The sequence below is a fragment of the Nuphar pumila genome, chromosome 8, assembly GCF_984573655.1.
Source record: "Nuphar pumila chromosome 8, dmNupPumi1.hap1.1, whole genome shotgun sequence".
NCBI classification, from domain to species: domain Eukaryota; kingdom Viridiplantae; phylum Streptophyta; class Magnoliopsida; order Nymphaeales; family Nymphaeaceae; genus Nuphar; species Nuphar pumila.
This window is the reverse complement of record NC_143256.1, coordinates 6,431,487-6,488,717: the sequence shown is the minus strand read 5'-3', so window position 1 is coordinate 6,488,717 and position 57,231 is coordinate 6,431,487. Positions and strand designations below refer to the sequence as shown.

The window sequence follows — 57,231 nt, the reverse complement described above, 5'->3', positions numbered from 1 at the left end:
GCTGGGGCACGTAAGGCTCTCAATCTGGAGTTTTACATCGCAGGGAGGTGGCCTCGTTAAGTGACCTGATTCTTGGTGAGGGTTTCTTTGTCATAAAAAAATGCTCTTAAACAGAGCCTTAATGTGTGAAATGGTCGAGTCTAGTTGCCATGATGTCCAGACAAGAGAGCTGACATTCACGTTAATAGAAAGTTCAGAGACAAACTACAAGTAGAGTTTGGCTTGTTTTATGGACAAATATAGTTTGGATTGGGCATGGTTTCTTCCGTGTTTGGGAGGTAGGCGTCAGAGGCAGTTGAAGAATTGTAAAAGTGAAAGGTATTCCCCTATTTTCATGTTTTATTTTCATTTTTTTTAGGATTTCTGGATGAAGCAAATCTTTAATTTATTTCAAGATTTTCCCTTGCCGAGAAAATCCTGATACTGAGATTTGTGATATTAGTTGTGCTTCACATTTTAGGTCTTGGTGCACGTCTTTTTCGAAGTTGCACGAATCTCCTGCATTGGACTGCTTGAAAAACCCAGACAACATCAAGTTGGGATGGAGAGATCCATTTTTTTTTTTGGTTTCTAATTCTGGGGTGGGCGACCGCCCACCCATGCCCACCCCTGGCTCCGCCACTGGCTCAAGCATAAATTGACAAGCTATGAAGGCAATGTCTCACCAAGTGAATGTGGCACATTGCAAAGCTCCAAGTATACTTTTGTACTGAATAGGATTTTCTAACAATTCTCTAGAAAGTCTTGAAAGAGAAACACAATACTTTTACAGTCTATTATACCTGACTTCAGAAATAGATTTGTTATAAATCTTCTCTAAGTCAAGATAATGCTTGATGAGTCTTGGATAACTTAAATGCCTCAAAAAATAGTGTAGAGGTCTAAAGTCTTTAATGAAGAACTTTTAACTAAAGGTGTTAATAATACTTTTAACCTCTTGATATGAACTCTCTATTACAATTATGTCATTTACATATATCAAAATATACATATTTATTTTCTTTTCATATTGAATGAACATTGCATGAGATTCAATAAAATTCAGTTTCTCTAAGTATGACTTCAACTTTTTTAATCATGCACGAGGAGCTTGTTTTAAACCATATAGAGCTTGATTGAGTTTACATACGTAGCCTTGTCCTCGAAACACAGAGGTTGTATCATATAAACTTTCTCCTTTAAAAAATTCTGCTGAAAAGCATTATAAAAATCAAAATGGTGAATCTGCCAACCACTGTTGACTGCAATAAAAATAACAGTTCCGACATATATGAGTTTGATGACGAGACTGAAAGTCTCGAAGTAATCTATACCTTTTTGTTAACTGTACCCTTGGCAACTAACTGAGCCTTGTATCTTACAATGGACCCATCAATATGTCATTTTATTTTATAAATCCATTTACAACATACTAGGTTATGGGCCTTGGTGTGGTATAAGGAACCATGTTTGATTTCTACGAAGGGCATTAATTTCATCTTTCATGGCATTTCTCATCTTAGTTTCAAAACGGCTTGGCCAAGGCATGAGGTTCTTTTTCCTTTTGTAGAACTTCGGTCAAGATATTGATAGGAATGAGATACTTCATGTCAAAAAATAACCTTGGCTTTAACATTCTATCTGGAGATGGAGATCTGGTTATGATGAGTTCTAATAAGACCTTGATTAACGAGACCAACAATAGGATTTCCTTTTAGTGGTTCAACACTGGGCGTAGGAGAACACTGAAAGGCACAACATGAGATTCTATTGGAGATGAAATAAGGTTGACATCATAGATTAGACTATCTTGGTTTTTGGTATTCGGGTTCTTTAGGAAGAGCACAACTGGGACATGGTAATATGACACATGAGGGAATTTTGGGAGAGTCACTAGCATAAACATCCAGGTGTTTGAGTCTGGTTAAGAATCTACACCGACGGGGTATGTTATTTATTATTTGATTCATCATACAAAAAAATTTGATTCATCAAATATAACATGTCTCGAAACAAAGGTTTTTCTTGTTGTAGGATCATAACAGACATAGCCCTTGTAGTTGGTCCCATATCATCCTAGCAATAATTTGGAATTGATATACGGTCTCAAATACGGATAACAAGTGCACCAAAATTTTTTTAGATGTCCATATCCTGGCACAACTCATTCAGAGACTTATCACCCAAGTTAAAACTTGAAAGACGATTAATCAAGTATACAATAGTATGAAAAGCACTAACCCAAAACTTGACTCATTACTTCCTTGCAAACATGTTTATACTTGCGCTCAATAATATCGCTTTGTTGAGTTGTTAAGCCACCTCTTTATCCCATGTTTATTCAAAAAATCAAAGAAAACACTATTAACAAGTTTTTCACCTTTATCAATATGAAAAATCTTAATTTTCTTTTCGAGTTGATTATCAACTATAACTAAAATTCTCAAAACATGATAAAACATCTTATTTTTTATATAGAGGAAAAATCCAAGAAAAACAAGAATAGATCGACTAGAAGCAAGTAATAAATGTATCATTCTTTTGAAAGAAAAGAAGTGAGACCCACAGATAGGTCATCATGCACAATCAATAAAATGGTGAACTAGTAGAAAATTCAGTTTTTTCAAGCAGAAGTTTATGAATCTTGTTCATGATGCAACTAGAACATAACTGGTCATAAAATGACTTATGATTATCACAAGCTATTAAATTATTCTGACCAAGAAAATTTAAAGTTTTAAATTTAACATGTCTTAATCGATAATGCCAGACATCCTTAGAAAACTTATGAGAGACATGAGCAAAATTAACTTCACCGAAAGCAACGCCATGATTCTTATTCTAACTACGTTGAAGGCTAGTCCAGGGATACAATTCTCCTTTACTCGGACCTCTTAGAAGAATAGTCTCATTCCTTCGATCCTTAATACAAAAATTGTCAGCATTGAATTCAAAAACATAATTATTGTCTCGAATAAACTTGGCAACTGATAGAAGATTTTTCTTTATGGTAAGTACATGAAGAACATATAAAAGTATAAACTGTTTTCCATGAGAAGATAGAGAAATATTATTTATATTTGCAATCGGCAAATTTGTACCATTACCTACCATGATCTCGTCTTGTTTTTGATATTCTGACTTCTTCACCATAATTTGATCGTCCGTTGCCACATGGTGTGTGGCTCTTGTGTTAGGGTAGCACGAGTTATCCTGCATACTATTTAAGGCCATGGTGGCAAATGCCTTTGGGATGTCATATCAAGTATGAACCGTGTGATTCCTATACGACTACAGAATTGGCACACTACCTGGCCATCCTTCTCACCACCAACGTGTTGGGGCATCTTTAGCTGATTTTTATTTTCTCTTGTGTCAATGTTTTGATAATTTTAAAAGATGGGGTTAATTTGACTAGCCCTTTTTTCACTAACTGTAGTGATAAAACTCTCTTTAGCTTGAGTTAGACCATTTAACATATATGTTTAAGAGGTAAATTACATTCAGTCTCCTTGTAGAAAATGAGCCCATGTTTTGAACAATCACCACCAAGGAGTCATGAGTAGGACTTATCAATCGCATTGAGCCTCTCCTTTTCAGCATGTGGGTCCACCTTAACGTGTGGACCTGCTTGATGAGGATCCATAACATGTTTGTTTTGGATTCAGATGTATGTGCAAGTTTTAAAAGAATGAATTGCCATCTTCATCCAGAGAGAGAGAGTGGAAAGGAGATCAACATTAATACTCATGAAGATCAACAAAATGTTGAACCCATGAACCGAACAAAATATAAAATAAAACTAAAATATAGAAAAAACAAAAGCTAAAGAAAAAGAAACTACAGACATCTAGCAACAAACAACAAAGCCAACTCAACCAGGATCTGCTGGATTAGAAGAAACCACTGTTGAGTAAACGTTGTTCAGATGAAAGGAGTGGTCTCTAAGATGCATACGTAAAATCACATATACGTCAACCAGGATTTTATGGACAAGATGATTAAGGGTGACCAAAACTTGACTTAAAGTAGCATCATTGCGTGCCATCCAAACAAACCACCAAGTAGTAAGCAACCATGTCTTCCAGATCAGTCTCCACCGCTTGCATCGTCTAATTTCAATAGAGCCCAGGAGCAGATCAAGCACAAAAGACTCCTCTTTGACATTTACGTTCGGAGATCTCCACGTCCTATTAAATAGGGCCACAAAGATTGTACAAGACCAAAATAAATGAAACATAGTTTCTTCAGCAGCTTGACACAACACACACAAACTTGGTAACTGAAAGTCCAACTTCTTTAAATAACTGTGAGTCTGAACTTTATCATGCAAAATTAACCAAGCCAAGACCCAAGATCTTGGAGAAGGGCCCTGATGCAGGGCAGGACCCGATTGGGCCCATCGTGCCACTCGATCCACCACACAGGGCAGATGAAGGACCCCGTGAAGATGACTCACTTGCAGGGATGGAGCCACGATGCAGGGAGGTACCCCTGCGCACCTACGTCAGGCGTGGTGGAGCTCGCACACCCCAGAACCAGCTGCAAAGAGATACTGACCTGGATCGTGGGTCGGATCCAAATCTGGATCCACGACCCGGTCCAGTAAACAGTCTTTAAGACGCCCTGTCTAGGGTTGCGTGAGGGGAAGTTTTTGGAAAACTCCAGCCGTCTTTTACCTTCTGCAATTTTTCCTATTCCTATTCCCTTGTTACTTGCTTATTGTTTTTTTCAGTTCATTCCTTACCGTCAGTTGAATTTCCTATTGGTTATTGGAACATTTATTGTTTAATAAAGATTTCAGCCTCACCGATTCACGGTGAGCCATTGTTTATTCCTCCTCCACGCTGCTGCATTAAAGTGGTATCAGAGCCGCCCCTTCTTCATCAGTGAGATGGCTCTTGAAGCAGGGAACGATCCGATGCGAGGCGAGGAACGTGAAGAGGCCGGGAGCGAAGACCCACTATTGCGAGTCATGGATGTGTTGACGAAAATCCAAGAAAACATGTTGCGGATGAGTAGGGATATCGCCGGCCTGTCAAAGAGGATGGACGGGTTTGAAGATCGTGTGACAGCGCTCGAGAAACCCCAACAGCCGTGCGCAACATTGTGCGCAGGCCTCGGCGAGGGCGCAACAGCAGGTTCACTTCCTTGTTTTACCGCAACCCTGCCGACGACGCAACACCAGCAGGGTCGAAGCCCCGCGTGCCTGCCGACGACAACCCTCGCCCCTAATCTGAGCCATGCGCAGCAACCCCAGGGAGCCCCAATGAGCAGCAACCCCCTGGTAACAGCTCCACCATCGAAACTGTGCCTTCCTGCGTTGGGATCGTAGTTAGGACTGAACCAGCAGGACCCCAACCGTGTGCAAGAGACACCTGTTGGTCCCGACGAGTGGTCGCGCGTACCTGGGGCTACGCTGGAGGTCGACCCAAGCCTGCAGGGTCCCAGCTTTGCATTGGGCCCACCTGCAGGTCCGGGCCCGTGGCAGAGCACCACGCGCGATGCGCAGCAATGGGATCTGGGTCGGCACGACCCCAGCGTCACGCTGGGTCCATTCATGGACCCAGGTTTGTTTGTCCGAACCAGGGGAGACCCATCTCTCCTTCCCGATCCCGCACGGAGAGGCTCCGAAATGGTACCTCTACGAGCGGGAGCGGGCCAGACCCATTTGGAGGGACCTAATATCAGAGGGTCCAACTCGGCTTTTGTTCCAGCAGGGCACAGGCCCATTTCGTTGGGACCAACCCTTGGGTCCCAGGGAGCGGGTTTGGGTCTAGACCACCCTTACCCAGCCTACCTCGTTGGTTCAGGTGCGCGGGCAACCCCGAACCAGAACCAACCCAGTAATTTTGACCTACAAAGTAGATCTCATGTCGACCCTAGCCCATATCGGACCCGGACGGAGCTCCAGTTTGGATTTGAGCCGGGTCAAAACCAGACCCATAATCTCTTGGATCGGGGATCGAGTTCAGACCAAGCCTCTTATCCCCAAAACTCGAACCTCGATCCTTCCCATCCATATCTGGGTCCGACGAGTAGTGTAGGAGTGGGCCCGATCCACATCCTGTCGGGCGAGTCAACCCATCCATATACCCATCCAGCCCCATACCCATACCCAAACCCAAACCCAAACCAACCTGTTTGCCCAAACCTGACCCAAAACCCAACCCAATATCTGGCCCAACACCTTACTCCTAACCCACAATCATATTATACCCATTCTACCCGTTCGGAACCGGAACCCCAACCGAACCCTCCCCCGAACCTTGGACTTCCCGTTATTCCAATACCACAATACCGGCCGCAGATGGTGCCCGCCCATGGGCAAACCCGACCGAGGCAATGTCAGCAGGAACCGGCGCGCCCCGACCGCCGACCCCCCATCGGGAGAGTTCGACAGCACCAGCATCCCGGTGAACAATACCGCCATATGAACAATGAAGCAGCATGGGACGACGACATCTTCTGGAACGAGCATCCTGTAGGAATAGTGGAGCCGCGACAACAGAGACCACCAGACCACTCCTCCACCAATGGCGTGAAATTGGATCTTCCGGAGTTTGCGGGGCGATTCGACGCGGAGCAGTTTTTTGACTGGGCCTATGCAGTGCAGTTCTTCTTCGATTATCACACAGTTGTTGAACATCGTCGTGTCTCGTTAGCTTCTACACGATTGAGAGGCCTAGCACAGACATGGTGGGTGGAGCTACAACGATCAAGGGAGCGGCAGGAATTAGAGTGCGTACAGTCGTGGGAGGAAATGCAAAGACTGATGCAGTCAAAGTTCGTGCCTTCGGATCACGCCGAGCGAGCCTACAAGGAATACCTGACCCTGCGCCAAGGTTCTCGAACTGTAGCCGAGTACACCGCAGAGTTCCATCGTCTTTCCCTGCGGGTGCAGATCGAGGAAACAACTCGTCAATAGGTCACGAGGTACATTTCGGGTCTCCGCCCTGCTATCTCTGATGATTTTAGTTGTGTCACAGTCGAAACATTAAATCAAGCCAGCAGTTATGCCATGAACATCGAGGACAAGCTGAAGTGGAGGCAGGAATATCAGACGACCCGTAATGAGCTTTCCAGCCGACCCAAGCCCAGTTTCCCAACCAGGGGAGCAAGCTCCCCTAGTGATTCAAAACCTAGGACAGACCTTAGCAAACCTGACCAGTCAGGTCCAGCTTTTCACACCCGGTCCAAAGCCAAACCTATTGAGTCGACCCTTCGTTGTTTTAGGTGTCAAGAGTTAGGACATGTCGCGTCCAAGTGTTCGACCATGAGCAAGAACACCCATCTGGTTGAAGGGATTGTCGAGTCTGCAAGTGAGAGTGATAGTTATGACAATTCACTAGTTGAGGTTGAGGATGAGAGGGGAGTTATAGAGTTCGACGGCAACGTCGAAAGTTTGTTGTCCATCCGTCATGTGTTGACCACACCCCGAGAATCGGCTCCATCGAAATGGCTAAGGAATAACATTTTTAGGACCCGGTGCAACTGTGAGGGTCACGCTTGTGATGTCATCATTGACACCGGAGCATGTGAGAACATGGTGTCTGAGAGTGTGGTGTCTACCTTGAAACTCAACACCGAAAAGTTGTCCCAACCCTATAAGATGGCCTGGTTCAAGAAAGGAAATGAGGTTCCCATCACTCAGCGTTGCCTAGTCCGGTTTTCCATGGGGGAGCACTACCACGTTAAGGTGTGGTGTGATGTGGCCCCTATGCATGCGTGTCACATTCTTTTGGGACGTCCCTGGCAGTTTGATCGCCAGACCACTCACGATGGCCGCAAGAACACTTACTCTTTTATCTTTAATGGCCATAAGATCGTCCTTCTACCTATCCGGAAGACAGGTTTCCCCACAGTGGACAAACCTGAGCGAGTCCCCCGACTTGTCGGTCTCTCGTACCGGCTTTTCCTGGACCACTGCCAGGAGGATGGCTATTGTTATGCCCTGGTGACTAAGCCAGTGATGAGTTCGTCTGTGTCCATTCCCGCGGACGTTGCCCCTCTTCTCGAGGAATTCCGCGACGTTATGCCAGATGACCTTCCTGATGGATTACCTTCAACAAGGGTGGTTCAGCATGCCATTGATTTTGTGCCCGGGTCGAGTCTACCCAACCTTCCCGCGTATCACATGAACCCCTCCGAGCACACTGAGTTTTTAAGACAGGTTCAGGAATTACTGCAAAAAGGTTTTATTCGTGAGAGTGTTAGTCCTTGTGCCGTGCTTGCCTTACTCACTCCTAAGAAAGATGGGTCCATGCGCATGTGTGTTGATAGTCGTGCGATCAATCGCATCACAGTCAAATACCGTTTTTCCATTCCTCGTTTAGATGATATGTTTGATATGTTATCCGGTGTCTCCATTTTCTCTAAAATTGATTTAAAAAGCGGGTATCATCAGATTCGTATACGCGAAGGAGACGAGTGGAAAACGGCATTTAAGACACGTGATGGATTGTACGAGTGGTTAGTCATGCCGTTTGGGTTGTCTAATGCCCCCAGTACCTTCATGAACATGATGACCCAAGTCTTGCGTCCGTGTCTTGGGAAGTTTGTTGTCGTCTACTTTGACGACATCTTGGTCTATAGTTCTTCATTGTCTGATCATTTGAGTCACCTGCGTCAAGTCTTAGATATTTTGAGAAAGGAAAAATTGTATGCCAATGCCAAGAAGTGTGAGTTTATGACATCTAGCGTCGTGTTCTTAGGGTTTATTGTGTCTTCTGATGGCGTCAATGCAGACCCTGCTAAAGTCCGAGCGATTGTCGATTGGCCTACCCCAAAGACTATAGGAGAGATCCGTAGTTTCCACGGGTTAGCCACCTTTTACCGACGTTTCGTGAGAAATTTTAGTACCCTTATGGCCCCTATCACGGAGTGCCTAAAAGGTACTAGCTTTCATTGGACGCCAGCGGCTAGCAAAGCCTTTACGATCATCAAGGACAAAATGACCAGTGCTCCTGTCCTAGCCCTCCCAGATTTTAGTGCAGTCTTTGAGGTTGAATGTGATGCCTCTAAAGTGGGGATTGGCGCCGTCTTGAGTCAGAATCGTAGGCCTGTCGCCTTCTTTAGCGAGAAGCTAACTCAGGCCAGGTGTCAATACTCCACTTACGATGTTGAGTTCTATGCCGTTGTACAAGCCCTTCGTTATTGGAGGCATTATCTCATTTATAAGGAATTTGTCTTGTACACGGACCATGAGGCATTGAAGTACCTGAACAGTCAGAAAAAGTTGAGTGCTCGTCATGCCAAGTGGGTCAGCTTCTTGCAAGAGTACACCTTTTCGCTTCGGCATCAATCGGGTACCCGGAACAAGGTGGCTGACGCTCTTAGTAGGAAGAACAGCCTTCTGATGACTATGTCGGTGCAGGTCGTTGGTTTTGAGCAATGCAAAGAGTTATCCCCTACGGACCCTGATTTTCACAAAGTCTGGAAAGGGTGCACCTCTTCATATCGCAACCTCGACCCCCGTTTTTGTATTCATAATGGTTACCTCTTCCGTGGTAACCAATTATGTGTACCCAATTTCTCCCTTAGACTTCAGTTGATTTCTGAATTACATGAAGGAGGGTTAGCAGGGCATTTCGGGCATGATAAGACGTTCGCTCTCTTAGATGAACGATACTTTTGGCCCAAAATGCGCAAAGATGTTGTCAAGTTTATCCAAGGCTGTCATGTGTGTCAAGTGTCCAAGGGTCATCGTCAGAATAGTAGTCTGTACACCCCGTTACCCATTCCTGAACGACAGTGGGAGCATGTATCCATGGATTTTATCGTGGGCCTTCCCTGCACACCACGTCGTTTTGATTCCATTTTAGTAGTTGTTGACCGGTTCTCCAAAATGGCTATCTTTGTTCCGTGCAAGCGCACCACCGATGCCTCCTTAGTCGCATCATATTATTTCAAGGATGTTGCCCGTTTCCACGGTCTACCTCATACAATCACTTCCGATCGCGACACGTGTTTTATGAGCCACTTTTGAAAATCGTTATGGGCCCTGTTGAAAACTAAGCTTCAGTTCAGTAGTGCATATCATCCCCAGACTGATGGCCAAACCGAAGTCGTCAACCGCACCTTAGGAGATTTGTTACGGAGTCTAGTGGGCGAAAATGTCAAAACTTGGGATCTCGTATTGCCCCAAGCCGAGTTCGCCTATAACAACTCCATTAACCGTTCTACTAGTAAATCTCTGTTTCAAGTAGTGTATGGTCGGTCTCCCACCCATGTCGTTGACCTAGCCCCTGTGTCAGATCTCTCAGCTCCAGCTCCGGATGCCTTTGATGCCGTTGAGTATATGCGTGACGTTCACAGACAAGTTCGGGCCAAACTTGTTGAAAGTTATGAGACCTACAAAGCTTTCGTAGATCAGAGTCGTCGTGATGTCCAGTTCGAGGTCGGTCAACTCGTCTGGGTGTATCTGCGTCCAGAGCGTTTTCCTGTAGGCACCTATAGCAAATTAAGTCCTAAGAAGTATGGCCCTTTTAGGATCCTTCAGCGATTGGGTTCAAATGCTTACCTCCTTGAGCTGCCCGATGATTGGCATATTTCCCCTATTTTCAACGTGGCTGATCTATATGCTTACTGTGGCAATAACAAGTCGACATAGCCGACTTCTTCCCAACCAGGGGAGAATGATGCAGGGCAGGACCCGATTGGGCCCATCGTGCCACTCGATCCACCACACAGGGCAGATGAAGGACCCCGTGAAGATGACTCACTTGCAGGGACGGAACCACGACACAGGGAGGTACCCCTGCGCACCTACGTCAGGCGTGGTGGAGCTCGCACACCCCAGAACCAGCTGCAAAGAGATACTGACCCGGATCGTGGGTCGGATCCAAATCTGGATCCACGACCCGGTCCAGTAAACAGTCTTTAAGAAGCCTTGTCTAGGGTTGCGTGAGGGGAAGTTTTTGGAAAACTCCAGCCATCTTTTACCTTCTGCAATTTTTCCTATTCCTATTCCCTTGTTACTTGCTTATTGTTTTTTTTTTTCAGTTCATTCCTTACCGTCAGTTGAATTTTCTATTGGTTATTGGAACATTTATTGTTTAATAAAGATTTCAGCCTCACCGATTCACGGTGAGCCATTGTTTATTCCTCCTCCACGCTGCTGCATCAGGCCCTTACCCCATAACGCACACTCAGGAAACTAATCTGCTTTAGGGGGGAGCAACGATCTATACACTTTGTGGGTGTGGAATGCACCATTTGGTGCAATCGCCCATTGCAACCACTGATCATAATTTCCAGCATCTCGAGTTTGAGAGAGAGAAAGAGAGAGAGGTGGGGAGCATGGTCATAAGCTGCCACTCATACCACATATCGGTTATATATACAGCTTATATATCATTAATTTATCAACAATATAATTACTATAAAAATATACACCAAAATCAGTAAAATTGAGGAACTAAATTACTTTCATTAGCTACAAGCCTACAACCACCCGTTAATCTTAAAAAAATATAAAAATGGGTGGCAATACCAATAATTTGACGAATCGTGAACTCTCTCTCAAATAAATACCTTAAAATTTTGTTTCTTTCAAAACCCACATCGTTTTGGAAGATAAAATCTGAAAAAAGAAAAGAAAATATTGTAGTTTTTATTCAAAACTTATCGTGATATATCGCAGTACCTATTTTTTTTTTGTTTTTTTTTTTGAGAAATTTACAGGTTCTAAAGCAATGGTGATATATCTGTATATATATGCTATATATAGCCTGTTACCATTGTGAGGAGCGCACATGTTGGGTGATTCCAGCGACCTAAAATTGGTGGGACAATAAGTTCTCTGGCAACCCTAACTTACTAGCCAAGCTCCGTCCGGCAAGGGTTTGTTGCTGAGGTAGGTGCGGAAGAAACGGCGTGTGAGCATGTGGTTTTGGGTAGACATAGAAAGAAGGGTAAGTTTATAATTTTAGTATGACTAACCATGGTAAACCCACTTCAGTTAAGGGAGGCAGGTGTTTTGAGAAACATTTTTATAACCCAAGATTGCATTCACAATTTGTTAAATGTTAGGCGTGTAGTGTAATTATGTCAATTTTTGGGTGTGTTTTTGTAATTTTTTCAAAAGAAAAAAAAAGGCAAAACAACATCTCCTAACGATGAAGGTTATTATTGTAGTTTGACATATGACATAGAGTTAAAAGTCAATAATAAATATAAACTCTTGTTTGGTAGTTTTCAAGAAAACAAAAGCCATATGAGAAAATACAAAAAAGTGAAGCTTAATTTTGAAATTAAGAGTAAAGCTTTTTCCCTAAATAAAAAATTTCCTTTTTCAAATTCAGGAAACGAAGAGTTAGTCGTGGTGAGGCCTACATGCAGGAAAGAGAAATACTTGTGGGCAGTTGACAAGGCCAGACATCAAGAAAAGAGCGAGTGAGGGAAATGGCTTTTCTTAGTCGTGTGGCCTTCCTTTCCATCTGCATGTAGGGATGCACAACTAACTTAGCTAACTCAGGTTTGACTCATTTAAGCTTGGCTTGAACTTACAACAACTACGCCTTCATCCTAAAATAATTGGGGTCGGCGATATGAACCAAAAAAGAAAATCATTATGGGTCTTCCACGTGAATCCTTCTCTTTCAATCATTTCTATCCAATGCCATGTCTTCGATGAGGTTTCTCATATTGGTTCATATTCATAGGGTATGATTAAGTTTTTATGCTGAATGTCACAGGCTTACCGCAACCCTCTTCCTTTATCCGGGCTTGGGACCGGCCGTCCGGCCGTGTATAACTAAACAGACAGAGTTTTAAGCTCGGCTTGAACTTATTTGAAAAAAATAAATGAGTTGAGTTTGAACAAGGGTTCAAATTCGGTACACGAGCCTGAGTTTGAACAGGTAGTTGTGAGTAAAAAAAAAAAAGATTTATATATTTATATATTTTATTCATAATATTAATACAAAAAGGGTCTTACCCTAATAAATAAGTCATTGAATTTTTCCCTCTTTCAAAAAGCAGTTTACATAATTTTCAAAAAACTTTAAAATATTTTAGAGTAAAGGTTTTCAGCTCGAACCAAGCCGATTGTGAGCCATGGTTAGCCAAACTCGTTTCGAACCCGGCTCGGGTGCATCCTTACCTGCGTGATGTTATGTAGCTTGTAGTTAAACCCCAAGAAAAAAGAAAGAAGGGCACATCACTCCTCCCCTCAGTGTGGATATTTATGTCGACAACTCGTCCCCAGTCGCTTTACAGCAAAAACCTAGCTCTTCCTTTTCAAAGGAGTGAACGGAGAATAAAAATTAAACACAAACAGTAACAATGAACAATATATAAAAAGGCAAGTGCTGAGAAGCAGCAGTGTGAGGTTGGTCTTTCCGGGAAGGGATGTCCAGTCCGACCACTGGAGGAAAAAGCGTTTCCCGGAAAAGGTGTTGCCGGGAATGAAGTAAAAGATTCTGGGCAGTAGCTTGCTTGTCGAGGTTTGCTTTGGGGTGTTGGAGGTTGAATATCAGGAGGGAGGGAAACGCTGGGGTGGAATCTGTCTATGGCATGGTTGAGGAAGAAGCATGGTGTGTTGGGTACGACCGCTGCTTACCAGCATCGATTGGAGTACGATTGGAATCCTCCCACTTTAAGGTTTCCGTACCCTGTGTCCACCATCCAGCATCTTGGTGCATCTTCAACTTCTTCCGCCCGACGAGATGGAGTTCCTTCTCTTTTCCTTCCTTCTCCTCCTCCCCCTTATTGATTTCTCTTTAGGTGTGTTTGGCTTTGATTGATTTGATGTAGAATCGAACTCTTCTTTTGTTGTTATTGTTGTTCTTGTTGTTGTTGTGGTGGTTGTGGTTGTGGTCCTTTCTTCTGATTAGATAACTGTGCTATTTACTTATCTATTTTTTTGTTTCAAGTTCGGAAGAGGATTTTAAATTTGTCTTTTCGATCTTCTCCTCCTCCTCCTCGTTTTGCATGTCTGGACGATGATCCATTGAATGCAAAATTAGGCTGTATTTTATTCAACTCTTGCTTTTAACTTTTCATTGGAACTGAATGGGGTGGATTTTGGAAGTGGAGTGTAAATTCGTGTTGACTTATTATTAGTATAGCTGCTGCTGCTGCTGCCTCGACCATTTTGATCTCTTATATCAATCGACGTAGCTGTTTTGTTCTGTTTCATCGAGTACCCATTTGGTTCGGAAGTACGGTTGTATTAGAAAAGGGCGTATTTTTCATTCCTTTCCCATTTTGTTTATGCCTTCTGGTGCCTTTTCGTGTGAACTTGTATTCATAGACATGGATGGATTCGAAGGTCGACTACCATTGCTGCAGATGCTTGTTATTGTCCATCTCTCGGTTGTCTAAACAAAAGTGTGTTCATGTTTCAAGATGGCATGGCCTATCTTTTCCATTTTTTCCCTATTTTGCGCGATTCCTCTTTGATAATCAACAAAAAGAAAAACATAACGGCATCACTGGTTATTGGACGAATGCATAATATGCTTGCAAGTTGATATTAACAGCTTCTCTCATTGTGTCCTACAGGTAATGTGAAGGTGAATGCATTTGCTGGAACCTATGGAATAAACTATGGTAGGATAGCTGATAACTTGCCTGCTCCTGAGAGTGTAGTAACCCTTCTGAAGGCAGCAAAGATAAAGAGCGTGAAGATCTATGATGCTAATCACGATGTTCTTAAGGCATTCAGCAAATCCGGGCTTCAAATTGTTGTGGCGCTGGGGAATGAGTATTTGAAAGAGATGAGTGTAAACGAAGACAGTGCCATGAACTGGATAAAACAGAACGTGCAGCCATTCCTGCCTGATACACATATTGTTGGAATCACAGTAGGAAATGAAGTGTTGGGTGGAAATGATCAGGAACTCGCAGAGGTTCTGCTTCCTGCCATCAAGAACGTGTATCATGCGCTTGATAGACTTCAGCTAACTGATACTATCCAGGTTTCCACACCACACTCTGAGTCGGTTTTCTCCTCATCCTTTCCTCCTTCTTCCTGCACCTTCAAAGAAGATGTTATTCAATACATGAAGCCCCTCTTGGCCTTTTTTTCAAAGACAGGGGCTCCTTTCTTCATCAATGCTTATCCTTTTCTTGCCTACAAATCTGACCCTACAAATATCGACATTGATTATGCATTATTCAAACCAAATGATGGGGTTTATGACGGAAAGACAAAGCTGCACTATGATAACATGTTTGATGCCCAGATTGATGCCGCTTATGCTGCTTTAGAAGCTGCTGGTTATGGGGGCATGGAAGTCCAGGTTTCAGAGACTGGTTGGGCTTCAAAGGGGGATTCTGATGAACCTGGTGCTACTGTTGCGAATGCAAGAACTTATAACTTCAATCTGAGGAAGCGGCTTGCCAAAAGGAAAGGTACCCCATTCAGGCCAAGGCGGGTTGTAAAGGCATACATATTTGCTCTATTTAATGAGGATTTAAAGCCTGGTCCAACCTCTGAGAGGAATTTTGGCCTGTTCAAACCTGATGGTAGCATCGCTTATGATATTGGGTTTACTGGGTTGAAGTCTTCATCTGCATCTTCATCTTTACTATCTTTAAAGGTATGTGCTTCCTTACAAGTTCAATTGTCTCAACTCTTTTCCAAGATTTGGTTGTGCCATGATTGCAGTACAATAGGTAGAAATTTCTGCTCTTTCATTATTAGGAGTTTGCTTTGTTGTTAGCTTCTTTAACAGGCAAGCTGGGGTATGGTCCCTGCTAGAATTTGAGTTCGAGATGCCTTGGCTAAGACAGTGCATCTTTTGCCAATCGAGTTATCATGTTCATTCATTTTTTTTTGGTTATTTACAATGTGCCCTGTCTGGAAACTGAGTGGTGCAGTTTCTTGGCAGCTCGTTTCCATTCTCACAGGTCTACCAAACACTTGATAGGAAAATTGAGCATGTTCTTGTGGAAATTGGATATTTTCTCATTGTGTTTCTTTGTTGCAAGTGGTTATATATCGGTAATTTTTAAATAATGGTAAATAAATCCTCCCTACCTTTTGTCAAATGACTAAAACCTAACACTGATTCCTCTTTAACATTTTGTGTGGTTATTATAAAGATTTCTGTGTCAACTGCTGGCTGCCACCAAAAGCTCCTAGAAAGCGACATATCTGTATACCCTATGCTTCATCAGATAAATCATAAACCCCTCAAGATCTCTTATGCAGAGCCCTTCTTCATTGTCCCTAAATTTCTGTAATTAAAACACATATTCAGTGCATTTGGACCTATAGTCACTGCACACTTCATATGAGTAGCAAGAACTTGCAATGATTTCAGCTGCACTATTCCGTTTCAGATGGATGCAGGAGTAGTGAAGAATGTAAACTATCGGTAGATTTAAGTTTGTAGCCATTCATTACAGTTGATACTTCCGATACTTTCAAACAGCATTAGTTGTTTTCAGCAGCTTATGGCAACCATCGATTAGAGGTTTTGTCTGGTTTCTGCTGGATTTTGACTGGTTGTTCTCCATCATTCTTGTGTATTCTGTCCAACTCAATAAGTTTCAATGCATTGTAAAAGGTGATATGTTGTAACCCTAGAGTTTTGACTTGGTACAGTGGCGACAATTTACCAAAAATAGCAGTCTCCCTCGAGAAACCTCACCTTCTTGCTGCTGACCTTGGATTGCATCCCCTATATAACCCTAAGGTTAAATCTTTCACAAATCTCTGAGCCATAACCATTCACCTTTCAGAAATCTTCCTAAATCTCTTAGGGAAGGTTGTAGTCAGTCTCCATTGGTCAATGCCCCACCAACACTATGCTGGAAATCCACCTTTGATTGCCAGAAATCATCCTATTTCTCTAGGAATCCACCATTTCATTTTAATTGGAGTGCACATTGGTGCAAAGCCGTTTTGTAAATTGTCGCAGTTAACCATGGCTAGCCTCATCCAACAATGGTTAACTGATAGAAAGTGAACCCATGTAAGCCTTTGAAATGCATGTGACAAAGCTAGGGCTGGTCTTTGGTATTATGAATGACGGAGGAGGTTGTCATTTGTTCAAAAATTTCAATTTCTTTTTCTATTGTTATGATGGTTCCAAACTAAGCTGTTGTTAGTTTGAGAAAGGGCTAGATATGTTTATAGTCTATTAATGCACGGTTTAATCTTTTAACTCAAATTGTGCATGCTTTTGGTTTGTTTATTTGTTATTAATTAATGAAAATCTGAATTGATTCCACATTTACTAGTATTGTCTATAGCTAGCCTCTAATCATAAAGGTATCTTCAGGCGTAATCTAAAACATGATGAAGTTCATGAATTTCATCGGAATGATTCTACTAGTAGAAATATTCACAAACTTGGCCACATCTCATGTGTCACCAAAACTTATCGAGCTATTCGTTTCTGGATCTGCTTTCACTCCATAAGTGGCTACACAATTTTTTCAGTGACAGCTCCGTGTTTTTTTCTTCTTCTTATATTGGAGATAAATGTGGTTTGCGGGAATTTAATATTGGAAGAACTCTCTCCCTTTGGTTTAAATTATAGCCACCCGTATAATTAAGGTAATTTCTTGGTGAGGGTGTTTCTCGGAGATATTCTCAAAAAGTGATTCTTCTTGGGAAAATCTCGGAAGCTTTAAAAAATCAAAAAAATATAGTGAATAATACAAAAGACAAGAAATAATAGGTTTTGTAGTACTTACAAAAATATAAAGAAACAATAAGAAAAACTTTTAAAATATAAAAGAAACAAAAAAAATAAAATATGTAAACAAAGATGCTTTTTGAAAATTTTGGAAAAATATCGTGATATTTTCAATTTTGCTGATATTTTGAAAATCTCAAAAAAATATTGGCTGACCTTGAAATACTGATAATATTGCAATATTTTCAAAATATTGGCAATATCATTGATACTGGTTTGTGTTAAAATGTATCTAATATATATATCTATATCTCTCTCTCTATATATATATAGATATATACTGTATATTACATCGATACCCGATAGGGGTATTTTTGTAATTTCACATAGTTGTTTTAGAAAACAACTATTTTCGTTTTTTGATAAAATGTAATTTTATTTTTTTAATTCCTTTTTTATTTCTTTTGAGGACTAAAAGGGGCTCCAACCTTAGAGTCGTTGGAGCCCCCAACGGTCACAAATGTGACCGTTGGGGGCTCCCAACGACTCTATGGGAGCCTCCTTTTGGCTCTCCTTTTGAGGCCTTTTGGCCATCCCTTTGCTCCTCTCCCTTTTGTATAAATAGGGGTGAACCCCTTGTATATTTTCGTTCTTGAGAGCTTTCTCTCTTCTCAATAAGAGGCTTTTTATATTGTTGCCTTCTTAAAGGCTTGTGTTTGTATTGTCCCTTCGTGGACTTGTGATATTGTCTCTTTTATTCATTGTTGTAAGTGCTTGTATGCACTCTTTATATTTTCGCAATATCTCATTACATGGTATCAGAGCCACTCGATTCTTGAAGGAAATGTGTGGTTCGTGTATCTCATATTTAGTGGATATCTTTTCACTTCTTGACAACATCATGGAGGCAAAGATTGACCTATCTTTCAAGCTCAATGAAAAGAATTATATGATGTGGGCATCGGCAATGAAAAATAATCTCAAAGGAAAGAAGCTTTGGGGTTTTGTCATGGGTACCGTTCCGGAACCTAAGCTTATGCTCACAAAGGACGAAGAAGGTCAAGAAAAGGCTCTTGAAGGAGATGCTCGCCTCAAGGCCATTGAAAATCATCAAAAAGAAGTGAAAGATTGGGAAAGCAATCACGCAAAAATCCTTGCGTGGTTTATGAACAATGTTGAGCTTAAGGTATGTGCTAATATAGCTAAATTTCGTAGAGCCAATGAGGCTTGGTCCTTTATGAAGGGTATGTATACCCAAAAGGATCTTGCGAGAGCATACTTCTTGCAAGAAAAGATTAGAACCACCAAGCAAGGTGATTCTAGCATTCAAGACTATTATAGTGCCCTAAACCCACTATGGGATGAATTGGCTCTTTTGGAGCCAAAATGGGTTTCTATGGAAGATATTGATTTAAGGCAAAAACAAATAGAACAAGAGCGATTGTTTCAATTCCTTTTTGGGCTACGTCCCGAATTTGAGCAAGTGAGATCCTCACTTCCCCATAGATCTATTTTTCCTCCTATTGAGGATGCTATTGCCGAAATTACTCAAGAGGAGACAAGGCTTGGCATGAGTAAGCATGTTGATGAAGTCTTTGCCGTATCAAAACCGGGTAACAATGTTAGAACCTATAAGCCTCCTCATTTTGGGAAACAAGGAAACTACAATGGAGGAAGAAAAATGATTGTTTGTCATTATTGCAATGAGCCGGGTCACATTAAACCCGCTTGTCCTAAGCTTATTGAAACCTTCAAGCCTAAGGTGGCCTCTCTTGAAGAAACCACCACCATTAGATTTAAGTTTGTAGCCATTCATTACAGTTGATACTTCCGATACTTTCAAACAGCATTAGTTGTTTTCAGCAGCTTATGGCAACCATCGATTAGAGGTTTTGTCTGGTTTCTGCTGGATTTTGACTGGTTGTTCTCCATCATTCTTGTGTATTCTGTCCAACTCAATAAGTTTCAATGCATTGTAAAAGGTGATATGTTGTAACCCTAGAGTTTTGACTTGGTACAGTGGCGACAATTTACCAAAAATAGCAGTCTCCCTCGAGAAACCTCACCTTCTTGCTGCTGACCTTGGATTGCATCCCCTATATAACCCTAAGGTTAAATCTTTCACAAATCTCTGAGCCATAACCATTCACCTTTCAGAAATCTTCCTAAATCTCTTAGGGAAGGTTGTAGTCAGTCTCCATTGGTCAATGCCCCACCAACACTATGCTGGAAATCCACCTTTGATTGCCAGAAATCATCCTATTTCTCTAGGAATCCACCATTTCATTTTAATTGGAGTGCACATTGGTGCAAAGCCGTTTTGTAAATTGTCGCAGTTAACCATGGCTAGCCTCATCCAACAATGGTTAACTGATAGAAAGTGAACCCATGTAAGCCTTTGAAATGCATGTGACAAAGCTAGGGCTGGTCTTTGGTATTATGAATGACGGAGGAGGTTGTCATTTGTTCAAAAATTTCAATTTCTTTTTCTATTGTTATGATGGTTCCAAACTAAGCTGTTGTTAGTTTGAGAAAGGGCTAGATATGTTTATAGTCTATTAATGCACGGTTTAATCTTTTAACTCAAATTGTGCATGCTTTTGGTTTGTTTATTTGTTATTAATTAATGAAAATCTGAATTGATTCCACATTTACTAGTATTGTCTATAGCTAGCCTCTAATCATAAAGGTATCTTCAGGCGTAATCTAAAACATGATGAAGTTCATGAATTTCATCGGAATGATTCTACTAGTAGAAATATTCACAAACTTGGCCACATCTCATGTGTCACCAAAACTTATCGAGCTATTCGTTTCTGGATCTGCTTTCACTCCATAAGTGGCTACACAATTTTTTCAGTGACAGCTCCGTGTTTTTTTCTTCTTCTTATATTGGAGATAAATGTGGTTTGCGGGAATTTAATATTGGAAGAACTCTCTCCCTTTGGTTTAAATTATAGCCACCCGTATAATTAAGGTAATTTCTTGGTGAGGGTGTTTCTCGGAGATATTCTCAAAAAGTGATTCTTCTTGGGAAAATCTCGGAAGCTTTAAAAAATCAAAAAAATATAGTGAATAATACAAAAGACAAGAAATAATAGGTTTTGTAGTACTTACAAAAATATAAAGAAACAATAAGAAAAACTTTTAAAATATAAAAGAAACAAAAAAAATAAAATATGTAAACAAAGATGCTTTTTGAAAATTTTGGAAAAATATCGTGATATTTTCAATTTTGCTGATATTTTGAAAATCTCAAAAAAATATTGGCTGACCTTGAAATACTGATAATATTGCAATATTTTCAAAATATTGGCAATATCATTGATACTGGTTTGTGTTAAAATGTATCTAATATATATATCTATATCTCTCTCTCTATATATATATAGATATATACTGTATATTACATCGATACCCGATAGGGGTATTTTTGTAATTTCACATAGTTGTTTTAGAAAACAACTATTTTCGTTTTTTGATAAAATGTAATTTTATTTTTTTAATTCCTTTTTTATTTCTTTTGAGGACTAAAAGGGGCTCCAACCTTAGAGTCGTTGGAGCCCCCAACGGTCACAAATGTGACCGTTGGGGGCTCCCAACGACTCTATGGGAGCCTCCTTTTGGCTCTCCTTTTGAGGCCTTTTGGCCATCCCTTTGCTCCTCTCCCTTTTGTATAAATAGGGGTGAACCCCTTGTATATTTTCGTTCTTGAGAGCTTTCTCTCTTCTCAATAAGAGGCTTTTTATATTGTTGCCTTCTTAAAGGCTTGTGTTTGTATTGTCCCTTCGTGGACTTGTGATATTGTCTCTTTTATTCATTGTTGTAAGTGCTTGTATGCACTCTTTATATTTTCGCAATATCTCATTACATGGTATCAGAGCCACTCGATTCTTGAAGGAAAGGTGTGGTTCGTGTATCTCATATTTAGTGGATATCTTTTCACTTCTTGACAACATCATGGAGGCAAAGATTGACCTATCTTTCAAGCTCAATGAAAAGAATTATATGATGTGGGCATCGGCAATGAAAAATAATCTCAAAGGAAAGAAGCTTTGGGGTTTTGTCATGGGTACCGTTCCGGAACCTAAGCTTATGCTCACAAAGGACGAAGAAGGTCAAGAAAAGGCTCTTGAAGGAGATGCTCGCCTCAAGGCCATTGAAAATCATCAAAAAGAAGTGAAAGATTGGGAAAGCAATCACGCAAAAATCCTTGCGTGGTTTATGAACAATGTTGAGCTTAAGGTATGTGCTAATATAGCTAAATTTCGTAGAGCCAATGAGGCTTGGTCCTTTATGAAGGGTATGTATACCCAAAAGGATCTTGCGAGAGCATACTTCTTGCAAGAAAAGATTAGAACCACCAAGCAAGGTGATTCTAGCATTCAAGACTATTATAGTGCCCTAAACCCACTATGGGATGAATTGGCTCTTTTGGAGCCAAAATGGGTTTCTATGGAAGATATTGATTTAAGGCAAAAACAAATAGAACAAGAGCGATTGTTTCAATTCCTTTTTGGGCTACGTCCCGAATTTGAGCAAGTGAGATCCTCACTTCCCCATAGATCTATTTTTCCTCCTATTGAGGATGCTATTGCCGAAATTACTCAAGAGGAGACAAGGCTTGGCATGAGTAAGCATGTTGATGAAGTCTTTGCCGTATCAAAACCGGGTAACAATGTTAGAACCTATAAGCCTCCTCATTTTGGGAAACAAGGAAACTACAATGGAGGAAGAAAAATGATTGTTTGTCATTATTGCAATGAGCCGGGTCACATTAAACCCGCTTGTCCTAAGCTTATTGAAACCTTCAAGCCTAAGGTGGCCTCTCTTGAAGAAACCACCACCAAAGAAGATGAAGGCAAGAACAATGACATCAAAGAAACTCTTGGACAAATATCTATGGCTCTCCAACAAATACTAAAAGTTTCTTCCTCCACATCGAGTGCGGCTATTGCCTCAACATCATCACCCGGTACGTATTCTTGGATCCTTGACTCCGGAGCTTCTTTTCATATGACCCCTCATGAAAATGCACTTGTTGATGTTTGCACCAATTCAAAGGACTCTTGTGTCTCTACGGCCGATGAAACCTTTTTAAAAATTTCAAGTATTGGCTCTTTTAAAGATTCTCAAAATTTTTGTGTTCCAAAAGTAAGAGTTGTTCCCAAACTAAATTTAAACCTATTTTCGGTTTCTCAAATTGCCGACCATGGATGTGAAATATCTTTCTCATCTAATGGTTGCTTTGTGCAGGATCTCCGGTCCGGGAAGCGGATTGGGCAAGGCCATAGAAAGGGAGACCTCTATTATATGGACCATCTCGATCTCCCTACAAATTATTTTTGTTCTTATGTCCAAGAAAAAAATATGGAAACTTGGTATAAAAGACTTGGTCATCCAAGTTATTCCAAAATGTATCTCTTTCCTTTTGGAAACAAATTTTGTAAGGAAAAAGAAATTAATTGCAAAGATTGCATTTTTGAAAAAATGAAGTCTATTCCATTTCCAACTAGAACTTTTCTTTCATCAAGGCCTTTTGAATTGGTGCATTCGGATGTTTGGGGGCCTTCTCCGGTTATGTCTAAAGGGGGTTATTCATATTATATCACGTTTATTGATGATTTTACTCGGTATGTTTGGATTTATTTCCTTAGTCATAAATCGGAAGTATTTACTTTCTTTAAAAATTTTCATAAAAAGGTTCAAAATCAATTTCAAAGTAACATATCTATTTTAAGATCCGATTCCGGTGGCGAATACTTATCTCACGAATTCCAAAACTATTTAACCCAAAATGGCATTTGCCATCAAAAGTCATGTCCTAGGACTCCCCAACAAAATGGCCTAGCGGAAAGGAAACATAGGCACATTATTGAAACCGCTAGAACATTACTTATTTCTAAGAATATTCCAAAGAAGTTTTGGGCCGAAGCCGTTCTAACCTCAACCTATCTAATCAATAAAATGCCCTCTTCTAAGTTAAAAATGCTTCTCCCTATGAAAAACTCTTTAAATTTTCATCCGATTTCAATCGTCTTCGTATTTTTTTGTTGCAAATGTTTTGTCTTATTACATAAAAGGGATAAGTTATCTCCAAAAGCAATTGAATGTGTTTTTCTAGGATATGGTGAAAATAAAAAAGGGTATAGATGTTATGATTTTAAGAATGATAAATTATATGTTTCAAAAGATGTAACATTTCTAGAAGAAGAAAACGGTTTTGATAAAATAGAAGAAACAAATGAAATTGATTATATATTCTTATATGATCTTATTGATGACATACAAGAAGATTTTCTTGAAAACATAGACGATACACGTGAGATATCCTCTCTTGACATAACACCCTTAAATGATAGTGATTCAAATATAAATGTTCATGATAGTGATACCAATATAAATGTTTACTCAAGAAGAAATCAAGAAAATCCTATTAGTGCCCTCGAAAAATACTCTCAAATTTCTGAATCCACTGAGGAACCACAAGTTAGGGATTCTTCTAGAATATCAATACCCCCAAATAGGTTTGTATCCTATGATTCCTTAACCCCCAACTATCGGGCATGTTTAATAACCTTACATTCTTATTTTGAACCGGCTCACTATAATCAAGCTAAATCTATACCACATTGGGTTGAAGCAATGCAAGTTGAACTAAATGCTTTAAAAAAGGCCAATACTTGGGAAATAGTTAATCTACCCTCACACAAAAAACCTATTGGTTGTCGCTGGGTCTTCAAAGTTAAAACTAAAAGCGATGACTCCTTAGAACGATATAAAGCTAGATTAGTTGCTAAGGGATACTCCCAAGAATATGGCATTGATTATAAAGAAACATTCGCTCTCGTAGCTCGAATGACCAGTGTCAGGACCTTAATAGCTGTCGTATCAACCAAAAAATGGCCTATTTATCAACTTGACGTAAAAAATGCCTTTTTAAATGGAAGTTTGAGTGAAGAAGTTTACATGGATCCGCCACTCAGAATTAATATTAAGCAAGGTCAAACACTTCGGCTTTTGAAGGCATTGTATGGTCTTAAACAAGTTCCTAAGGCTTGGTATGATTGTTTCAGTGATATCATGATAAAGTTAGGATTTCACTCTTGTTATACTGACACTGCTCTTTTTGTTAAACATGCAGGTTCTAGTATCGTAATTTTATTGCTTTATGTTGATGATATGATTATTACTGGGAATGATCAAAATAGTATTATTGATGTTAAAAATATGTTAAAAAATAATTTTGAGATGTCTGATTTAGGTTTACTCAGATATTTTCTTGGAATTGAAGTTGCATATTCTCCTAGAGGATATATTTTGTCACAGATGAAGCTTGCTGCAGATATATGTTCTAAGTCTGGGATTTCTGATGACAAGAAAGTAGAGACTCCCGAAGTTATTAATGCCAAATTACGGTTGGAGGATGGGGTTCTTCTGGAAGATCCCACACCTTACAGACAACTCATTGGGTCTCTTACCTATTTAACCATCACCAGACCAGATATCACTCATGCGGTTCACTCAGTTAGCCAATTTAAGCATGCTCCTACAACTGTGTATATGAGTGCTGTTCTCCGAATCATCCGCTACATTCAGAATACCATAAATAAAGGGCTATTTCTATCCTCCTCTTCTTCCTTGAATCTTCTTGCTTATACTGATGCAGATTGGGGAGGTAATCCCAATGATCGAGTCTCAACTATTGGTTTTTGTATCTTTTTAGGGGACTCTTTGATTGCCTGGTGATGCAAGAAGCAGCAAAACGTTTCACTATCATCTACTGAAGCTGAGTACCGGGCTATGGCAACCACGACAATGGAACTTGTATGGCTTCGCAGTCTGCTTAAAGACATGGGAGTTGATATTACCGAAGCCTCAAAACTATGTTGCGACAACAAGAGTGCCATCTATATTGCAAGCAATCATACTTTTCATGAGCGTACAAAACATATCGAAATGGATTGCCACTATGTTCGTGACGAATTCTTACGAGGAATCATTGCTCTTTCATATGTCACTTCAGAATATCAGTTGGCGGACTTCTTCACTAAAGCTCTTCCGGCTCCTCGCTTCATGTTTCTTCTTGGCAAACTTTCCGTCATTTCCCCGTAAAGTTTGAGGGGGGGGGGGTGTTAAAATGTATCTAATATATATATATATATATATATATATATACATACTGTATATTACATCAATACCCGATAGGGGTATTTTTGTAATTTCACATAGTTGTTTTAGAAAACAACTATTTTTGTTTTTTGATAAAATGTAATTTTATTTTTTTAATTCCTTTTTTATTTCTTTTGAGGACTAAAAGGGGCTCCAACCTTAGAGTCGTTGGAGCCCCCAACGGTCACAAATGTGACCGTTGGGGGCTCCCAACGACTCTATGGGAGCCCCCTTTTGGCTCTCCTTTTGAGGCCTTTTGGCCATCCCTTTGCTCCTCTCCCTTTTGTATAAATAGGGGTGAACCCCTTGTATATTTTCATTTTTGAGAACTTTCTCTCTTCTCAATAAGAGGCTTTTTATATTGTTGCCTTCTTAAAGGCTTGTGTTTGTATTGTCCCTTTGTGGACTTGTGATATTGTCTCTTTTATTCATTGTTGTAAGTGCTTGTATGCACTCTTTATATTTCCGCAATATCTCATTACAGTTTGCATGCACCTCTTCTGCCATTTGCGCTCATCCTCTTGCTATTTGTCTGGTATGTTTTTCCTGTTAACATTATCTTTTTCTTCCCCCTTGATTTTCAATACCAAAAATGTGTTTAGTAGACACTATCAATCTGTGCTGAGAGAGAGAGAGAGAGAGAGAGAGAGAGAGAGAGAGAGAGAGAGAGAGAGAGAGAGCACTACCAAGGAAAAGGACCTGGCTTCTTGGTCAAAGAACACTTGGTAAACAAAACCCATCAATAGATGTAAACAATATAATGCATTATGTTGCCATTGTGTTCCTGCTAAAAAATGAGAGTATATATATAGATGAAAAAAGTGGTAGCTGCGCAACCCTTAGGTGTGCAGCTACCTATGGGATCACGCTGGCCGTCCATCGCAGGGCTTGATGGACGGCCAGCGCAAAAAATGCTAAAAAGTGCATTTTGCGTGTTTTAGACTTTTTAGCGGTGGTTTTTGACCGCAGCTAAAGGTCCTTTTTTCTGTTGGGACCTTTAGCGGCAGTGAAACAGCGTTTTTTGCACGTGTTTCGCTGAGTGTTCATCACTCCCTTGATGGATGCTCAACAGCTTTGTGCTCGTGGTTGCACCTATTGATTGCACACCCATGCATCTCTCTCTCTCTCTATATATATATATGTATATGAGAATTGAACATATTGTGCCCTCTTTTAGCCCCTATAAGGAAATGTGTTCCTCCGAAGATGTTAAATCACCAAAAATGGACACTCAAGAGAGTTCCATCAAAATACCAAATGAACGCACAAAGAACCACAAATGGGTTCACTCACAAACACCCACTAAAGGGGCAAAAACAAGAGATAAAATAATAATTTTATTAATCACAACTCATGCAAGAAGCCCGCAAATGCAAATGAGAAGGGGATTCACCCCTATTTATATACAAAATGGAGTCTCCAAAAGAGACGTTGGGAAATATCCCAATAGACCCCAACACCTCTAAATAGAGCCGTTGGGTACTCTTGAACGTCTCTTGACTTTAGTCAACATTGTTGACTTTTAACTAAAGAAGAAACAAAGTAAAACTAACCTAGTTACTATATATATATTTACATTTTTAACACTGCCCCTTAAACTTATGGTTGGATAACCGAAAGTTTGTCCAAGAGAAGGTGAAATCTAGGAGCAGCGAGAGGTTTGGTGAAGAAGTCCATCGATTGATATTCTGAAGTAACGTAGGGAAGATCAATAGTGCCATGTAGGTATTCCCCTCGTACATAGTGACAACTCATCTTAATGTGTTTCGTTCATTCGTGGAAGATTCGGTTGCTGACAATGTAGATGAAACTTTTGTTATCACAGTACAGTCGTGATGCTCCTTTACTTTGAATACCTATGTCAGCTAGCAATCTCCTTAGCCAGACCACCTCCATAATGGTGGTAGCTATGACTCAGTATTCTGCTTTATTTAAAGAGAGAGAATTTTTTTGAGGTTTCTCACACCGCTATGAAATCAATGAGTCACCTAAAAACACACAAAAACCAGTGGTTGAGTGTCGTTTGTTTGGATCACCCCTAGTCAACATCAATATAAATAGTCAAATCTAAGTATGAAGAAGAAGACAAGAAAAGTCCTCGAAAAACATAAGTTTTGATATATCAAATAATACACAACACCACTTCCATATGGGTAAGAGCATGCTGAAACTGAATCGCTGTGTGAATTGCATGCGCAATGTTAGGTCTCGTAATTAAGAGATATGACAATGCCATGATAAGTTTTTGTATGGTGTTGGATTTTTAAGTGATTTCTTATTATCAATCTTCATTTTGGCATTGACAATTTTGAGAGTGTCAACCTTCTTATCATCTGAGATACCAGACCTGACAATAATATCTAAAGCAAATTTAGATTGAGTCAACAGATAACCTCTAGAAGAATAAGCAACTTATATACCAAGAAAATATTTTGAAAACCCCAAATCAGTCATTTCAAATATGTTTTGAGAAGCCTTTTAATATGTTCAACTCCCTATTTATCACTTCCTGTGATGATCATATCATCCACGTAGCGAAAAAAATAATAATACTTGCATTAAAAATCTTAACAAACAAAATTATGTCAGTCAGACAAGATCAAAATCGAACAGAAGCATAACTTGGTTAAACCTGTCATAGCAAGCATTTGGTGCTTACTTAAGGCCATACATGTCTTTATTTAAACAAAAAACTTTTCCTTTAGGAATAATTATATCCGACGGTGTTTTCATATAAACTTCAACCAAGTTTCTATTAAGAAATACATTTGATATATAGGTCGTCTCTTCACAGAAGCAAGGACTACTAAGGTTCTATCTATAGTTATCCTAGCAACTGGTGCGAAGGTTTCCTAGTAATCTATTAATAATCTTAGGAATATCCTTTGGTAACTAATCTGACTTTGTAACTTTCAAGAGTTCTATCACTATTGGTTTTAACCGTATATACCCATTGACAACCTATAGTTTTTTGTCCTGGAAGAATATCTTGTACTGTCCAAGTATTCACCTTTTCTAAGACATCAAATTCTACTTTCATGGCTTCTACCCATTCAGGTTGTTTATTTGCTTCAACATAGTTGGAGAGTTCTATATATCATTATATTTACGCAATGCAGACTTGATACTTAGGTGAAAATTACTTATAAGACATAAATTTGCCGTGAGATTTTGATACTCTAGATGACCTAGTTTGTAATTTCTACCTGATTTTCATCATTGATATATTTTTCAAGAGCACATGGATGTTCAAAATTACAACGCTTGAAATATTGGATACAACCTTGATCCTTATGAGATTGTTCTTCACTCGTATCATGAGATTCTTCTTCACTAACCTCCTCATCTTGATCACAGCCGCCAATCTTTGGAATTAGATCCAATAAAATGGAATAATCAGTTATTTTCTTATTTTTCTCAATTTTAAAAACACTTAAAAAAAAGATACATTCCTTGAAACATATAACGTCAAAACATCTATAGCCTTTTTTATTATTTGTATACCTTAAAAAGACACAGAATAACACGGGGAGAGAGTTTGTTATTTTTTTATTAGTAAAAACAAAACATTTACACCCAAAACTCTTAATTCAGAGTAATTTGAGACTTTTTTGAAAAGTTTTTCAATCAGAGATACATTTTTCAGAGAAGAGGATGACATTCATGAGATAAACCACAATTAATGTGACTTCAACCCAAAATTCTTTAGGTACTTGGTTTCTAATAAGCAAAGTTCTTGTTGTTTCTATAATATGCCTATGCTTTCTTTCAACTAAACAATTTTGTTGAGGGGTGTAAGAACACGATTTTTAATGTGTAATACCATTTAAATCTAGGTAGTCCTTAAGTTCTTTTGATAAAAATTCTCTCATTGAATCAATGTGAAAGATAGAAATGTCATTCTTGAATTGATTTTTAACCAAATTCTGAAATATTTATAAATTTGAGAAAACTTTAGACTTGTGTTTAAGAAAATAAATCAAAGTGTCTCGTAAAATCATCCAAAAAAATTACATAACACATAAAACCACCCTTAAATATTACAGGTGTTGGGCCCCAAACATCCAAATGCGTTAAATCAAGTTGTCAAGAAGAAATAAAGGTTCTTTCTTGAAATGATAATATTTTCATTTTGCCAAGAATACAATTTTCACATTTAAAGTTTTCGAAATTATAAAAAAAATTATTTTTTGAAAAAAATTTAATCTTTGATATACTACGGTGGCCAAGTCCCTTATGCCATAAATCCAAATTTAGTTTCTAAACATTACAACAAAATGCATTATTGAGTATTTCCAAACAATCTATGTAGTACAAGCCTCCTTCTCTGTGACCTTTCCAAATCAGTTTCTATAACTAACGATCATGCACTCAACAACCACGAGAGGAGAAAAAAACATTACACCCATGGTAAGATAAATTGATAAACAAATAAAATATTTAAATTTAATTGAAGAATATATCTAATTTGTGAAATAAAAAATCTTTTTGAGTTTTGAAAAACGTTTTCAAAATTTTCTATTCCTTTTATCTCAAGAAATGTTCCATCAAGAGTAAACACATTTGTTCTACTTGAGTTATGACGTTCAAATAACATATCACCATTCGGTGTCATATGAAAATAGACACCTAAGTCAAGAAGCTAAAGAGATTTACCGAGATCAGAAAAGCCGAAGGATGAGACCGCGACTCCCGTTGATGAGGATGCATATTTTAGTGGAGGTTGAATAGCCTCTACTAACATGTTTTCAATGGATGGATCTTGTGTGATTTTTGTCACTTGACTCTTGTGGAGGTCTAATAATGTTATTTCTCTCATACTTGTTGTAATGCACTAAAATTTCAACTTATAGAGAAAACCTTTCAAATTTCAGGGTTTGGTTTTAAAGACGTCAAAAGCAATTTCTTTTTTATAAAGGAAAACAAGTTGACAATTCTGGGCATGTTAACAAACCAACCTTATCTACCAAGAATAGCCAGGATGCTAGCAGAAAGAGGGTGATCTCGAGCCATGTTGTATTGCGCCATCGGTCGATTATAAAGTCCTACTTGCCACCTGCTCATGAAATGGGTTAGTTTCATAACAAACTGGTAAATGCACAAATAGACAATGTAGAATAAATAAAGTAGGACATTCGTAAGATAAGCAATTTATTTCATTAAAAGCAGTAATCAACACATATAATTGAAATGTGAGAAAGTAAATCTACTTTAGCATGAGCAATTTATTTAAAGTACAACTAATCTGAAGGAAGGATACAACACAAGGTGTAAGTAACGCTATATGTAGTTAATTAAAACGAGCAACTAATTATTTCAAGTAAAGAACTACTTAAGCAGTTTGATTGACGAGTGTAATGTCACAACAAGCGTAGACAATTCAACAATCAGTGAGAACATGTTAATTTATGTTTCGATATTAGCTAGCTTGCGAGTATGCACAAGGCACGAATCGTAGAAACAACTGAAACTAGTTTGGGGGTCTATTATGCCATGCATTTTCAATACTCCGAATAGCTAGTTGAGTCCGCTCCTAAGGGGACGGTCGGTGACCGACAGAGAATTTCTCAAAGGCCACTTGTTCCAAAGGATGCATCCGACTTTTGGCCCTTTTCTCCTAACTCCGATGACCGGAAAAATCGAGTTTTTTGCTCGTAATAGTCATTAATGGCTTGCTCATTGAAGTTTTTGTATATTTTCATCCTCTTTTTCGACGGGAGTCAGCGGTTTCAATGGGTGCGTCAGGTGTTAGTTAACTGAAGACCCATTCTACATGCTCTGGTCTTTCAACCAATTCGAGCATCTTGCTTGTGAAGACGAATCACCACCATTTATGTAATCACTACATTGTGTTATTTGCATGTTTTGAAGTTGCCACAACCCCATCATCGTAACACAAACCAGACATACATGTCCAAAGGTACAGTCGTACCCGCCCAAAGGTATGACTGCGATGAAAGGGTAGCATTTAATATAGATAATGCAATCATTTTAATGTACTTTGACAGGTGTGTCATTCATTTCAACCGAGTGCTCATCGCACACTTTGAGGTACTCAACGACCTTTCATCCTACTCGTCGTAGTACACATATCGTACGTGTCAAAAGGTCTGGCTATGATAGTAGGTCATGGGTTTCTCGAAGGATAACCCCACACAGTGTTTCGTATGACTTAAAAGCAGTAATATACTTGACATGTTCAATCACTACGAAACAGGAAATCTCAAACAATTCTTGGGATCACCGTGGATCTAGTCATTCCTTCCGAGTAACCGACTCAGGGTACAATTAGTTGCATTTAGCAACACACAAATGGAACACGAGATAGAACTAATAGTAGCAAGTCTAAGCATATGCAACACGACGATGACAAGAAGCAACTAAAGAAGATTATTAGCAGAAAACTAACTCCAGAATTAATACTATGCATGCAGGATATGGCGGCTACAGGAAACATGTAATTTCAAAGAAATAAAGACAAGTAAAGAACATGCCATCACAAGTCATATTCATCTATATGTATGCATGCATGAAAATATCAGTTCTTATCTCAGGATTCAACTACTTTATTTAATTCATCCAAAGTCCCTATGAGACTTTTCCCTACCTCGGGAGGTTGCGTCGTCGTGTGTGCCTACGAGTGTAGGTGATGTAAGGCTCGGGCCGCTGGGCACGAGCGGGATCCATCGTGTAATCTGCAGAAAATATAATGTTAATATAAAAGCGACAAAAGAAGAGGCAGGGAGTAGGAGTGCTTCCCTGTTCGCCGATCGTCGGTCGGACCGAACAAGAGAGGGTGCCATAGCACCCTCTTGCCAAAACGGGGTCGATGGGAGGGTGACGTACCCTCCTCTGGTTGACCAGTACGCAAGAGGAAGGGGTCGAACCCCTGCCTGAACGAGCAGATTCTGGCGACAGGGGCTCGACTCCTGCCGACTTATAAGGACAGGCTCAGGTGGCTAGATGCCGACCTGCTTGAAAAGGAGAAGCGACAGGGGCTCCCTGTCAAACCGAAGACATCGGCCTGGGCAAAGCCCCTGCCTAGCGAAAAGAAGAGACAGCAGCCGGGGGCTTTCCCCTGCCCAGTGGATCACATGGAGGTAGGGGCTTTGCCCCTGCCTGGAGGAAAGATATGGTGGCAGGGGGCGAAGCCCCTGTCTACCGAAGGGTCTCAATTGCAGGGGCTTCGGCCCTGCCAACAAACTTAGAGAGGTAGGGGCAAAGCCCCTGCCTGACGAAATTCTAAAGAAAGGCAAGGGAGGGGCCAAGTCCCTGCCAGGACAAAAAAAGGGAGGGAGGACGCAAGGGGCAGGGGTTGCAGTTGTGCCCCTGCCTGCAGGATAGAGAGGGAGGGTAGCTGGAGGGTGGGTTGTTAAAAAAAAAATATATATATATATATATACATATTCTATTCTATTGAAATACCCGATAGGGGTATTCTTGTAATTCAGTCAATGTACTTTTTTATTTTTCTTTTTTTATCTTTTCTTTTTCCTTTTTTACTTTTTCCTTTTTTGTTTTTTTATTTTCTTTCTTTAGGATGACCACAAGGGGCCCCACTCTTGTAGTCGTTGGGGACCCAACGGTCAGATTTCTGACCGTTGGAGCTCCCAACGACTACAAGGGAGCCCCCTTGTAGTCTCTTCTTTAGAGCCTCCCTCCTCTATAAATAGAGGAGGTGTTCTCCTTTTTATGTATGGGTTTTATACCCCTCTCTTCCTTTCTTCAATAATATCCAACTTATGACTTTAAGTCATTTCTATATTTGAGAGTTTTTGTGTGTGCACATTCGGTGTTTGTGTTCTTGGCTCTAGTGGTCACTCTTAAAGAGTGACACTTGCTCTATTGGTGCTTCCACCTCTTTTCATTACATGGTATCAGAGCTCGGTTGGTGATTGGCCTTTTCTTTGCAACGTGTGACTCATTCTTTTTTTGAAGAAAGGAAGGACTTGTTGGTGCCGATGGAACGTGACTCTAAAGTGGAGCTTTCTTTTAAGCTAAATGGGTCCAACTATCTCATGTAGGCCTCCGCTATGGAAAATCATCTTAAAGGTAAGAAACTTTGGGGTTTTGTTATGGGAACTACTCCCGAACCCTCTCTTGTTCTCACCAAGATCGAAAATGAAGTTGAAAAGGCTTTAGATGGCGATGAGCGCATCAAAGCTATTAATGATCATCAATCCAAAATTGAGGATTGGGAAAGTAACCATGCCAAAATCTTGGCATGGTTTATGAACAATGTTGACCTTAAAAATTGTGCTAATATAGCCAAATTTAGAAGGGTCAATGAGGCTTGGTTTTTCCTTAAGGGTATGTATACCCAAAAGGATCTTGCTCGACAATTTTTTTGTCAAGAAAAAATCCGTTCCACCAAACAAATGGACATGAGTGTCTGGGACTATTTTAGCTCTTTAACTCCCCTTTGGGATGAACTTGCTCTTCTTGAGCCTAAGTGGGTGGCTCCGGAAGATATTTAATTAAGGAGGGAACAAATTGAAAAAGAACATTTCTTTCAATTTCTTCATGGTCTTCGCCCGGAGTTTGAACAAGTAAGGGCATTTCTTCTTTATAGAAGCAAAGCCTTACCTATTGAAGATGCTCTCGCCGAGATATGTCAAGAAGAAACTCGACTTGGCTTAAGCATCAAGAGTGATGAAGTTTTGGCCGTTACTAGGCCCGGATCAAATGTTAAAGTGTATAGACCTCCCCATTTTAACAAAAATAATAATGGGCCTAGAAGGGGAATAATATGCCATTATTGTAATGAACCGGGTCACATTAGACCGGCTTGTCCAAAACTCAAAGGAAAGGTTGCCGCGGTTGGGGAAACTTCTCCGAAGAAGGAAGAAAGTACCAAAGAAGGAGATATCAAAGAAACTCTAAATCACATCTCCGAAGTTCTCCAACATCTTCTCAAGACTTATCCTTCAACATCCGGGGCCGCCATTGCCTACTCTTTATCTCCTCCAGGTATGTGGATACTAGACTCCGATGCTTCTTTTCATATGACATCTCATAAAAATTCTCTTTCAAATATTTTTTCCGAACCTATATCTTCTTGTGTGTCAACGGCCGATGGTACATCACTAAAAATTGAAAGTATTGGATCACTTGATTTTAAAAACTTTTTTGTTCCCAAAGTAAGAATCGTTCCTAAAATAAATTTAAATCTTTTTTTCGTATCTCAAATCACCGATCATGGATGCCAAGTCTCTTTCTCACCTAAGGATTGCACCGTGCAGGATCTCCAGTCAGGGAAGCTGATTGGGCAAGGCCATAGAAGGGGTGACCTCTACTTTATGGATTTTTTGACTCTTCCATCTAAGCCATCGTGCAATCTTGTAAAAGACAAAAGTATTGGAATATGGCATGAGAGACTTGGCCATCCAAATTTTGTAAAAATGTCTCTTTTTCCGTTTTTGAACAATACTTGTAAAGACAATCACATGACTTGTAAAGATTGCATTTTTGGGAAATCTAAAGCTATTCTATTTCCACAAAGAAGTTACTTTACCACTCAGCCATTTGAACTTATTCATTCCGATGTGTGGGGACCTTCCCCTATTTTGTCTAAAGGAGGTTTTTCGTATTATGTAGTATTTATTGATGATTTCACTCGATTCACGTGGATTTACTTCCTAAGTCGCAAATCCGAAGTTTTCTCTTTCTTTAAAGAATTTCATGCAATGGTCAAAAACCAATTTTTGGAAAATCTATCTATTCTTAGATCCGATTCGGGAGGCGAATATATGTCCAATGATTTTCAAAACTATTTGAAAGAAAATGGAATTTTCCACCAACGTTCTTGCCCCAACACTTCGCAACAAAACGGACTTGCGGAAAGAAAACATAGGCACATAATAGAGACCATAAGAACGTTATTAATCTCAAGAAACATTCCAAAATCCTTTTGGGCCGAAGCGGTTCTAACCTCTACATATCTTATCAATAGAACTCCTTCGTCCTCTTTGAAAAATCTTTCTCCATTTGAAAAACTTTACAATATGTCTCCCGATTATAAAAGACTAAGAATTTTTGGATGTAAATGTTTTGTTTTAACTCACAAGAATGATAAACTTTCCCCTAGGGCTATTGAATGTATTTTTTTAGGATATGGCGAAAAACAAAAAGGGTATCGATGTTTTGACATACTTAAAAACAAGCTTTATATCTCTAAAGATGTCACATTCCTTGAAGAGGAAAGTGGTTTTTCGCACCAACCGAATGAAAATATTGATTATTCATTCTTATTTGACTTATTGCCTAAAGAAAACATCATAGATGATCATATTGATCCTAATGAATCCCTTAGTGAAGATCTTGTTGAACATCCAAGTGATGATCAAAACTTAGAAGAAAATGTTTCAAGACAAATTCAAGTCTACTCTAGAAGGAATGAAAGGAATCCTCCTTGTGCCCTTGAAAAATTTTCCCAAAATGAGTCCATCGAAGAGACTTCTCAAACAAGATCAAATCGGATTTCCAAAATACCAAATAGATTTGTTTCTTATGATTCTTTTTCGCCTAACTTTCGAGCATGCCTACTTGCTCTTCGCTCTTTTCATGAACCATCTCATTACAATGATGCTAAGCAATATGCTCATTGGAATGAAGCTATGCAACTTGAACTTAATGCTCTTAAAAAGGCACAAACTTGGGAAATCATTGATCCTCCCAATGGCAAGAAACCCATTGGATGTAGATGGGTTTTTAAAGTAAAAACTAAGAGTGATGGTTCATTGGAAAGATATAAGGCTAGGTTGGTAGCCAAGGGATATGCCCAAGAGTATGGGGTAGATTATGATGAAACCTTTGCCCCCGTTGCTCGAATGACTAGTGTTCGAGCCCTTGTTGCTATAGTCGCAGTTAAAAAATGGCCAATCTTTCAACTTGATGTCAAAAATGCCTTTTTGAATGGTAATTTAAATGAAGAAGTGTATATGGAACCGCCTCCAGGTATGAATTTAAATGAAAAAATTTTGAAATTAAAAAAGGCCTTGTATGGTCTTAAGCAAGCACCTAAAGCTTGGTATGATAGGTTTAGTAACGTATTAATAAATTTAGGATTTTCTTCTTGTTATACTGACACTGCTATTTTTGTTAAAAGGACAGGTGACTCCATTATTATGCTTTTGCTGTATGTTGATGATATGATCATTACTGGGAATGACAAAAAGGGAGTAAATGATGTAAAGTCCATGTTAAAAGAAACTTTTGATATGTCTGACCTTGGTTATTTGAGATATTTTTTAGGGATTGAAGTGGCTTATTCCCCGCGAGGATACATCTTATCTCAGATTAAACTAGCTGCAGAAATTTGTGCCAAATCAGGAATATCTGATGAAAAGAAAGTTGAGACTCCCGAAGTCATTAATGCAAAACTGAGACTTGAAGATGGTGTTCTTCTTGAGGATCCAATCCCCTACCGTCAATTAATCGGATCTCTCACCTATTTATCCATTACACGTCCAGACATAGCTCATGCGGTTCATGCAGTAAGCCAGTTTCAGCATGCACCTACTTCGGTTCATATGGCAGCCGTATTGAGAATTGTCAGATATATCAAAAATACTATATCAAAGGGACTCTTCTTATCCTCTTCCTCCTCTCTTGACTTAACTGCTTTTACTGATGCTGACTGGGGAGGAAATCCCAATGATCGTATCTCAATAACAGGTCTTTGTATTTTTTTAGGTGAATCCCTCATTTCGTGGAGATGCAAGAAGCAGCAGAAGGTTTTACTGTCATCCACTGAAGCTGAATATCGGGCCATGACAATGACAACTATGAAAATCGTATGGCTCAGAAGTCTCCTTGCTGACATGGGCGTCCCCATTTCCACTCCCACCAAGCTCTGCTGTGACAACAAAAGTGCTATTTACATTGCTAGTAATCACACCTTTCATGAGCGGACCAAGCATATTGAAATGGACTGCCATTATGTTCGAGACGAATACCTCAGAGGGACTATCTCATTACCATATGTTACTTCAGAGCATCAACTAGCTGACTTCTTCACCAAGGCGCTCCCAACTCCACGATTCATGTTTCTCCTTAGCAAACTTTCGGTCTTCTCCCCGTAAAGTTTGAGGGGGCGTGTTAAAATATATATATATATATATATATATACATATTCTATTCTATTGAAATACCCGATAGGGGTATTCTTGTAATTCAGTCAATGTACTTTTTTATTTTTCTTTTTTTATCTTTTCTTTTTCCTTTTTTACTTTTTCCTTTTTTGTTTTTTTATTTTCTTTCTTTAGGATGACCACAAGGGCCCCCACTCTTGTAGTCGTTGGGGCCCCAACGGTCAGATTTCTGACCGTTGGAGCTCCCAACGATTACAAGGGAGCCCCCTTGTAGTCTCTTCTTTAGAGGAGGTGTTCTCCTTCTTATGTATGGGTTTTATACCCCTCTCTTCCTTTCTTCAATAATATCCAACTTATGACTTTAAGTCATTTCCATATTTGAGAGTTTTTGTGTGTGCACATTCGGTGTTTGTGTTCTTGGCTTTAGTGGTCACTCTTAAAGAGTGACACTTGCTCTATTGGTGCTTCCGCCTCTTTTCATTACATGGGTGCCCTCTGATTGACACCAAACAGTGAGTAGGAGGCATCAACCCCCATGTATGAAAGCTGGACAAGGAGACAGGGGGTGTCGACCCCCCATGTCTGGTGATTGAAACAGAAGAACAGGGGGCGACGCCCCCTGTTCGATGATCGGAACAAGGGCAAGGGGGCATCGGCCCCCTGTCGAATGGAAAAACCAGGGTACAGGGGGCACTGGCCCCCCTGTCCGATGACCGAAACAAGGGCAAGGGGTGTCGCCCCCTTGCCGGACGATAAGAAAGACAGGAGGAGGGGGAAGGCAGGACAGGGGCCGCCGGCCCTCTGACAGCCAGAGGAAAACAAAGAAGAAGTAGAGGAAGAAGATAGGGGGGAAGACAAAGGGAGAGAGAGAGAGAAGGCTCGATGCTTACATGCAGGATCGCCGACAACGGTGGCTGCCGGGGAAGGCTCGCCCGCAGGGGCTCGTCAGAGATGCAGTAGAGAGGGGGGTGAGAGAGAAAGTGAAAGGGGAGTAGAGGAGCTGCGAGGTGAGGGCCTCCTTGCATGTTTTTAAAACATCGGGGGCTGGGGGTGCAAAATGGGAAACCCTTTGAGGGTTTCCTCGTTCGATGAGAGGGGAAGGGGGCGGAGCTGTGGCATGGGAGAGAGGCTTTAAACAAAACCCTCCCTTCCGCGTCTTAACCCTAACGGGTCTGGGTCGGATCCGGATCCGACTCGGATATGCATATATATATATATATATATATATATATATATATATATATATATATATATATATATATATATATATATATATTAAATCGAAACAAACCCGGGTTTTACATCCTACCCCCTTAAAAGAATTTCGTCTACGAAATCTCCTTCATGGGGCAAACCTTTAGAAATCATGGTTTGCGTTAATCGGTGTTGACGAGGATGCACTACATGCGTGTGTGATTCAAAGCATATGTGCTCTCTTAAATGGTCAGGACAAATCATAATGAGTTTCTGAAAAAAAAAGTTTTGGGCTAATAATTCGATTGAACAAAATTCAAACATGATTTTATTGATAACTTTTGCTTAACAAAATCCGCACTCAATCATACAAAGTTTTAACCCAAGACTATCAGAGTCTTTAATCGCTATCATCTATTTGTTCGGTCATGGTGGCATAGACGTGATCATACCCTTTTTTTTGTGGTTGTTGTTGCTGCTGACCTTCAACTGCGGTTCATCGCTACCAATCTATTGCCTTCTTGCAACAATTTCGAGCATAATGCCCCATCTTACCGCAATATAGACAACATCCTGTGTCTTGAGGGCACGGTTGTCCAGGATGAACATAATTGCATTTCGGGCATATCTGATTTGGCAGTTGTTGCGGCTCAATTCTTTTATCATAATTTTGCTTCTTTAATTGCGACCTCTTCGTTTTGCTGTCAGTACGTTGTCGTTTGTGGTTTCCACCATTCCGATCAGACTTTCTATCATGTCCACTCTTAACTCACTCCCAATCATCATTTAATAGGGCGACTGCTGCCGAAAAAGTTGAGGGCATACTGGTCAGGACTCGATGACAGAGTCCATTCAACCCTCGAATGAAATTTTTGGCCCGTTCGCCATCATCCCCGAACAGGTTAGTGTTAGATTTTCATCTGTACCTGCATTAAGAGAGAGAGAAAACAGAAAAAAGGAGAGAGAGAGAGACGAGAAGGGGAATGTAAATATCGACTGCGGCTGTTAAGAAATCGTGACCTAATGTTGGTATTAATATACTTAAGTATACACAGTGGGTCGGGTCGGGTTTGGTGTAATATCCGAACCCGGATACAAATATAAAACAAGCTTATACACTTACACAGGAATGAACTCAAGTCTGGGCAGGTGAATAGTGAATTTGGGTCTGGTACAAGATCCAGACCCGAAACACTATTCACCTTTTTCACCCCCCCTCAAGTTGATCATGGTTATGGACCATGCACAACTTGCCTTTAAGCATCCAAAAACGATCATTTGTTAACCCTTTCGTAAATAGGTCCGCAACTTGTCTTTCAATATTGACGAACTCAGGCTCAATCTCTTTTTCTTCGACTTTCTGTCTCACAAAGTGTTGGTCAATCTCAATGTGCTTAGCACGACTGTGATGAACTGGATTGAATGACATGTTTATAGCACTTTGATTGTCACATAGCAAGATAGTGTGGGAGATCTTTTCTCAGCCTCAGTACTTGATCTAGCGATAGCCTTTTGTTTTCTACTGCTCCAAGAGACTAAACTTCTTCCAATGAAGACACAATATCCTGATGTAGATCTTCATTCATCAGGATCTCCTGCCCAATCTGCATCATAATATACAGTGAGTCTATGCTCATCTTTGCCATATGGTTGTGGTGAGTATGTCAGTCCATCCCCAATAGTCCCTTTCAGATATCTAAGGATCCTCTTGACAGCTTCCATATGTCCAGTACATAGCGCATGCATAAATTGAGACACTTGATTGACTGAATAAACAATATCAGGTCTAGTGAATGTGAGGTACTGTAATATTCCTATTATGCTTCGATACCTGGTGGGATCATCACACAAATCTCCATCATGGACTCTAAGTTTTTGATGAAGCATACTCGGAGTTCCCAGAGGTTTGCAGTCTTGCATGCCTGCCTTGCGGAGAACATCCACGGTGTACTTGTGCTGAGTGAGTGTCAAGCTATGAGTCTGATTATCAACTTCTACACCAAGAAAATAGCGTAGAGCTCCAAGATCTTTCATTTTGAACCTCTGACCTAGTAAGTCTTTTACTTCTTGGATGTGGACCGCAAAGTTTCCTGTGATAACAATATCATCGACATAAATTAATAACAGAGTGGTCACAGTCTGACTTCTGAAAATGAACAATGAGTGGTCCAGCATGGAACGTGAAAATCCATGTTTCTGAATCTCTAGTGAGAAGCTATCAAACCAAGACCGAGATGCTTGCTTCAGACCATAGATAGCTCTCTTTAACCTGCACACATGGGTTTTACAATTTTGTTCTTGATATCCAGGGGGTTGCTCCATATACACTTCCTCCTTCAAGTCCCCATGCAAGAAAGCATTTTTTACATCAAGCTGACTCAACTTTCACCCATGTTCAACAGCCAGAGAGATAATAATCCGAATTGTTCCCATTCTTACAACCGGACTAAAAGTCTCATCATAGTCTTGCCCTGCTTCTTGAGTAAATCCTTTTGCTACGAGCCTTGCCTTGTATCGTTCAATGGTTCCATCTGGCTTGTACTTTATCTTGTAGACCCATTTACATCCGACAACATTTTTGTCAGGCGGTCTGGGAACAACTTTCCAAGTTCCACATTCATGCAAAGCTCGCATTTCATCATTCATGGCTTCTACCCACTTGGTAGAAGTGGCTGCCTGGTAGTACATAGTGGGCTCATCTTCCTTATTGAGAGCAGTTAAGAACAGTTGAAGATCCAAAGAGAAGTTGTTATAGCTAACCCACTTGTCAATGGGATGTCGTATGCGGCTCGATTTTCTGACCTTAAGAGTTTGAAGAGGAGTCGGATTGTTGACTGAGACATGATCTGAATGGCTTGATGTTATCGGTCTGTCTAGAATAGACAATGCCTTTGTATCTGGCCGGTATTTTTTCTGAATTTTGTGGCCCCGACGTCTCAGTGTTTTCAGACATCTCTTCTTCTTGCTGCACGCAATCTGATGAACATGCTTCACTGGAACTAGCAAAAAGTTCTGAACTCAACCAAGGGTAGTAAACTTTAGTTGATATATTTGTTGCATCAGCTTTGTCATCAAAATTTTGTTCATCAAAGACAACATTTCTTGAGATTCTGATACGTTTGTTGGTGGGATCATAACACCTATATCCTTTGTAGTCATCTGCGTATCCCACAAACCTACACTTCTGGGCCTTGTCTTGAAACTTGTTTCTCAGGGACCGATCAATATGCACATAGCAAACACATCCGAAAACACGCAGATCATGATAACTAGGATGAGCTCCAAAGAGGCAGTGATAAGGAGACTTATTTTCCAGAACAACCATCGGCAATCTATTTATCATATGCACGGCAAAATGAAAAGCTTTTGTCCATAGGTTGATGGGAAGATTGCTGTCATGAAGCATACTCATGGCACTTTCAACGATATGTCTATGTTTTCGTTCAACAATCTCATTTTGTTGAGTGTGAGGGCAGAACACCCTTTTTCCTATTCCGTTATCTCGAAGAAAAGAAATAAAATCACGGGATGAAAATTCTCCACCTCCATCACATTGGAAAAACTGAATGGACTCAGAAAATTGGTTTTTGACCAAAGAAAGAAAACTTTGAAACAAAGAGAAGACTTTTGACTTATTTTTTATGAAATATATCTAAGTGTATCGAGAATAATTATCAACAAAGATTAGATAATATCTGCTTCCGAACCCAGAGACAATTGGGGCGGGTCCCCACACATCAGAACAAATAATCTCAAAATGTTTTGAAGCTCTCTTATTAATGGAATGGAAAGGCAATACATGACTCCTGCATAAAAGACAACTACTTTGGCATAAAAGACAATTGGAACATTTATGACTGCTCTTATCCCCACTAAGGCTTTCTTTTGGAATGAGATTATTAGAAACAAGTTTTTCAATAAAATGACTCCCACAATGTCCTAACCTACTATGCCATAAGAATGACTTATTACATTCAGAGATACTAAAAACACTAGCAGAAGAGGATGAACACGACTCTGATGGAGGCTTCGAAATCAGGTGAGAAGAGCGAACATCATGACATGGAGCTTCTTCAAAGACATACATGTTGCCTCATCTCTTTCCTTCAACGAATGTTTCCCTCGTGCGTAGGTCCTTGACCTGCACAGAGAAGGGAGTGAATTCAATTGAAGCATTATTATCATCAATAAGTTTGGAGACAGCGACAATATTTTTCTTAATGTCTGGAGCATGAAGAACGTCAGAAAGAGTAAGAGTAGAATGTGACATGGGAATGACAGTCTTTCCAACATGTGAAACAGGATGGTGGGATCCATCTCCAGTGACAATCTTACTTTTTCCAAAATAAGGGATATGATTAGAAATTTTACCTGCATCGCCTGTCACATGAGTCGCTGCCCCTGAATCAACAAACCAAGTGCCTTCATCACTCTGCTTCAACTTTAACTCTGACAAGGCAGATATTAGCAAATCTTTAATCTCTCCACTGTCTTTGGTATTTGTGAACTTTCTCTTGGTTTCTATCTGTGGACTCTTTCCTTTATTCTCTGGATTATGCCAACAATTCGCCTTGATGTGCCCCTTTTTGTTACAAAGAAAGCAAGTAGGGATGGATCTTGTTCCCTGCGCATGAGTAAACATGTTTGGAGTGGGAAGTAAACCACGCCCTCCATGTCCACTTCACCCTTGTCCTCTTCGTCCCCGTCCTCTACCATAAGTCGCTCCTGTAGCAAAAACTTCTTGTGAATTTGGATGATTATGAGTTTCTTTAGAGAATCCCTTCAGAGTCATTTCATACTGGATCAATTTGGCTCTTAGCTCATCAAAGGTAGGAAGAACAGGGAGGCACAATAGTGAAGTGACTATCATATTGTAGTCAGATCTCAATCCACTCAGGGTTTGTTGCACCATATCATTGTCACTAACGACACACCCTATAACTGCAAGTTGATCTGTGATGACCTTTATCTTGTTCAAATATTCCATGATGGTCATGGAATCTTTTCTTAACAATTGAAATTTCCTTTTTAGAAAAACTACTCTTGCTTGAGAAACCTGCGAATACGTCTGAACTAGTCGTTCCCAGAGTTGTAGAGCTGTACAATTGTCAGGAATGGCAAGAAGGATCTCTTGAGATAGGGTTGATGTGATGTGTGTAACAACTGATTGGTCTTTTCTTTCCCAATTGAGAAACTCAATATTCTTGATATACACGATTGAACTCACCCTTTTATCATCTTTTTCTTCTCTCGGAATAAATTCTGGTGGAACTGGAGTGGTTCCATCCAGGTGGCCTAAGAGACCTTGACTCCTTATGAAAGGAATAATTTGCCTCTTTCAGATCAAGAAATTTGAGGTATTCAACTTCTCAGAAACAAGCTGGTTGAGAAAACTTGAAGAAAGATTTGATTGAGAGTGATAGGGATCCACAGAGAATAAGAATCAACAGAAATGTTCAACCCTCGTTCAACACTTTTTTTTTTTCGGCGTCTGTCAGAGGATCACAAACTGTTAAATTCAGAGAATGAAGGAACTTGAACTTTAGAAGAAGACTTACTCAAAAAAAAAAATCACACGTTAAGTATCCCTTTTTCCTTTTTGTTTTTTTTGCTGGTACAGTAAAGAATGAGGGATTATAATGCACAGCAGACACAAGGAATCAAGAGAAACATTATAGCATCCGAATATACAAAGATAAACTTTGGAGAAGGTAGAATAAAATGGAATCAAATAATCAATAGGGATAAATTTAATGACTCACGTGAATCAATTCACGAGTTTAATGGCTGGGAGAAACTTGATGCCTCACGTGAACCAGTTCACGTGAAATACTGTTGTCCATCCACGATCTGGATTCACGTGAATCACAGATTCACAAAGGGAGAACTCACGTGAGGTGTGAGTACACAGTGAGTTTCAGAAAGAGGATCAAACAGAAAAAGAGGAGACGAAGGAGAACAGAAAGAGGAAGAGAAGCGAAAACCTCAAAATTTCTGATCTTTGTCACGAGCCAGAACCTTCTTTTTGCCTCTAGATGGATCTACGCTCTGATACCATGTTAGATTTTCATCTGTACCTGCATTAAGAGAGAGAGAAAACCGAAAAAAGGAGAGAGAGAGAGAGACGAAAAGGGGAATGCAAATATCGACTGCGGCTGTCACAATTTCACATAAGAAATCGTGACCTAATGTTGGTATTAATATACTTAAGTATACACAGTGGGTCGGGTCGAGTTTGGTGTAATATCCGAACCCAGATACAAATATAAAACAAGCTTATACACTTACACAGGAATGAACGAGTCTGGGCAGGTGAATAGTGAATTCGGGTCTGGTACAGGATCCAGACCCGAAACACTATTCACCTTTTTCAGTTAGGACAGTATCATTCTAACTGCTGAAATTTGGCGATGTACTCGCCCACACTCAAGCTGCCCTGACACAGCTTCAGGAATTTCGCCTTCTTTTTTTCCCTCGCATAAGGAGGAAAGTAGTTTCCTAGGAAAGCCCTCTTGAAGGCCTCCTAAGGAATCACCTCAGCACTCGGGAATTGCACGTCCTGAGTCGTGTCCCACTACTCGCGTGCATCGTCCTTCAGTTAGAAGGACCTGAACATGGTCTTTTTATCGTCAGGAACAAACATAACTTGGAATACTCACTCCACCTCCTTAACCCAACTTTCTGTCGTGTCTGGGTTAACCTTGCCCGTGAAGGTCGGAGGATCGAGCTTCAGAAACTTTTCGTAAGTCACGATTGGGGTCATCTCTATAAGGGGAGCCGAGTCCCACTGTGGGTGAACCTGGCTCTGAATCGCCTCTGCCAAAGTACTAAGGGAATTCATAACGAATCCTGGTTGCTCATACCATTCGCCAGACGAATCACCATTTGTGTTGTGCCATCCTTTATTCGCACCAAAGGATGCGTAAGTCAAGATTTATAATGATCGGGGAAATAAAACAATATTTATATATTTTACGAAGCATTTACCAAAAAACCAAGTATTAGTGGACGTGGGTGGGGGTGGCTTACCAGCCCAAAAGTCTGACTAGGACAGATGTCTGCCTCTTTACAGGACAAGACCCCTACCTCCGACTGAGCGGCCACGCGTCTCACGCACGCCCCCACCGTGAATACCATTTGGACCAGCAGACAGACAAAGCAAGAATATTAATTTTTTGTTTAAGCATACAAATCAAACACAAAAGACTTACAACGTGATAGGATGCTCGAGGGTCAAGATTCAACTCTTTCTTAACTGCAATGATACCAAGTTGTAACGCCTCAAAATTTCAACTTGTAAATTTTGAAAACATTTAGAGAAAACCTTTCAAATTTTAGGGTTTGGTTTTAAAGATGTCAGCAGAAGCAATTTCTTTTTTAGAAAGGAAAACAAGTTGACAATTCTGGGCACATTAGCTTACAAACCAACCATATCCACCAAGAATAGCCAGGATTTCAGCAGAAAGAGGGTGATCTCGAGCTATGTTGCATCACGCCATTGGCAGACTATAAAGTCTTACTTGCCGCCAGCCCATGAAATAGGTCTGTTTCATAACAAACTGGTAGGTGCACAAGTAGACAATGTAGAATAAATAAAGTAAGACATTCATAAAATAAGCAGTTTATTTCATTAAAGGCAGTAATCAACACGTGTAATTGAAATGCGAGAAAGTGAATCTACTCTGGCATGAACAATTTATTTCACATGCAAAGTACAACTAATCTGAAGGAAGGATACAACACAAGATCTAAGTAACGTTATATGCAGTTAACTAGCACGAGCAACTAATTATTTCAAGTAAAGAACTACGTAAGCAGTTTGGCTGACGAGTGTAATGCCACAACAGACATAGACAGTTCAACAAACAGTGAAAACAAGTTAATTTATATTTCGATATTAGCTGACTTGCGGATACGCACAAGGCACAAATCGTAGAAACAACTGAGACTAGTTCGGGGGTCCATTATGCCATGTATTTTAAATACCCTGAATAGCTAGTTGAGTCCACTCGTAAGGGGACGGTTGGTGACCGAGAGAGAATTCCCCAAAGGCCACTTGTTCCAAAGGATGCATCCAACTTCTACAGAAGTGCTTGAAAACTAATTTTTGTAGCCTTTTTTCCCTAAATCCGATGGTTGGGTAAACTGAGTCTTTTGCTCATAATAGCCATTAATGGCCTGTCCATCAAAGTTTTTATACTTTCACATCCTCTCTTTCGACAGGAGTCAGCGATTCCAATGGGTGCGTCAGGTGTTAAATAACTGAAAACCCATTCTACATACTCTGATCTTTCAACCAACTCGAGCATCTTGCCTGTGAAGGTGAATCATCATCATTTATGTGATCACAACATTGTGTTATTTGCACGTTTTGAAGTTGCCATAACCCCATAATCGTAACACAAACCAAACGTACTTGTCCAAAGGTACGGTCGTACCCGCCAAAAGGTATGACTACGATGAACGGGTAACATTTAATATAAATAATGCAATCATTTTAATGTACTCTGATAGGTGTGTCATTCATTTCAACCGAGTGTTCATCACACACTTTGAGGTACTCAACGACTTCTCATCCTACTCATTGTAGTACACATACCGTACCTATCAAAAGGTTCGGCTATGATAGTAGGTCATGGGTTTCTCGAAGGATAACCCCACACAGTGTTTCGTATGACTTAAAAGCATTTATATACTTGGCATGTTCAATCACTATGAAACAGGAAATCTCAAACAATTCTTGGGATCGCTGTGGATCCAATCATTCCTTCCTAGTAACCGACTCGGAGTACAATTAGTTGTGTCTAGCAATACAAATGGAACACGAGATAGAACTAATACTAGCAAATCTAACCATATGCAACACGACGACAACAAGAAGCAACTAAAGAAGAATATTGGTAGAAAACTAACTACAAAACTAATATTATGCATGCAGGACATGACGGCTATAGGAAACAAGTAATTTCAAAGAAATAAAGACAAGTAAAGAACATGCCATCACAAGTCATATTCATCTATATGTATGCATGCATGCATAAAAATATCAGTTGTTCTTATCTTAGGATTCAACTACTTTATTTAATTCATCCAAAGTCCCTGTGCAACTTTCTCCTTCCTCGGGAGATTGCGTCATCAGGTATACCTACGAGTATAGGTGATGTAGGGCTCGGGCCGCTGGACACGAGCGAGATCCGTCGTATAATCTGTGAAAAATACAATATTAATATAAAAGCGACAAAAGAAGAGGCAGGGAGCAGGAGTTCTCCCTGTTCGTCGATCGGCGGCCTGACCTAACAAGAGAGGGTGCCATAGCACCCTCCCACCAAAACGGGATCGATGGGAGGGTGGCGTACCCTCCCATGGCTGACCAGTACGCAAGAGGAAGGGGTCGAACCCCTGCCTGAACGAGCAGATTCTGGTGGCAGGGGCTCGACCCCTGCCGACTGATAAGGACAGGCTCAGGTGGCAAGATGTTGACCTGCTTGAAAAGGAGAAGCGGCAGGGGTGCCCTGCCAAACCGAAGACATTGGTAGGGGCAAAGCCCCTGCCTGGTGAAAAGAAGAGACAACGGCAGGGGGAGAAGCCTCTGTCTATCGGAGGGTCTCAATGGCAGGGGCCTCACCCTTGTCAGCTAACTTAGAGAGGCAGGGGCTTCTGCCTGACAGAATTCTAAAGAAAGGCAAGGCAGGGGCCAAGCCCTTGCTGGAACAAAAAAAAAGGAGGGAGGATGCAAGGGGCAGGGGTTGCAGTTGTGCCCCTACCTGCAGGACAGAGAGGGAGGGCAGCTGGAGGATGGGTGCTCTCTCATTGACACCAAACAGGTAGCAGGTTGGCGTTAGCCCCCATGTCTGAAAGCTGGACAAGGAGACAAGGGGTGTCGACCCCTTGGCTGGTGATTGAAATAGAAGAACAGGGGACGACGCCCCCTGTTCGATGATCGGAACCAGGGCAAGGGGGCATCAGCCCCCTGTCGAATGGAAAAACCAGGGTACCGGGGGCACTGGCCCCCTGTCCGATGATCGAAACAAGGGCAAGGGGCGTCGCCCCCCCTGCCGGACGATAAGAAAGACAAGAGAAGTAGGGGGAAGGCCAGACAGGGGTCGCCGGCCTCCTGCCTGCCCTCCGGCAACCAGAGGAAAACGAAGAAGTAGAGGAAGAAGATAGGGAGAAGACAAAGGGAGAGAGAGAGAAGGCTCGATGCTTACCTGCGGGATCGCCAACGACGACGGCTGCCAGAGAAGGCTCGCACGTAGGGGCTCGTCGGAGACGCAACAGAGAGGGGGACGAGGGAGAAAGCGGAGGAGTAGAGGGGTTGCGAGGTGAGGGCCTCCTCTCCCCTTGCGTGTTTTTAAAACACCAGGTGCGGGGGTGCAAAACGGGAAACCCTTCGACGAGAGGGGAAGGGGGCACAACTTCGGTGCGGGCGAGAGGGTTTTAACGAAACCCTCGCCCCCCTGCGTCTTAACCCTAACGGGTCCGGGTCGGATCCAGAGTCGGATCCATTTTTTTAAATCGAAACAAACGCCGGTTTTACACTCATTGCCTTGCTTTTCATAATGTTAATCATTTGGCTTTCCATAATGTAGTGATTTGTAGAAACAAACAGTTTCTCGATCTCGATATGGCTAGAACTGAGTTGTCATCACTCTTAGATATTTGCTTTTTAAGCCTATTTTCTTTCATACTTAATTCTTTTATAGTGTCTTCTAGTGAGAAAACTTTCCCTCAATGAATAAGAACGGATTTGGTAGATTCAAAATCTGATCTCAACCCATTGATAAATTGGTAAAAATGCACAACATTTTTTTGATTTTGATAGAGTTCTATATCTTCACGATATATCTTCAGGATAATGCCGCTTTGATTCAAGAAGAGTCAACTCTTCCCATAGTTTGGACAATCCATTATAGTATTCTCTAATACTTTTGTCTCCTTGAGTCATATCTTTAATACTCTTGTCTTGCAAGTTGCATACATGTGCGATATCTTTAAGAGAATACGTTCTCTTAAGATAATCTCATGCATTGTTTGTATCTTTGAATTTAGCAAAAGACTAGAACACTTCTTAATGTCAACACTACTAATTAGTCAAGACATGATCTTGACATGCCCCATTCTCCATTTCTTCTCATAAGTGGCCGTTGCCTTATTTTTCTCACCCTTCGTAAGGGACATTTCTTTCTCATCTTCTACTTTAATAAGGATTAGCTTGGTTTCCGGATCGGTACCATTTACTAGTCCCCATAATCCTTTCTCCCATATGAGGTGCTTCGTAATTGAAGCCCATGTTACATAGTTTGAATCATTGAGCTTAATGGGTTTTATGGTGGCATTTTCATTGTCATCCATTTTTATAAGGGCAAAAACAAAGAAAAAATAAGAGAGAGAAAGAAGCGGAGAAAATGACAAGAGCAAAGATGGAAGTCATGAGCACTCCACCACCAATCAAGAGCATTTAAATAGTAAAAGAGCTTCAAAACTTTTCAAATTTGGAGTGATGCACTTCCCAATGTACTGAAAACAATTTCACCACCAAAGTCCACAAAATACACAAGTAGACAACCAACAAGAGAAACACTCACATGGAGTTCACACAAAAAAAACCTCAAAGGTTATTCTCACAAATGAGTTTCAACACCTTCAAGTTTTGAGTGACACTTTTCGATGCACCAAAAAATGGAGTTTGATCACCAGGCTCTGATACCATGTAAGGAAATGTGTTCATCCGAAGATATTTACTAAATCACTAAAAATGGACACTCAAAAGAGTTGCACCAAATACCAAATAGACACAAAACCACAAATGGTTTAACTCACAAAACACCCACTAAAGGGGCAAGAACAAGGAATAAAATAATAATTTTATTGATCACAACTCATGCAAGGTCTCTTCTTTAGTCAACATTGTTGACTTCTAACTAAAAGAAAAAGAAAAGTAAAACTAAAAACTAACCTAGTTACTATATATATATATATATATATATATATATATAAGGCCCCATTACACTAAAAAAATTATGAAATTTAAGTCACTTTTATTTTAGTTTTTATTTGTGTTCAATTTCGATTTCCATTCAAATTTTATATTGTTTTTTTATTCCTCGCTTTCTATTTTCTATACATTTTAAAATACATCGCTTCTTGCTTCTGCTTATATTGTTTTCCGCTTACTATTATGGCAACCTTGGTAGGAACCAATTATATATATATATATATATATATATATATATATATATATATATATATATAACAAAACAAACTCGCGGGCACTGTTAAAGGTATTTAGAGGTTAAAACCCTTGACTGGTGCTTTGCTTACTGCTAGATGGCTTTTAGTATGTGATGCATGCACTGTTGATAGCATGCACGTCCGTTGGGGCATTCGCCCTATATGGAGATAAACTGTTCCCTCGATATATATATATATATATATATATATTTGTGTGCGTGTGTGAAAAAGAAAAAAGAGGATAAATATGAGAGGGAGAGAGAAACGCGTCTGTCCTTCAGCAAAATGAAAGTCACATAAACTGGTAGCCCGAGGCAATTGGTATGCATAAACGACTGGACATTTTATAAACTGCGTCCTGACATGGGTTTGTGTCTTGAATCGACTCCTCCATCTTGGATCATGTTGTCAAAGTTGTTGCCACGTTGCAGGATAATTAGCATCAACTGGATTTGACATGGCAATAACTTGGGTTAGATTGGCCCAATTTGGTACTATTTGCCTGTTTGATCAACTAAGTTACCAATTTGGTCATTGCATCTCTCTTCGTTGTCTTTCAGCCTGTTCTTATTTATTCCTCAACAAAGGAAGTATGATATTTTGTGGTCAAGATGGAATAACATGAGAAGAATGGGAATTGAATACTACGTAGAAGAAAGTGCATTAACTGTTCACATTTCTCGTCTTACTGTACATTCAAGTTGGGTGATTGTGTTTTTTTTTTTGCCTCTTCTTTATGTGGTGCTAAGTTTATGATATTTAGATATAATATCGCAGGAAATGCGTGCACGGAGTTTGATTGCTCCATACTTGGTAGCTGTTTTGGCATATGCTTCGTTGTTATTACTGGTTTTGTGATTGCAAGCAACTAGGAATGATAAGCTTCCCAGCATTCTGCCATCAAAATGAGAGGGCATCAAGACCCATATCAGGTTCAGCCGCACAGGAATTTTATGTACATTCATTTTACTCATCAAAACCATTATGTACTTTGCTGCAGGACAGTTCTCAAGAAGGTGCTCATTTTTATTTATAGTGGGAAATGTATACACAAGAAAAAACAAAGCTTATTATTTCTTTAATTTTCTATTTAGATACTCTGGTTCTCTCGGTTCCTGTTCTTTCAGCTTTGAACTGTTCAAAAAAACCAACAGCTAGACGACCGCTGAAAAGTGAACGCAGTTTGTTGCCCATGGATTGGGAGTCTTTTTGAAGAACTCTATGCGTCGGTATGAAGGTGGCAAGAATTTTAATTAGATACCTTGTTTGTTAATATTCTTGAGCGACCATGTAGTTGAAAGTGGCCAGCTTTGGTTCATCGTCCTTGATAGAGAAATGAGGGCTATGGAGTATGGAATGATCTGAAATGCCCTCCTGGGCGGGTCGTCCTTGATAGAGAAATGAGGGTTATGGAATGTTCTGAAATGCCCTCCTGGGTGGGTTGACCCATTCATACCAGTACTGACTTGGTAGTGGTGGTGGTGATATATATATATATATATATATATATATAGTGAGAGAGAGAGAGAGAGAGAGAGAGAGAGAGAGAGAGAGAGAGAGAGAGAACTGAACATATTAGGCCCTGCCCCATAGTTTTGAAGTGCCTTATGATATGTGTGAACTGTTAGATGTGTTAAGCATGCTCTGAATCGACTATTGGATCATGTATTTTTTATGATAAAACATGTTTTTATGAGCTGAAAAAAATTGATATTTTTATAGCCATTGATTTTGGATCACCTAAAAAACCTGTATACAGGTTAGATTCCGGTATTAAAAAGCAGGTTCCCACTAAGCAAAACCTATAGATCGTGTTACATGTGAAAAAATACCAAAAAACTGTGATTTTGATGGACCTAAACAGGTCTGAACCAGAAAGTGGGCAGCGCATTACTTGTACATATAGTCACTAGAAATATGGGCATTTTCAACACTTTTTTTGCAAATCCAACCATGTGGATGTGCTTGGCATGGTGAATTTGTTAGGAATCAACTATTGGATCGTGTATTTTTGCTGAAAAAATACAATTTTTGAATGCTTGAATATTTATTAAGATTACAAGCCATGATTTTAAAGTCTTAAAAAAAATCTCATTTATGCATCAAAATGGAACGTTTCAAGAGCGGCTTCTTATAAAACCAAACATTTAGATCACATTTGTACGGTTAGATTCAAGGAAAAAGAATAAAAAATTTATGAAAATCACGATTCACATTCAGTTCTCATAATCTACTGATTATATATATTTACACAGAGAGAGTTATTTGCAGGTCATGATGAAATAAAACTGAGATGGTTGGGATGAATGCGAATGCCAAGGGCTTCCTCTTCTACTTCTAGGATTCAGACACCCATCCCCTAATTAAGATAAGGTGTTATGTGATTGCTGCCGCAGCTGATCTCCTACCATCTGCTTTTGGGTTGGGCTGGGCACTACAGCTGATAGGCTGTATCCCAAAGATGGTAGGTGATCAGTAGGGATGGCAGTGGACCGGGGGAAAGCGGGGCCCCACCCTGCCTCACCCCGTTTGGACCGGGAATGAAGGGTATGAAATGGGGATGGAGGTGGGGACGAAGGTTAAAATCCATCCTCGTTTGGGGATGGAGGCAGGGATGGACTTACACTTTTCTCCACCCCGTCCCCGCCACGATCCCCGCCCTGCCCCATCCCCAGTCCTTCTAAAGGATGGCAATAGACTACGGGGAAATGGGGCCTCGCCCCGCCTCATCCCCATTTGAACAGGGGATGGAGGACATGAAACGGGGATGAAGGCGGGGGTGGAGGTTAAAATCCATCCCCGTCAGTGTTTCTTTGAATAGTAACAGGTGGGGTCTGCTTAAACCAGCTTGCCTTTCAAAAAAAAGGCCTTTTTTCTCTGTTTTTTTGTGCTTTTCATTTTAAAGTTGCCTGTTTCATGGTTTATGTCACAAGGCGTCTCCCTGATGACACGAGTAGGACACACTCTGACACGTGAACACAACCTAAACACTTCACAATAATATTTTTTTTTGGGAATTTCACGTTTAACCACCTATTCTATCACAAAATTGCGTTTAACCACCTGTGTTTCAAAACTTTTTGCATAGGCGTTTGTGTTTTCAACATATTGCAATACGATCGCCTGTATCACTTTTCTTGCTAAAGCTACTGATTTAAACTTATCTGTACTACAAATACAAAAAGACACATAAGAGTCGGGTGGACTTACTAAAGTTACTTATTTACCCTTAACTATTAACACTACGAAAAATGACATTCAGTCACTTGAAAAAAAAAGAAATAATTAAAATGTCAATTCAATAAGTCAGCTGGAGTCAAATGATAAAAAAGTATCCTAAAGCAGTTATACGAGCAATATGCTGACAGTAAATTTGTCATAGGTTACATAAAATTCTCAAAATTTCATATATTAAAATATCAAAAATTGTTTTTATTGATTAAAAATAAAAAATCTCTTTCCCTGTGTCCTATTTTTTCAAAAAAAATTGAACTTGCATGTCAACTCATGCTGCGAGCTGGGTCATACCCAACATAACTTATGGTTTCCATTTACATCTCTCTCTCTCTCTCAATATGGGTGTTGGACGAAGGCCAAACCTGCACCGAATTTGAGAGGATCCTAATTGGATGTACTGGGTCTAGGTCAGCCAGGATCCAACCATACCTAAGTTAGGTAGAATCAAATAGGGTTCTAAAACCCTAGATACTTTAAGCACAAACCGGAGCCATTAATTTTTTTTTCCACATTTGAAATATTGACTAGTCACCAAAACTTGCAAGCATAGCATTCCTAGGAGAGAGTGTTGTTTGTTTGCCCCCAAGACAAATTTGTGTGTTTGTGTGTGTGTACAGATGAATATCTTGGGACCCAAGATAATTCATATAACAATGTTATACATGATGATTTTATAATAAAATAACATATAAAAAAGATAGATATGTGTTTGACGAAAATGTCCTTCCGTAAAATAGATATGTGTTTGATGAAAATGTCCTTCAGTAAATAGCTTTGCACATTCCCTTGAGTCCAGGTTTTTGGCTTAGTTTTTAGCTTGTGTTACAACACATTGCTACCTTCTACCTTGTGTTACAAAACATTCTCGGGTTTGTTTCTACCTCGTGGAGATAACTATAAATTGATCGACTGATTCGATCATTAATGGTGGACGTCATAGGGGGATTTGTCGGCCATCTCTTGACCCAGTCGCTAAGTGATGCCAACGCACAAGGGGATATGAGCCCCACGTGCTTATATAAGTGGTGCTCATTCAGACCCCGAACACTTCCCGTGTGTGTGGTGGGGTGGGGGGGGGGGGAAAGCAAAAATGAAAGAAATAAAGAAGCTATATGCCTCACAGATTGCAGATCAAAACTTTATTACCACAAAAGACACTGGTCTCCGAAACTTATACAGAGCACTACAAAATACCTATCATGGACATGCTGAAAACCGTGGGTAAAGCCCAGCTACAACATCAAAGAAACAGAAAGCAAGTGGAGCCATTAAATGAACATTTACCTCATCCTACAAAGATCATCAAGTGCTAGGATGTTATGAACAATGTGGTTTTTTTGTTCCTTGAGAAAGCTGATTTGCAGAAAGCATTGGCCTCCAGAAAATGTGATCAACACTAAAACTATCACAAGCAGATGACTTGCGCTTTCCTAGGGATGCTTCAACAGCCAATACTTGCTCTTCCGAACTCAGTTTGCTTGAGTAGGATTCCAAGATGTACTCTGCTGCATTAAGAGGGAAGAAACGAAACTCCTTATCTCGTTCCTGAGATAAGAAGGAATTACTCTAGATACTCAACCTCGTTTTTCTGGGAGAAAAGTCGGTGCATTTCTTTCCATCCCGGGAATTGGTTGACCCCAAGTCCTCAACATCATCATCCCAACTGTTTTCTGAACTTAGACAAGGACTTGACAGTGGTCCTAACCTCAAAGAGAGGTCGGATGTAGCATCGTTTGCGCCTTTGATTCTTCTGTTTGAAGAAACTAACTCTTTGTTGACACCTGGAATTTCTGCACAACTTTTCTTTGCCTCCACAATCTTCTGGCAGTGTAGTGGGTTGGAATTGAAAGGACAGCAGTTTGTCTGTTGTTCTTTTGAATATTAAAATGCACTGTCCCACTTGGAGCAGTACCAAAATACAGTGGGTATACATGTCCAGGAGCAGATAATGGACAAATCCCTTGTGGAAGGAAGGGCTTATCTTCCATGGTAATAGGAAGTATCTCTTTGTAAAAAGGATATTGAGGAGCAGAAACAGGCATTGGATCTCTTTGATTTAGAGAGAAACTAAAGGCTCTGGGCGTGAATTGGGGCAGATAATATGGAACAAGTCCTGGATTGACAACTGACTTGCTGGATTGTGGGATGGCGAATGAGGATAAGTTAAATCCTATGATCTTAGGATCCTTCGGGGCTGCAGAACAAGTTGCATTATCCTGTTGGTTGGATGAAGGCAGGTAGCACCTGGAATTATGTCGCCGACTCCGGGAAGCTCTTCCCGGAGTGCACCCAAGATTCAGGGCAGCTAATGCAGAGAGAAAAGAAGCAGAAGAAACTTTTCAAACACTTGAGCTATCATCTACAGAACCGATGCAACACTAGGTTTAAAATACAACAGTTTAAATATTGGTACTTGATTGGCAAACAAAGTAAAAATGCAGAAAAACTATTCAACGATATGAAACCTACCTAATAGTAGACAGTAGCAAATATATATATATATATATATATATATATATATATATATATATATCAGTTTTAACTCACCCTTAACTAAGGTTAATTATAAAATTAAATTAATTAAGGGTAACTAGAAAAAGGTAACCAAACTAAAATAAAAAGATAACTAAACTAGAAAACCTAACTAACAAAAACCTAGTTGGGCCAACCAGACTAGGTCTGGTTGGATCTTAGGGACTGGACCTGGGTTTCTATCCAAGGTCCAGACC

General features: G+C 40.1%; 1 protein-coding gene across 2 annotated transcripts; it reads left to right on the top strand.

Moving 5' to 3' along the window:
* The first annotated feature begins 13,304 nt into the window (after positions 1-13,304).
* On the top strand, positions 13,305-52,377 carry LOC149829518 (Glycosyl hydrolase superfamily protein). Of its 2 annotated transcripts, none has more exons than XM_090016002.1 (3): positions 13,305-13,707; positions 14,488-15,527; positions 52,043-52,377. In XM_090016002.1, exons 1-3 carry the CDS (start codon positions 13,650-13,652, stop codon positions 52,121-52,123), a joined length of 1,179 nt encoding a protein of 392 aa, XP_089872128.1. In that variant the 5' UTR covers positions 13,305-13,649; the 3' UTR covers positions 52,124-52,377. The 2 variants fall into 2 exon arrangements, with proteins under 2 accessions (XP_089872128.1, XP_089872129.1); XM_090016003.1 differs by having other exon boundaries at positions 13,321-13,707; positions 52,029-52,377.
* The last annotated feature ends 4,854 nt before the right edge of the window (positions 52,378-57,231 follow it).

Coding starts and splice junctions, on each gene's coding strand:
- LOC149829518 (XM_090016002.1), top strand. CDS start 13,650: ATGGAGTTCCTTCTCTTTTCCTTCCTTCTCCTCCTCCCCCTTATTGAT. Junction 13,708..14,487: donor CCTTATTGATTTCTCTTTAG/GTGTGTTTGGCT, acceptor TGTGTCCTACAG/GTAATGTGAAGGTGAATGCA. Junction 15,528..52,042: donor CATCTTTACTATCTTTAAAG/GTATGTGCTTCC, acceptor ATAATATCGCAG/GAAATGCGTGCACGGAGTTT.